At 39.3% G+C, this 71,439-nt stretch overlaps 6 protein-coding genes, 1 long non-coding RNA gene and 1 pseudogene across 16 annotated transcripts; 4 read left to right on the top strand and 4 right to left on the bottom strand.

Moving 5' to 3' along the window:
• The first annotated feature begins 6,218 nt into the window (after positions 1–6,218).
• Positions 6,219–6,608, top strand: LOC138190725 (uncharacterized). The gene has a single exon (XM_069134876.1). It carries the CDS (start codon positions 6,219–6,221, stop codon positions 6,606–6,608), a length of 390 nt encoding a protein of 129 aa, XP_068990977.1.
• Positions 6,609–8,722: 2,114 nt separating this feature from the next.
• LOC138190724 (uncharacterized) lies at positions 8,723–9,280 on the bottom strand. Its single transcript, XM_069134875.1, has one exon. It carries the CDS (start codon positions 9,278–9,280, stop codon positions 8,723–8,725), a length of 558 nt encoding a protein of 185 aa, XP_068990976.1.
• Positions 9,281–14,468: 5,188 nt separating this feature from the next.
• On the top strand, positions 14,469–15,517 carry LOC124215693 (trypsin-1-like; annotated as a pseudogene).
• Positions 15,518–16,661: 1,144 nt separating this feature from the next.
• LOC124215124 (zinc finger protein 728-like) lies at positions 16,662–50,502 on the bottom strand. Of its 9 annotated transcripts, XM_046618121.2 has the most exons (16): positions 49,264–50,502; positions 49,078–49,176; positions 48,886–49,005; positions 48,694–48,813; positions 19,408–19,527; positions 19,216–19,335; positions 19,025–19,144; positions 18,833–18,952; positions 18,642–18,761; positions 18,450–18,569; positions 18,259–18,378; positions 18,076–18,186; positions 17,817–17,927; positions 17,190–17,279; positions 16,941–17,072; positions 16,662–16,852 (listed from the first exon to the last, which is right to left on the bottom strand). In XM_046618121.2, exons 1-16 carry the CDS (start codon positions 49,493–49,495, stop codon positions 16,824–16,826), a joined length of 1,884 nt encoding a protein of 627 aa, XP_046474077.1. In that variant the 5' UTR covers positions 49,496–50,502; the 3' UTR covers positions 16,662–16,823. The 9 variants fall into 9 exon arrangements, with proteins under 9 accessions (XP_046474077.1, XP_046474078.1, XP_046474079.1 ...); XM_046618122.2 differs by lacking the exon at positions 48,694–48,813; XM_046618123.2 differs by lacking the exon at positions 48,886–49,005.
• LOC124215126 (lysosomal acid glucosylceramidase-like) lies at positions 32,870–39,083 on the bottom strand. Its single transcript, XM_046618130.2, has 7 exons — positions 38,719–39,083; positions 35,273–35,594; positions 34,213–34,478; positions 33,679–34,110; positions 33,505–33,584; positions 33,128–33,405; positions 32,870–32,970 (listed from the first exon to the last, which is right to left on the bottom strand). The coding sequence occupies exons 1-7, from the start codon at positions 38,759–38,761 to the stop codon at positions 32,871–32,873; spliced, it is 1,521 nt and encodes a 506-aa protein (XP_046474086.1). The 5' UTR covers positions 38,762–39,083; the 3' UTR covers position 32,870.
• On the top strand, positions 40,284–48,304 carry LOC124215128 (uncharacterized). Its single transcript, XM_069134821.1, has 3 exons — positions 40,284–40,395; positions 40,794–41,922; positions 47,636–48,304. Exons 1-2 carry the CDS (start codon positions 40,284–40,286, stop codon positions 41,912–41,914), a joined length of 1,233 nt encoding a protein of 410 aa, XP_068990922.1. The 3' UTR covers positions 41,915–41,922; positions 47,636–48,304.
• Positions 50,503–54,016: 3,514 nt separating the features above from the next.
• LOC138190715 (uncharacterized) lies at positions 54,017–56,187 on the top strand. Its single transcript, XR_011176794.1, has 4 exons — positions 54,017–54,354; positions 54,588–54,766; positions 55,041–55,365; positions 55,631–56,187. It is a non-coding gene; the product is annotated as an uncharacterized lncRNA (long non-coding RNA).
• A 2,924-nt stretch (positions 56,188–59,111) lies between these two features.
• On the bottom strand, positions 59,112–66,357 carry LOC124215125 (lysosomal acid glucosylceramidase-like). 2 transcript variants are annotated; one of them, XM_046618127.2, is made up of 8 exons: positions 66,234–66,357; positions 65,134–65,270; positions 61,613–61,934; positions 60,553–60,818; positions 60,019–60,450; positions 59,845–59,948; positions 59,468–59,745; positions 59,112–59,351 (listed from the first exon to the last, which is right to left on the bottom strand). In XM_046618127.2, the coding sequence occupies exons 2-8, from the start codon at positions 65,174–65,176 to the stop codon at positions 59,252–59,254; spliced, it is 1,545 nt and encodes a 514-aa protein (XP_046474083.1). In that variant the 5' UTR covers positions 65,177–65,270; positions 66,234–66,357; the 3' UTR covers positions 59,112–59,251. The 2 variants fall into 2 exon arrangements, with proteins under 2 accessions (XP_046474083.1, XP_046474085.1); XM_046618129.2 differs by having other exon boundaries at positions 59,845–59,924; positions 66,234–66,356.
• Between the last annotated feature and the right edge of the window lie 5,082 nt (positions 66,358–71,439).

Here is a 71,439-nt window from a genome sequence, read left to right as displayed (position 1 = left end):
GACGAGGATTTGTGCTGGGTGAGTAAAACACTTTTATAATATTTGATGGCAATTGTAATTATATTTCATCTGAAATATTACAAACTTGTCACGTTTACAATAAATTATTTCAATTCATTTTTCGTGCAAGCACAAATTCAGTAGCTATGAATAATCTTATACAATTTATTACATTATTAATTAATTAATTAATATTCCTATAATATTTGATGGCAATTGTAATTATATTTCATCTAAAACATTACAAACTTGTCACGTTTACAATAAATTATTTCAATTCATTTTTCGTGCAAGCACATATTCAGTAGCTATGAATAATCTTGTACAATTCATTATATTAATAATTAATTAATTAATTACATTAATCCTTACACAATATTTTTGATGTGTTCCTATACTAAAAATATTCATTACTATTCCAGGTATTACCCGAGGTGGTCGGAGGTGGACGAGGAGGAGGACCAGGTGGACGAGGAGGAGGACGAGGTGGACGAGGAGGAGGCGGGGTGGGTCGTCGGAGAGGACCTCTCCTGTCCTCAGAGGAGGGGAGGGGTAGGGGCAGGGAAGGGGGAGAGGTGGGCGGGGAGGGGGAAGGGCCGGGACGGGAAGGGAAGGGATGGGAAGGGGCGGGGGGCAGAGGGAGGGGCGGCGGGAGGGAGGGAGGGCGGGAGGGCGGGAGGGCGGGAGGGCGGGAGGGAGGGAGGGAGGGCGGGCGGGTGGGAGGGAGAGAGTGGAGGACGGATGTCGAAGCGAGCCCGTTAGAGTAAATAGATCAGAACACCCCCCCCCCCCCCCCCCCCCCCCCGCCCGTCCGCCCGCCCGCCCTCCCTCCCTCCCGCCCTCCCTCCCGCCACCCCTCCCTCTGCCCCCCGCCCCTTCCCATCCCTTCCCCCTCCCCGCCCACCTCTCCCCCTTCCCTGCCCCTTCCCTGCCCCTACCCCTCCCCTCCTCTGAGGAGAGGAGAGTTCCTCTCCGACGACCCACCCCGCCTCCTCCTCGTCCACCTCGTCCTCCTCCTCGTCCACCTGGTCCTCCTCCTCGTCCACCTGGTCCTCCTCCTCGTCCACCTCCGACCACCTCGGGTAATACCTGGAATAGTAATGAATATTTTTAGTATAGGAACACATCAAAAATATTGTGTAAGGATTAATGTAATTAATTAATTAATTATTAATATAATGAATTGTACAAGATTATTCATAGCTACTGAATATGTGCTTGCACGAAAAATGAATTGAAATAATTTATTGTAAACGTGACAAGTTTGTAATGTTTTAGATGAAATATAATTACAATTGCCATCAAATATTATAGGAATATTAATTAATTAATTAATAATGTAATAAATTGTATAAGATTATTCATAGCTACTGAATTTGTGCTTGCACGAAAAATGAATTGAAATAATTTATTGTAAACGTGACAAGTTTGTAATATTTCAGATGAAATATAATTACAATTGCCATCAAATATTATAAAAGTGTTTTACTCACCCAGCACAAATCCTCGTCCTCCTCGTCCTCCTCCTTGTCCACCTCCGACCACCTTCAACCACCTTAGGTTATACCTTGAATAGTAATAAATATTTTCAGTATAAGAACACATCGAAAATATTGTGTGAGGATTAATATGATTGAGTAATTGATTAAATAATTAATTAATAATATAATGAATTGTATAAGCTTATTCATAGCTACTGAATTTGTGCTTGCGCGAAAAACGAATTGAAATAATTTATTGTAAGCCTGACAAGTTTGAAAAATTTTGAATACAACATAATTACAATTGCCATTAAATATTATAAAAGTGTTTTACTCACCGAGCACAAATCCTCGTCCCCCTCCCCCTGAATCACCGAGATTACCCGCAACCACCCCTAACCACCCCCAACGACCACTGCCAACCACCTCGAGTTATACCTCGAATACTAATAAATATTTTCAGCATGAGAACAAATCAAAAATAATGTGTAAGGTTTGATATAATTTTTTTATCGATATAATCTACCAGAAAGATTATGAGAAGATTATAAAGTTATAGAAATTTTATTAGCGTACTGACAGCTACTGAATTTGGGCTTGCGCGAAAAACGAATTGAAATAATTTATTGTAAAGATGACAAGTTTGAAGAAGATTAGATGAAATGTAATTACAATTGCCATCGAATATTATAAAATTGTTAAACTCAGCGAGCACAAATCCTCGTCCCCCTCCCCCTGAATCACCGAGATTACCCGCAACCACCCCTAACCACCCCCAACGACCACTGCCAACCACCTCGAGTTATACCTCGAATACTAATAAATATTTTCAGCATGAGAACAAATCAAAAATAATGTGTAAGGTTTGATATAATTTTTTTATCGATATAATCTACCAGAAAGATAATGAGAAGATTATAAAGTTATAGAAATTTTATTAGCGTACTGACAGCTACTGAATTTGGGCTTGCGCGAAAAACGAATTGAAATAATTTATTGTAAAGATGACAAGTTTGAAGAAGATTAGATGAAATGTAATTACAATTGCCATCGAATATTATAAAATTGTTAAACTCAGCGAGCACAAATCCTCGTCCCCCTCCTCCTGAATCACCAAGATTACCCGCAACCACCCCTAACCACCCCCAACGACCACCGCCAACCACCTCGAGTTATACCTCGAATACTAATAAATATTTTCAGCATGAGACAAATCAAAAATAATGTGTAAGGTTTGATATAATTTTTTTATCGATATAATCTACCAGAAAGATTATGAGAAGATTGTAAAGTTATAGAAATTTTATTAGCGTACTGACAGCTACTGAATTTGGGCTTGCGCGAAAAACGAATCGAAATAATTTATTGTAAGGATGACAAGTTTCAAGAAGATTAGATGAAATGTAATTACAATTGCCATCGAATATTATAAAATTGTTAAACTCAGCGAGCACAAATCCTCGTCCCCCTCCTCCTGAATCACCTTGATTACCCGCAACCACCCTTAACCACCCCCAACGACCACCGCCAACCACCTCGAGTCATACCCCGAATACTTATAAATATTTTCAGCATGAGAACAAATCAAAAATAATGTGTAAGGTTTGATATAATTTTTTTATCGATATAATCTACCAGAAAGATTATGAGAAGATTGTAAAGTTATAGAAATTTTATTAGCGCACTGACAGCTATTGAATTTGGGCTTGCGCGAAAAACGAATTGAAATAATTTATTGTAAACATGAACGAGGAGCCACGGAGCGCTTATCCTGGAAGTCGAGTTTCACCGCGTAGCGGACCCGAAGCGCGGGATCCGGGAGGTTGAGAACCCTGTACTCGAAATACGTAGCGGACCCGAAGCGCGGGATCCGGGAGGTTGAGAACACGGTGCTCGAAATTTGCGGAGCGCGACTCTCATCCGTCCGCCCTACTGCGCGGTTGATTCCAGACTGAGGAATTCGGCTAGCTGATTTTGAGTTGGTGACGTCACTTTCTGAACATCCGACATCCAAACTATGGTTTCGAACTTTGATACCATGTATGATGATGTATGATGTACGATGTATGATGTACGATGTATGATGTACGATGTATGATGTACGATGTATGATGTATGATGATATGATATGATGTATAATGAGTTTAGGTTTCACATTTCATACAAGAAATACACACTTTATCTCTCCTGCCGATTCCAGACTCAAGCGGCCAGGCCCTTCGATGGTCAGCCGTTGACTGAAGATGTATTCTTCAGTGAACGGGTCGGCTAATAACGCTGCCGTTCTGCGACAGTTGGATGATGAAAAATTTCGCTCGTATCTTTCAAATGTGTGTTAAAATACACTCGAAGTGTTAAGAAGCGTCGTTCTTTCTCTCCCTATCACCTTCCTAGGTCTTTAAATCACTACGCTGTTTTCGCTGCGTTTTCTGAGTTTCTGAGGGTCCAATAAGTCAGGTACGGGTCATTTGAATCGAATCCGAAACAAAAAATTTTCCGCTCAAAAAATGAAGAAAAAGTAAGGCATTTTACATTTTTTGCGAAAATTTTCGCGATTTTGAAAAGTGCTGGAATTAACTCTTTCGTGCACTATTCCGACGTAATTTTGCAAGAGAAATCGATTGTGCGCAGTCCCAATACGCTGCGATCGACGCATCAAAAGTTACAGCCAAAAAACGAGAACCTGAAATTTCGACATTTTTCATCAGTTGCTTTTTTGCTCGCCGTTTCTCTCCTGTTGATCTTACGCTTTTTTCGCTGCGCTTTCTGGATTCCTGAGGGTCCAATCAGTCAGGTAAGGGTCATTCAAATCGAATCTGAGACCAAAAATTTTGGGCTCGAAAAATGAAGAAAAAGTAAGTCCAACCCCTTACCATTTGTTATGTGGGGGTGAGAATGTACTCAGCGGTGGTAGTTAATGATTAATTGAATAATCAAGCTTCCACGTAGCCACAATGAACAAAAATCAAATCTAAGAAAGACCTACCTTTCTATAAGCCGGTAATTTGTAGGATCGTGTTGGTATAGTCCTGTACAGGTCTGTGACGTTTGTTGAAATGATTGAGGCGAATTTATAGTAATAAAAATGGGAAAAGGTTGTCGTTCAAAATAAATGGTTCGACGTGATTCAACTGGTAAAAGATAAAGTATATTTGGTACGATATTGTAATTGAAATGTGTGGTAACAATGAGTGTTGATAATGACGTAACAATTTATAAAGTGTTTGAATGTATATAACAATCCACACCGACGGACGAATTTATAATGAAATGCAGAGAAGCTGCAGAATCGCTAAATTTGACCGTTTGCGTATTTGAGCAAATCGTGTGTTATTCTATTCTAATGTTATTATTATTAGATACCAAGATCATTTATCCTGAACGATACTTATAACTAGCGGGTCGTGATTATTGTATTGTATCTCTCTTTTTAGATTATCTTAAATTACTTATATTTCCTGTTGTTATTTCTTGTTGGTTAAATCTTGGAAACAATACGTATGACTTAATTGGGGTAGTGAAGCTAGCCACCAACTCTAGTCTTACCTTTGACCAGATATTATGATAGTAAATTTTGATTAGACAGGTGAAGACATTAGAATTCGTTCAATGCTGATGATTAGCACTCGGATTGACTTATCTTTAGATGTAATACGGCGAGATTGAGAGCCGTCGGATCGTGTCGGTCTGCGTCAGTAGAATTTCCGGATCAGGGCCTCACCTCGAGATCGGAAGGGTTGATGAGTCCGAACGTTGTTAACGTTGAGCACTTAGTCTTTGTAAATTTAGAATAATACTCTACTATCGAAAGCTATGGTTGAAAATGTCAATTTGATTCACTCGCGGTTTTGATATATATTGAAAGGTGATTCTAACGATTATTATTTCAAGATGATAATGTAACTGGTTATTATTATAAACACTTAACATTACCAGATCCGGATTGAATCTGGGCAGAACTTGGTTATTTTTTATGAAAACCGAATATCATAAAAATGTCTATTTTCGAAATAAATAGATTTAGTAAGGAACAGGAAAGATGGAACGTAGAAGATAGTGAGTCTTCAAATCACAGGATAATATGATTGCTCGAATTTGTCGGATTAGCAAGAGGCTTTAGGCCGGACAAAACTAAGATTTTCCGAACGCTACTATTGCTCAAGATGGGCTAATACGGGTTGACGTCCACGCACCTCGCGACTTAACAGAAGAAAGACGCGGCTTCTTGGGCCTGAGTGTCCAAGGAGCTGCAGTTGTAATAAGTTACAACGGTAATTAGCCAATGAGGTGCGAAGGCGACCTCCTGGTGCCCGAATCTATATGGTCAGCGCTACTCCACGCTCTTTGACGGTGTTCCGACGATTCTCAATCTCGTCGGTGACATATTAAAAATATGAACAAGAGATATTTACATACAATATTCACACATTCATTCATACATCCTTATAAGTAATCTATTTTATTTAGTTCACAATGGATGAATAGTTTATGCTAAATATCAATGATAATTTTGCCTTAAAAAGAGAGGTATTATTAGGCTGAGCTCCGCTGTTACTAGCTCAGCAGTCTCCTATCTCAGTTCTTGGTACCAGTCATAAGAAACAATTTGGAACCTAATACTAGGGATCATTGTCGGTCTCTACGTGACTTTTGCCACGTGGAACTCGCCGTTATTAGAATATGAGATTTTAATGAAATAATATCTGTGCATTGAAGAAATTAAAGAAATGAAATGAAATGGATTTTGAAAAAGGTACGCCAAGGCGGTACCCTACCCTACCCTACCCTATACCCTATCCTATACCCTACCCTATACCCTACCCTCCCCTACTCTACCCCCTACCCTTCTTCTCCCCTCTCCGCGTCCCTCCCATCCACCTCTCCTTTCCGTCCCGCCCTCTTCTTCAGCCTACTCCTTCTCCCGATTCTGTTCCTACTCCTACTCCTGATCCTACTCCTACTTCTGATCCTACTCCTATTACTACTCCTACTCCTATTCCAGATTCTACTTCTACTTCTACTCCTGATTCAGCTCCTACTCCTACCCCTGATTCCACTCCTGATCCTACTCTTACTCCTGATCCTTCTCCTACTCCTCCTCCTACTCTATTCAATACTTTAGAATGATATACTCAGAGTGCACGAATCCTCGTCATCCTCGTCCACCTTGTTCTCCTTGTCTTCCTGGTCCTCCTCCTCGTCCACCTCCGACCACCTCCAACCACCACCAATCACCTCCAACAACCACCTATAACCACTTCGGGTTATACCTGGAATAGTAATGAATATTCTCAGTATAAGAACACATCAAAAATATTGTGTAAGGATTATTATAATTAATTAAATCATCAATTATATAATAAATTTTATCAGCGCATTTATAGCTACTGATTTGTGCTTGCGCGAAAAATGAATTGAAATAATTTATTGTTAACATGACAAGTTCGAAAAATTTTAAATACAATATAATTACAATTGCCATTAAATATAATCAAAATGTTAAACTCACCGAGCACAAATCCTTGTCTTTCTCATCCACCGTGTTCTACTCGTCTTCCTCGTCCTCCTCCTCGTCCACATTCGACCACCTCCAACGACCACCGCTAACCCGAGATGGTTACCGGTGGTAACTAATAAATATTTTCAGCATTAGAACACGCAAAAATATTGTGTAAGGATTAATATTATTTTTTTACTGACACATTTTACCAAGAAGATTATGAGAAAATTATACAAAATTATATAAAATTTATTAGCACAATGATAGCTACTGAATTTGGGCTTGCGCGAAAAATTATTTGAAATAATTCATTGTAAACATGACAAGTTTAAAAGATTTTAGATACGATATAATTACAATAGCCTTTAAATATTATAAAAATGTTATACTCACTGTGCAGAAATCCTTGTCTTCCTCGTCCTCCTCCTTCTCCTCCTCGTCCACCTCTTGTCCCTGAAGTTGAGTTTCACTAGGTAGCGGAGCTTGAGCGCAGGAGCCACGAGCGCTTGTCCTGGAAGTCGAGTTTCACCAGGTAGCGGACCCGGAGCGCAGGATCCAGGAGGTTGAGAACCCGGTACTCGAAATCTGCGGAGCGCGATTCTCATCCGTCCGCTCTACTGCGCGGTTGTTTCCAGACTGAGAAATTCGGCTAACTGATTACTACAGATCGATGACGTCAAAATAGAAAAAAATTTTGGGTGACGTCACTTTCTGAACATCCGAAGATCTAAGCTTTGGTTTCGAAGTTTAATACTATGTATGATGTATGATGATATGATATGACGTATAATGAATTTAGTTTTCACATTTCGGACAAGAAATACACACTGCATCTTTCCTGCCGATTCCAGACTCAAGCGACTATATGTATAGGCCTTTCGATGGTCAGCCGTTGACTAAAGATATATTCTTCAGTTAACAGGTCAGCTAATAACGCTGTCGTACTACGACAGTTGGATGATAAAAATTTTTGCCCGTACCTTTCAAATGCGTGTTAGAATACACTCGAAGTTTTAAGAAGCTTCGTTCTATCTCTCTCTATAACAAAAAAATCGCTGACAATCACCTTTTTACCTTTTCACCGGGATGTATTACAGTTACTCTGAATTTTTTTCCATACGGACACTTTTCGAAAAACAATTCTGCTCCTCTACCCAACGTAGATATCTCACCTGCGACTAATAAAAACAGCGTTTTGATTCTATGCCTACGAAAATTCAAGATCGAGAGAGCAAATGAAACATTGTTGGAATAATTATGAATATTAATGTTATGGCATACATCGAGCGCGTGTCGTATGGTATCCCATTTCGAAATGAATAATTCTTCTATTTTCATATCATAGCTGATTATTTTAGATAATCTAGTTCCTCTCCTAGAAAATTATAAAATTCATAGTATGCATCACGTATTAATCGTAAATGGATCATATACTTTTTGTTCTCTGCATCACTATTACATCTGAACTATTATTATTTATGATCTATGTATACATTCCTCTCTCGAGTACCCATACTTCAATTAAATCACTGTTTTGCTACGAATTTTGAAAGAAATTTATTCTCATTATCAATTTCTTGTATCGCCAACAAATCGGTAAGTACACACAGGCTTAGTACTGGCTTGGGCCTACTATTGCGAAGACGGTATTACTCGGAATGTGAATGCAGCTAGTATCATGTCGAAATCAAGAACTCTCTGATATTCTGTAATAAGTTCTTAACTCTACCGTTGGAACATCTTAGGGAGCGCAAGCACACGACGATTTCCGGTTGTCACACCAAAGCCCATTAGGGCAGCTGCCTTTATATTCTTCAGTCAACGTAGGAGGTGTTTGGAGGTGGTTGGCGGTGATGGGATGAGGTCGAGGAGAACGAGGAAGACGAGGATGACGAGGGGGGGAGGGGGACGAGGTGGACGAAAAGGACGAAGGTGGTCGGAGGTGGTCGGTGGTGTTCGGAAATGGCAGGAGGTGGTAGGCGCTGGTAAGGTGGTAGGCGGTGGTAGTATGTGGTCGTAGATGGTAGGAGGTGATAGGAGGATGTTGGTGGCAGTAGCAGGTGGTAGGACGTGTTTGGAGGTTGTAGGAAGTGGTAGAAGGTGTTTGTAGGTGGTCGGAGATGATCGGAGGTGGTCGAGGAGGACGAGGACTACGAGGATGTTGAGGTGGTGGAGGAGGAGTGGGACAAGGTGGACGACGAGCACGAAGGTGGTCGGAGGTGATCAGAGGTGGTTGACGGTGGTTGGAGGTGGTCGGAAGTAGTTGGGGTGCTTGGCGATGGACGCGGTTACGCTTCATCTCATCGAGCTGATCGCCATTTCTAAGGCGCAGTCGACAAGTAGTCTTACGTACTCACTTTGTACCGATTCAATCTCAAGCTTTGATACCGACACTACTTTGGTTGCTACGAATGTCGGTGCGAGCTCGGTAGGTAGAGTCGATAGAGCAGAACCCCCCCACGCTCCCAGGTCCACCTGGACCCACTTGCCCGCCAAAAACTGGTCACAAACATTTACCCAGGGGTATTAGTCTTTATGTTCTTCAGTCAACGTCCCGAGTAAACGCCACAGTATGATGGGTTGCCTACCTCCAAGGTACACAAATGCCGATAAGATAGGTCTACCTAGTTATGGGTAGGTATCGCGTCTGTAGTCCTCGCGAGCGTTGACTGATGTATAAAGATTCACAGCATTAAGTTATTTTTCGTTTGGGGGTAAGAGCAGTTTCACGTGTATCAAACAAGCAACTGACCACGCCGGTAAAACAAGTTCTTCATAACCAACAACTATCGCGTGCGTGCAAAATGTTGGTAACATACCGTCGTCATTGTGAAAATAAAAAGTTGAGAAAATCTCGCACAAGAAATACGTACGCTGAAATTATACAGCCGAAAAATAAATGTCAATCAAATGGACGAACGTATATCGTTTGGTTTCATATCACTTGAATACTGAATACGTGAAATCTTTTATAGGTGACAGTAGCATCTTTAAGATGCTCAATTTATTTTTTTGAAGTTTCTTATCAAGTCAACTTTGACCTGCAAATATTTTGGAAAAATTTTGAATTGCTTTATTTTCAGTTTACATCATTTCAAGAATGTTTCTATGACATTTTGTTCTTTCTGATTTGATGAGCACTTTTAAGATTTCGAATTGAAAAAATTCAATTCCTCAAGTTTTGGAATATCGGAAAAACTATGAAACATTTTTCTGTTAGCTAGAAGCACGTTGATAATATGTAGAAGGCTGAACGTGTTTTCTGAGCTTGAGATGATAATAGCTTTTTCGCCACGAAGTAGATACGGTATGGCGCCTGTGAAAAGGCAAAGATTTAGAGATCGGCGGGATGAGGTCGAAACCAATAGCAATAGCAACCAGGTCCTGTAATACAATACAGAAATGATATATGTTTTCGGACAGTATAAAACATAAATAATTATCCTGTTTCATATATGAATCGTCTCTTGTCTCTATTACATTAGGGAATTTTCCTCTTGGCAGTCCGTTTTTTTCGTCCCATCGTTAGATTTTATTTTCTCTGCTGTTTCGACAATTCTGTTTTGAAATACGTTTTTCGCGACTTCGCTGCTTGTGTTTGTAATTTTTGTTCAGCTTCGCAATTGCTGTTGCTCGGAGAAGTATCATATAATTCCATCAAGGATGTGTGAAACGTATTGTCAATGTCCATGACGTGTGACGTTTCAAATGACTCCTTTTGAATTGTAATTCGATTAGTCTGGTCAGGCTTTGGGTTTGAGGTGGACTCTGCAATATCCGTCTTTTCGTGCGTCCGCCAAAGATCGTGCCGTCATCCGTGTTATTCTGTGTGAAGATTACGTAAGTCATCTCTGTTTCAGAAATTTCTGCTACGCTAGTCATTGTTTTCCAAGATAATACAACCATGGCTTCGAACGCGGAAATGCCAGTCTCTTGATTTTGTCGTTTTCGTACTCTCAAAAATTAAACGAGGAAAAAGATGTGTAGATGGAGAAGACGTACTTTTAACAACCATACATTCTGTAGATTTTCTGACGCGTATGGCTATCTGAATCGAAGTATGGAGTATAATTTTGAACAATTGGTAAAACGTAGTTCAGCTACGTTAAATCGAAAAATTTAAGTATTAATTTCTCCAGCCCTCTGTACAGCTACAGACAAGTACAGAACAAGAGTGTTTTTCTGAATTTCTTACGTTTCAAATAGGCAAGTCCTGTTTCTTTCAACTTCTGTATTTTCATATTTCAATCTACTCGTTCGCGATATCATGATTTTTCTAGAAAGTGGTGGGGAGAAAAAAAATGCAACCTTTTTCTGCATCTAAAACGCCCTTTTCGCGATTCCAAGCTGCTTCCATCAGACTGGCGATGTATTTCAAGATTTTTGATATCATACTGTCCTACACGCATTGCGAAAACTTCACTACGATAATTTTAGAAATGTCCACGAGATCGATTCATTCCGTAACTAAAAGATAACGTGTTGCAAAATGCTTCCGAAAATTACTCGTTCACATTGATGGGTACTTTAGAATTTTTATCAGACCATACGGTGCAAGGTAAATCGTTTGCCTGATCTTCGGTCACGTCTATACCTACTTTTGAAACCAAGAATATTCATTAGACTTTCAGTATGATTAGTTTCGTTGCTCGTTTTTTTTTAATTTTTAAATTCGCAGCATAGTTAATGCTATTGTACAATGTAGTATCACGAAACCATCCGGTACAGGTGTGCCCACATAGTGGGCGTATATGAAAACAAGTCTCAGCTACGACGTAAGAACGGATGGGAACGTAGTCCATGCTTACCCGTTCAACGTGCAATGTATGGGGAAAAGAGCACTGGAAACAATAAATATTTGAATTGCACTATCCGAATCATTCATTTCGCCACTCGAAACATTAGATTTGATTCGGGCCATTCAATCGCGCCGAGAATTTGTAGATGAATGTAACGATATACGCATATTGTAGGAATGAAAAAAACGTGCGCCCCAGGAATGATAAGATTTCAGAATCGTAATAAAATGATGATTTGGTTTTCTGATATGGCGACGGAAACGGTACATTGAGAAAAGTTTTGCTGTAGTAAATAAATATATTTCGTTGACTATTTTCAGGAACCATTTTTTAACTGTTGAAAAACTCATCAACATGTAATAAATATGTGTACCGCTACAATACAATCGAAATTTTGTAGTATTTGAAGCAAATAGAATATTACCCTCTCACTAAAATACGTCTATTATTGAAAACATACTCTAAAATTATGGCAGTAAGGCGAGAATTGATTAAAATTTTTTTCTCTATTACCAAAAAAATTAAGACAAATTATGAGGAATTTCACACCGTGTTATCCCGAATGAAGATTTATTAACAGTGAAAGTTGTATGAAAGGTGGGTAATATGTGTAAAAGTAATATAAATACATGTATAATGTAAACTTATCACTAGTGATCCCAGTACGATTTAGCCTCGTGTTGGTCCAGTTTCGTCCGTTAATTTATTCGATTGCCCTTATTGCCTTTTCGTAGTTTCCGTTATTATTTATGTTTGCCTTTTTTGATGTGTAATTGGTGATTATTCAACTTTAATAATTCAGTGAATCTGCAGTAAAATTAGTTTTCTGAAAAGCTCACTCCATTTTGAGATATATATATATATATTTATGTTTCGACCGTGTTACCGGTTCAGTTGCCGTCGAGGGACTGAAAGCTAGAAACGGTGAGGACTAGATTCATAGGCTACGACCGCGACGGTCAAGCCTTTACATGATCTACATTGAACTCTTGTTGTGTCTTAGGCGGGCTTATTCTATTGTTAGACCACTCACGCAAACATAATTATAAAGACTCGTATCTCCGGTGCAATCAGAATTACCTCCTCCAAAAAGGTCTCGTATTTTGCGTCGTCCGCTACAGAATATTCAATGCTGTCCAATGTGGTAGAAATGCAATTCAGACTTTTCTTTTTTTTTTTTTGCACAAACGGACGCCGTCGAGGGATGCAAAGATTACCGTTCCAGTTTGTCGGAATGGTCAATGAAAACGCAACTTCACGGTGAGTTTTTACGGTTTAACCCGAATATCCCAAGCTGGAACTTGTAGACTATCCAGATCAAAGTAATGGAAAAAATATCTTGCTCTAGGATGGCTTTACGTTTAGCCAATTTTCATTTCACATATCTTTCTGCGTTATCACAAGTTACGATCGCATATAGTATAATTGAACGAATGCCTGTCACAATTTTTGCTGGATGGCCAACTTTGTTGCGGTAGCATTTATTGTCGAATTTGAATTGCCATCTGTTCACAGATATTTCAATCGGTCGGAACACGTTAAGCATAAAATTTGTTGCTTTTTTGCATACATACGCCACATTCTCGGAGGCTGTACCACTTATGCGTATCTTTTCGAGAAATTAATTTCATAACGGAACGATGTCTCGTTCAAAGTTGAGGTGATCGGAATATGGTCTGAGCAAGTTCAGATCTGTAAGACTCTCAAATTCGCAATGTTGGACAGTTTACGATTATTTCCGAGGTAAGATCATCGACGAACACCTCACACTGCCTTTCTAACTAAACTAACTTTCCAACTCTCGCATTGAGTAACAAATAAATTCGGCACTGTACGTAAAGCAAGCTACCGTGTCACTCGGGGCTCTGCAATAAATCAATGAGAACCAGTTTAACCCAACATTTTCCTCATTGGTGTTTACAAAATATTCATCACCTTCGTTTATCGCAGTGCCCACTGAGGATCTCTTCCTTTTTGCATCTATTGGAATAATAATAGATTGCGCGAGTACGATTACATTGATTTTGAACAACGTTATCCTCATATTTCTAAGAATTCGTGTTATGCTTGTTTTTTTCTGCCAATTTCGACGCTGGCAGCAATATTTCGCACGCCTTATGAACCGAACTTCCTTTCCCTCACTTGATCTTCTCCGCCTTAACCCTTTCGGCCCGAGCGGTGACTATAGTCACCCAACGACCGACGCTCGCTCTGTCCGAGCGGTGACTATAGTCACCCAACGCCTGACGCTCGCTCTGTACGAGCGGTGACCATGGTACGGACGCTTGCCGCGACTGCTCGGTCAGCGGGGACGGCGCGACGTAGAATGCGTCCGTACCGAAAGGGTTACATACGCCGATCAACGTTGGAAATCGATACTTGCTTCGTACATCCCGAGACGATCGCACCACCATCCGGATTTTGAAGTGTGACAGAGAATTTCGTACGTGCAATTTCATTATCGAATTTCCACAACCGTCGCCTACGACCAAGAAACAGAGGTAATCGATCACACAAAGAGTATTAACGTGTCCCCGTTTGTCAGCCGCCCTTCTGATCTCTAATTGCTCATTGTTTATATTGCGTGTACACAATGCTTTCTGTTGCCTGATCATAATTATCATTTGTATTCGATAGGCGAGACCTGGACCTGGAAGTCCCTGCTTGAAGTGACTTGTATTCAGCAACATGTTCCGGTACTTGGTACTCCTCCTGTCACTCTCATCCGTCGCTTACAGCGGTGAGTAGTTGATGAAGCAGATACTGAAGTAGAATCTTCTCGATTCAGTCGTATTATTCTATCTCTTCCGGCTAGCGCATCTGACGTGCTCGCCCGACGTACCTGTCACTGTGAATACGTGACTAAACACCGCTGGTGAAAACTCGGTACTATCGACAAACGGAAATTTTTTTTTCCCGATCAATCAGCGAGCTCGATTTTTGAATGTTCATGAAATATTGCGGGATCTCTCCGATGAATGAGTCAATTGATCCCGAAGACTAGAGTGATCGAAGAACTGTACATTTTCAGAATCAACTGCGGGTAAGCGTATTATCGATGGTGTTCCTGCGGAACTCACCGACTTTCCCTAACAGCTGAGCCTGCGCTTGAGAGGCATCCACATATGCGGCGCTGCCCTGATATCTCCGGAATGGGCCGTCACCTCGGCTAATTGCACCACCGGACGGCATATTCAAGACTTGAGTCTCCAGGCTGGAACCGCAAAACTTTCATCCGGAGGCCAATTCCATGCCATTTCCCAGGTGATCAACCACCCGAAGCTCGACAGCATGTCCATGGACCATGCCATCAGTCTCCTGAAAGTCAGCGTTAATTTCACCAGGGCGAAACCGTAAACAAGATTGAGCTTCCCGAGCAAGATCAGGAACTCCCAATTGGCATCTACGCCAAAGTTTCCGGATGGGGTTCCGGTTGGGAATGGTACCCCGAAAACACAGATCTTTTGTATCAGACTTCCGTACCGATTGTTTCCAACGATGACTGTAACGCCACCTACCCCGGTTCGATCACCGATAGCATGATCTGCGCCGGCTACGACGATGAAATTAAAGGACACTGCTACGGTGATGAGGGAGGCCCACTTGTCCGCGATAAAATCCTCTTCGGTATTGTCTCTTGGAGCGACGGTTGCACCCGTCCTAAATTCTATGGAGTTTCCACTCGCGTCGCCGCCTACCGCAACTGGATCAAAGATACGACAAGTTTCTAATCTTACAACCCCCTATAAGCGTACACTGTCCGTGTCTCTGTTGCCGTCATTGCGAAAATTCTCTAATCTTATGTTCCAATTGTACTTTGTTGAGTTTATTGCTGAAATTGTGCAATTTTATTATCCAAGAATTATGTACGGTTGATTATTATACGCAGCAAACAAATTCCATTTATCCATATCCATTTTTCGTCCTGATACTCGTCCTTGGTTGAAACCAAGGGGTTGACCACTTTATGAGACTTTATGAGATTTCTAGATATCCCATTGTCGAACGATTTTAAGATCGTTGTAAATATTGCGAAAGACTTGTATATTCTAAGAGATTTCACAAGAACTTACGCAGTGTACCAGGTTTGTAGGGTAATCAACGCCTCGATTATAACAAAATTTATGATTTTTTAACCGTAAATTTTAACCCTACGACTCATGACTTGATTTTTTTTTTTCAAACGCATGATTGGGGTCCGAACGCGCCCGACGCTTTTTTGATCATAAAACCGGTCCTATGCAATTGAACAGACTCTCTTGTAAGTGGTTCTTTTTTTTCGTTTTTGCGTAAGGAAGAGGACGATATTCGAGAAATCTAATTTCATTCGCATTAAATTAATGAAAATCCTATTCAACGACTGAAATCTGTGTAGCGTCAGGAGGGCTGAGTGTTGTTCAAAGTTCGCATGGGTTGCGTTATATCTAACATTTTCGCGATTCCGTTCCGAATCATTCGATCCTATGTGCGTCGACATGAGTTGGTCTTTTCAATTCGATTACTCGATCATCATCAATGAACTAATCATACCATTCGAATGGTCTACCTCCTTTTAAACCGATCTCTTCCTCTCTCATACATTTTCTGCACTAGGAGCAGTGTCACGAAAGTGCATAATCGGTGTGTACGGAGCGTAAACAGCGAAATAACACCTTGGTTGGGCGTAGAGTAGGTTTCGGTAACCACGCACCGAAGTCGACGCGTTCTTCCCCGTAAAACTGTTTTGAGTTTACAATTTCATGAAAAATGATGGTTGGAGAAAATAATTTACCGCAAATCAGTAAAGCTATTTACAGTTGGGACAATTCTGTAAAAATTATGAAAGAAATAAAAAAGGATGAAAACAATCGTTCGTCGAGTCGGCATGGAATACTTCGTATGTATGCTTGACCGGAAACAAAAGTATAGTTTTATTTGATGTTTCGGAAAATGTTATACATAAGTAATAATCACGAAAAATATGGAAGGCACAAGTCGACGTTTTCGTTCACGTTTCATATTTGTAGTAATGTTGAGAAATACATCGACACCTTGTAATGCAAATTAGTATGGGCATGTTCTCCGATTGTGTCCTGTGAATGAAAAAAAATACTCAAGATTCTATTGAAACGACATCATACTAACTATAACTATTATTTCTAGAGAGTGGGGTACTCTTGCCTGAACCACCGCAATTTCCGCACGTATAACTGCGACCACCCCCGGAGAATGACATCGAAGGAGATGGTGTGAACATGTAGTTATAGGACGATGACGAAGTGCTGCGACGGCCGCAAGTTCTACTGTTGTGACCTGAGATGAGAAGACAAAATACATATTAATTCTCATCATCTTGACTTCTGATCATAATCTTTACTGCTAACATCATAGCTCCAATAATAGTCACTGAAAATGGTCTCAATAATGTACCTTCACCGCCACAGGTACTGCATCTAGGAGTGGCTCTCGTTGAAGCCCTGGATGTCACAGAATCGCGCGAGCGTGTTGATCTGTTGTGTTCTGAGGGTTGAAAAATTTTGAAAACACGAAATTTCATACAAAATCAGTGAAACTAGTTGAATTTGCAAGACTTTTTTGAAATTTGAAAATTATGCGTAATCAATATTCAGTATATTTTATAAGGTACGAATAGCAGAGTACAATTTAATTTATTTTTGAATATATTAAAACACGAGCCGTCATTTGGTTTAAAATTCATTCATTCATCCATTCCACAACTCATTAGTTTCAGTTGTATATTGTTTAAAAATGGTGTATATTGTTAAAATTATAAATGAGTGTAAATAGTAGTCTTTCGTCGAGGGACTATATTCTTGGATTTCTCAGTGTTTTTTGTTGTTCCTTCGTTTTAAATCGTCTCTCTTCGAATTTGACTTGACTTGTGGAGTTTATGATAATTAATGTTAAATGTTCTTCTCCGAGGTTTAAATTTATTTTTTTATTATAAGTTCGTCGATTTTCGGTCTGCTAATATTTCATCCGCGTGTGTCGTGCTCATTGCGCGGTTATGTTTGAATCATTATACATTGTTAGTACCTTCTCCTCCAAATAGTCCCGATCCGTGAGATCTCGCAGGAGTGCTGGATGCAGCAGGTTTGGGTGATGAAGTAACTGATCCCAGCTGTAAGTACGTCCATCTCTCGTGTCCTAGGTGATTAAAACAATTTTTCAATAGGAACATGGAATTTATTTTACTGGCGAGGCCTTGTTTCCATTCACAATACCGGTCAAAGGTTCAAGATCAATTTTCGAATTTTCGAAATGATTCTGAATTGTCGGACAGTGATGGTTATACCTTGTTGACCACGTACGCCGCCTTCATGTGATGTTTCGGTGGCTTTATCAGCAGTAGTTTTGAACACGGAAACAGATGATTTATTCATTGGACAGGTCGTTCTGTTGTGTCCTAGATATTGGAAAAAATTTGCACGTCAAATCGTGAATTATATCTTATTTATCAATATATCTTCGTTTATACCTTCGTTGCCACATACTCCGCACTTATATGATCTCTTGGGACTTTCGGTGACTTTGGAAGGTTGAATTATCGACTCGGATGCAGCTGATTGATTCATTGGACAGGTCGTTCTGTTGTGTCCTAGATATTGGAAAAATTTGCACGTCAAGTCGTGAATTATATCTTATTTATCAATATATCTTCGTTTATACCTTCTCTGCCACATACTCCGCACTTATATGAACTCTTGGGACTTTCGGTGACTTTGGAAGGTTGAATTATCGACTCGAATGCAGCTGATTTATTCATTGGACAGGTCGTTCGGTTGTGTCCTAGATATTGGAAAAAATTTGCACGTCAAATCGTGAATTATATCTTATTTATCAATATATCTTCGTTTATACCTTCGTTGCCACATACTCCGCACTTATATGAACTCTTGGGACTTTCGGTGACTTTGGAAGGTTGAATTATCGACTCGGATGCAGCTGATTTATTCATTGGACAGGTCGTTCTGTTGTGTCCTAGATATTGGAAAAATTTGCACGTCAAGTCGTGAATTATATCTTATTTATCAATATATCTTCGTTTATACCTTCTCTGCCACATACTCCGCACTTATATGAACTCTTGGGACTTTCGGTGACTTTGGAAGGTTGAATCATCGACTTGGATGCAGCTGATTTATTCATTGGACAGGTCGTTCTGTTGTGTCCTAGATATTAGAAAAAATTTTCACGTCAAATTGTGAATTATATCTTATTTATCAATATATCTTCGTTTATACCTTCTCTGCCACATACTCCGCACTTATATGAACTCTTGGGACTTTCGGTGACTTTGGAAGGTTGAATTATCGACTCGAATGCAGCTGATTTATTCATTGGACAGGTCGTTCTGTTGTGTCCTAGATATTGGAAAAATTTGCACGTCAAGTCGTGAATTATATCTTATTTATCAATATATCTTCGTTTATACCTTCTCTGCCACATACTCCGCACTTATATGAACTCTTGGGACTTTCGGTGACTTTGGAAGGTTGAATCATCGACTTGGATGCAGCTGATTTATTCATTGGACAGGTCGTTCGGTTGTGTCCTAGATATTGGGAAAAATTTGCACGTCAAATCGTGAATTATATCTTATTTATCAATATATCTTCGTTTATACCTTCGTTGCCACATACTCCGCACTTATATGATCTCTTGGGACTTTCGGTGACTTTGGAAGGTTGAATCATCGACTTGGATGCAGCTGATTTATTCATTGGACAGGTCGTTCTGTTGTGTCCTAGATATTAGAAAAAATTTTCACGTCAAATTGTGAATTATATCTTATTTATCAATATCTTTTTGTTTATACCTTCTTTGCGACACGATCCGCATTTGCGCGTATTCTTAAGACTCGGTGTAGGCGGTGGAGTGGGAAAATCCATGACTGAGGGTATTGAATCTCTATTTTCTGGAAATTTCAATTTCAAAACTGACGAATCTAACACGAATAAAATACATTCATTCGATTTTAATAATTTGTCACTTTTGCAATTACCCAACTCGCACGGAAATTTCTCATGATCGACCTGCTCTTTGAGTTGCAACATTCCCCTCCAGATATCAGCCAATTTTCCCAATACATTTCTTGTCTCAGTCTCCGCCTCAGCCTCTGTTTCATCATCTGTCTCATCGTCTCCGAATAACTCGGTATTCGTATTATCAGAGGCCTGTGACGAAATCTCTTTACCCGTCATTCCATCTTTTCTCATCTTCTTGTCACCGTTCATGTTATCATATGGTATTTTCGCTGCGTCAGCATCACTTTCTTCTTCATCGTTATCATTTTTATGTGGCTCAATATCAAATATCACAAGTAAAGTATCAATAAACTTGAAGACCAATTCTTTCTGTTGTTCCTGTATTTCAATATTGGATAATTTATCAATGACATCGATAAAATCACCGACAGTGTTTACGATCTTTTCTTCATCCCGCAAATTTCCAGCATTATTTGTTTTTAATCTTGAGGATAAACCATCGGTGAAAAAAGAGCTCAGTAATTTCTTATAATCCATCAAATTTTCCTCTTTTGAAAATCTCAATATCTTAATCATGTTAAAAAAGTCTTCAACACTATCTTCAATAGCATTTATAATGTCATCTTCATCGTTATCTTCACAATCATCTGTTGAATCTTCACCGTCTTTATCTTTATTATCATAAACATTTTCAAGTTTCAACCAAACTTCGCGCGCAGTTGTGCAATTTTCGAGCAACACAAGCAGCTCGCTGCTTATATGTAAAATCAATTTTGATTTAGCTATTTCATCCTTTTTCATCCATAACTCACCCACCGCGGATGATTCTTCGTCTTTGTCGACATGATCCCAAAGATCAGATACTCTCAACAAAGCTTCGGCTTTCACTCGCCAACTTCGATAATTCTCTTTCGTTAATACGTCGAAAGCGATTGCCCCTGAATCGCTTAGTCTGTTTGTCATCGCAAGTGTAGTACTCCACTCCTGGAAATCTCCTATAAATATCACAGATGCAGTTTTATGTTGATACGTTCATTCGCACTTCTCCGAACAAGACAGTAGAACAAGATAGAGCTTTTGCAACGCAACCCGCCAAATATGCAACAGAATCGCGCAAGGTTTGGACTTGTACTGCCGCGATAATTTACTTCTCCGTATAAAAGTTCCAACGCCGCGCGCCGTCTGTCGTGCATCTCTGAACACTAGAGGTCCCCCTCCCATTCGTGTTTGTGCGTCACTACGCATGCTACATCTATTCCTGTGATGGCCGAGCCTTTTCTGATACTGTGATAAAGAGATAGTGTCGTTTCTACCGTCCTTTATTTTCGTCTAGATAAGGTGACCAACAGTCGAAACTATTAATATTTTTTATGGAATAATCGGCCTATTCAGGATACGGATGATCTATGTGCCAAGTGTCCATCAAGTCCATTTGATTCTATCTAATGACGGATAATTATAAATTTAATACACTCCATATCAGTGAATCTATTCCATTCTGACCATTCCGTTAGATATATACTATTGGTTCTAAACTTGGTTCCTGATAAACGTCTTGTGCGCATCCACTTCAAGTGTCTGTTGCATTTGAGAAAAAAGTAACCAGCGTTGGTTGATGTCAACAACTGCAAAACTTATTGCTCGCAGTCCCGCCGTTATCACAGGAAGCTGCATTGAGATGACAGCCACGTACATGAAACGCGATAGCGGTAACTCGGCTGCATAGCATTTGGGTAATTCCGCCTCTGAGCAGCGGATCTTGAGTGTAGTTTGATCTTGTATTTTTCAAATCGATTGAAACTCTTTCTCACGTAAAATGTACATAGTAAAAAGTGCGCCGGTATTTTTTTGCCAGTTCAGAAAAATTTGTTACATCGGTTATAAATTATAGCATTTTACTGTACAAATAGCGGACGGAAAACTTTGCAAATTAATATTTGGGGTCCCCTTACCGTGGAGAGGTGTGCAAAAACGCGTTTTGAAGATAACGAGAGACACAACTCGAAAGAAATTTACAATTTCTGAAAAATGTAGTTTTGTTATTCTTATGAGTGTTTCAAATTTTTCAAAATGCCTTTGTCGTCATGTTCGAAACACGTTTTTAAACATATTTTTACGTCAGAGGGGACCCGAGATAATAATTCTTGAAGCCACACGCGCGCCACTTTTGCAGCAAAATGCAATAATTCGTGGTTAGCGTACAAATTTTTTTTTTTTTTTTTTTATATACGATGAAACGCGATTCCACTTCTTTACATACATTTTTTGTAAGAAAAGTTTCAATTGACTCAAAAAATGGAAGTTCATTTCTCGCTAATTTCAGGTGAAATTGCCCATTTATAGTTTCGTGCAATTCTGTATCTCATTATCTGTCAAATTAAGTTAATGCAAATTAAGAACAACGCGTATCGTATCATTTCGAATTTTTAACTTTACCTTTCTAAGACGTCTTCTTCTTCTAATGCTGCAGGTTGAAAAAAATCGTTATTGTTGTACGACCATATTTTTCTTATGCGCTAACGGTACCCGTGATACGAACAACATTGTTCGTCATAGTTAATGGAAATTACGCAATCAAGGTCGTAGGATAGAACAATTGGTCGAAAATGAATTCCAACGAACGAAAGGAAAAAAGGTGCGCGGTACAAGGTGGGGGAATTAGTTTAGGTTCAGCCCTTGGTGGGACGTAGAGGGCGCAGTTTTGTCCTTGATACAATATCAAACTTTTCGAAAAATCGTCATTTTCCTGTGTTTAGTATCACTTGACCTGTAATAATTACGTACACAGATGCCAGGCACAAAATCCATGTAAACTTGTGCTATCAAAATTGTAAGATCCTTATAGCTTCTCCCAAAAACACAAACGCAAACTGCGACGGATTTTATATATTTTCCCGTTGATTCAGCGCATGAAAAATAAGAAAGTAATTAAACTCAACCTAGGCTAACAAAGAATTCTTTTTCTTTCGGAGACCGTTTTGATTTATGTTGTCTTCATAATCCTTGACATTCTTGTATTACGAGCCTGAACCAATTTCTCTGTAGAAATGAAAGCTCATTCCAGGAGGACTGATACGTCGTGAATAATTTTTTTGTAGGAAAAGAATCGGTGAACAACTTGCATGTAATGATAACATTATTCCATAGAAACGGACTGGCGCGAGCAAATTCTGTATGAGCGAACCCCTGCATCCAAAATCTGTAAATCAAGATAATCTGGAATAATTTCTCTGTGGAGACAAACATCTTAGATAATTGTGTTGGATCGGTCTTAATATCATTATGTAGAGATAAACCGCCGTAGAAACTTCTGTAGAGTCAAACTCGGTAAGCAAGAACTCCGTAGAGGTCCGTTCCCGATTTACGACATAAAATAACACGCCACTTTTTGTATGGCAATAAATTTTCCAGTCGCTTCGTTATTTCAATTAATTAATTTGCATTCATTGAATTCTCTTATTTTCTTTCCCACCTTTTTCTTCTCAATATTATTGTAGTTGTTGTTGTTGTGGTCGATTTTCGTGACGTAACATAATGTTCAACAATCGCATCATGTTGCATTGAAAATTCTTGGTGATGGTAAAGACGTTCTACCCACGCAAGTAGGAAAGTTGTATAAATTATTGCTATTTCCGATCACTATTCATGATTTTTATAGATTCACTAGGTACACGGTTTTGTTGTTCTTCTGAAAACTTTTTCCCGTTTTATGTGTTTTCAAATTTTTATGCATGAAGATAGTAACGTTTCGCCGTTAAGAAAAAGTATAAAATTATCGCCACTCCATCATCACATTGTCTATCGGTGTCATGTTCAGCGCTGCCTGTCATGGTGGTTTTTCTAGTGGAAAATGCGGGAGAATTTTGACGATCTTTAGCTGTATCTCTCGACGCATCGATCACAGCATCTTTGTATAGAATATCCAAAATTGTTATCCACCGCAACATTACTTTGATAAAGCACGTGCCTCGAATAGTAGCAGCGCGTGTGCAGGCACTTCGTAAAAGTTGGATGAAAGGAATCTCAGCCATGATTTGGTTACGTATCTTGTAAGTATGAACTCGTTCTTTCAGAATTTACTATAAGTAACGGTGCACCGTGATTGGGCCTCCCAGAAACACGAAAACCGCATCAAAAATATTGTCAGATTCTTTTGTTTTTCGGCTGTAAGTTTTCAGGAATTGACCGTAACGACTATAGCCTACTGACAATCGGTTCCGACGTTTACCAAAATTGGCAAAAATTGTGCGGAAAAAACCATGCTTTGTTTCACGTTTCCGAGCCAAAACTATTTTCCTTCGTGATGGATTTGAAGAACCCTTATTCGAGTCATTGGACCCGCAGAAAGCCTGAAAAACATCTGCAACATTGTAGAATCAACAGCAAAGTGAAATTATCAGGAAATCCTTAATTTTTTTCCTCAGTACGGGGGAAGGGGGGTTTATGATCATCCTTTAGGAATGACTTATACTGCGATGATATCGGATGTTTAATGCTCTTGTTTTCAGACTTTAAATACATTTTAAGTTTTGAATATTGAGCAGTTTTGTTTACGCTTGAGGATGATATCTTCTTTCACTTTGCAAAGGGGAGTGAGATGTCTACTGGATGATTTGCACCGATTATTCAGGGAGTTGAACACTTTTGGTACAATTTCGAAACACTGCGAGGGATGAAATTTCCTGTTTTTCACTCGTAAGGGAAGTACTGATACCAATAGATGCCTGCCGGAGGGTGAGTTGTGAATTTGGATTGGTTTTCAAGAGAAGTTCCACTTCGCGCTTTACGATGACGGTTCGACAAGCGATCCGTTGCCATCGAAACGATGCGCGATAGATAGTTCGGGGTCTTGTATTGAAAATTAAGAGAATAACCACCAATCACGTCGTGAGCTGAGTACGTTGAGTGACTCCGCTGCCACCAGTTTTGTACAGGGGTGGTGGTTGGGGATCCCGAATTGACGATTCGAAAAAAAATTCCACTTATCACTTTGCGGGGCGAGTACGATGAAAGGATATGAGAGGAAGTTGTATTGAGGAGTTGAATGTCTCAGTGTATTATGATTGATTTATTCGACAATTGATGGAGGGTACAATGAGAAGATTTGGGGGAGGAAAAAGGAAAGAGAGGTGAATTTAGATGTTGTCCGAATGGGAGATGATTTGAGAGTGTCAATATGTATATGAGACGAAGGCTGCAAGAAACCGGCCGGTTGCAGTTTAGGATTCCAGGGAGCATTCTGCTGATACGATATGGGAACCGGGACAGTTAGGTGATGATAAGAAGAGGATGAAGGATGTAAGGTAGCTGTGAGAGCTTGGGAAAGGATGTCACAACATTTTAAACTAGATCTCTCTGTATTATTATAAACTTCCAATAATTTCATAGTTTTCAGACTGATCAATCACACTTACGCATGAAAGGAAATCACTTTCAAGTCAATGATGTGACCAGAGTTGAGTTGCGAATAAAGTCCTATACGACGCACTGGGATAAAAATCTATCATTCCCTTGTTGAATATTGTATTATTTCGTTGAAACTTTAGACATAAGTTTCAAATGAAATATTAGTCATTCTTAGCATAATTTTATCTTCCACAATGTCGATTGCCGTTTAATTTAATTGGGTGAGTAACACGCGTTGCAGACTGACTAATTGCAAAGGATGTGGTCCAATCAACCGCACCGTATGGTTTCGTGATATCGTCAGCTGCTGATTAGAGGCTTGCTTAAAATGTGTTGAATTGTTACGTTCTGGGAGAACGTCTGCGAGAGATCTTCTATTCGCTGATTGATTAGGATCGAATTCAGATTAACAAACCTTGCCGCGTCGATTATATGTGTGAACTCAGATTTTCGGTTCGTTCAGGATTCTCGTTTCAGCTCTTCACTGTCTGTGAATTCGGTTATTTTGTGTCGCGCTAATTAACACTACGCGCAATTAAAGTGATTCCTTTTACACAAACACTGTCATTTGAAATACACATTTATTAACAAATAACAATTTCTCCTCGATCAATACTCAGCGCCAGATTTTAACAATGTCTTATTCACTTGCGAGGTTGTTCAAGTACGGTTGCAACAGCAATACTTGAGTTTGGTGTTTCTGAATCAAAGGGTTGTTTGATTTTAATTCATTCGCTCTCCGCTTGAATTTGGAATTGATTCTAAGTTTAATTGAGTAGATGATTCTTCAATGTGAGGTTATTATCTCAACTCTGATTGTGTTCTTTTTTCTTTGATGCCTGTCTTTCGAGATTTCTGAAAAGCTGGACGTAGGAGGAGTTTGAAAAAGGGATCTTCGTTGGTGAGTTAGGTTCCCAGGTGAGTCAGCGCAAGGCGATTGCTCTGTGAAGCCGATCGGTCAGCGCCGACACGACACGTGGTCTATTCGCATCCAAGGAATAGAGGATGATGAAATGCTCTACGTATCTCCTGTCTCACGCTCTTCGTGTTTTGTATGCAATTTCACCTTTATTCGTCTTATCGTGTCTAAAATCTCCTGCAAGAGTTTATTAATCCGAATTTGAGATTATGCAGCCCGTGAGCAGGCTAATATTAAAAACGATATGCGCTTCGACTGTGGAAATACGTCTACCCGCATATTATATCTTCTGCGTCGCGTTACTCAGCTACGGTAGCAGATAGTATGATACATAAGAATTGTGAATGCTGTAATTTATACACGGTGATGGTAACTATGTAGTTCAATATAGGTCCGAAAAGTCACGGTGAGAGCGTGTGAGACGCTGTTATTGTGATTGCCCGTCGGTAATTAGTAGCGTGAAAAGGGTGCAGCCGCAATTAGCGGTTAGCACGTAATAGAATTGAAGTATGCAACATAATATTGGGACGGAATAGTACATTACGATACGAGTGCGCAAAGTAGGTCGTTCCCGCACCAGCGAAGTGAGTGCGGGACGACCTACGTGCGCACGAGTATCGTATACTATTTTTCCTATTAAGTTGCGCAAAGTTCGACCACTACAATTATTTTGAATAATTGAAACGTATAGAACGGTGGCGTTGGGGCGTTGGACGGGGGGGTTCGGGGGGGCGAAGCCCCACCGCTCCAAAAAAACAAATTATAGAACTGTTGTAAATTTATTAAATTAAGAAAAATCTGATTTATTTATTGTTTTCAAGTATTATTAATATTTATCGTAACGTTACAATTTACAAAATGAAACGGTATATTTTTTAATGACTGATGTGGTTATAGATACATTTTTAATGGCTTTTGGTGCCTCGCTATCCGTATCACTTTGTACATTATTCATAGTTATTCACTCTCACTTTACTTGTTCTTCCTAAAGAACTGATGCGAAGCGACTGATACTTTGACGTTCGTCGTCCGTATTAAGAAAACGGCAGAATACAAAACACAGAACGCACGTTTTGACAGGTCCATTCCAGACGACAAAGACGTAAACAAACCGGCGCGCTGAGCTGAGAGCCGAGCGCCGGTTTGTTTACATCTCTGAAACCACAGTTTTTGTTCGAAATTGGAATGTTTTTGATTTTATTTTCTAGTCCCCACCCCCTAAAAATTTCCTCCAAACGATCAATCGACTTTGCTTGATTCAAAGCAGGAATTGCAACCAAACTACTTTCGGAAAAGGCAGAAAGTTTTGTAACAATGACGACGCATGCATTTATGTGGTTACGCAGATTGTGTTTTTGTTGAAACGCAACTTTCCTTTAATGGTCAACTTTAGGCATCGATTTTTAAACAAAATTAATCTGATTCTCAGCATAATTCTGCGCCTAAGGTATCGAGTCTCATGCAATTTAATTGGGTGATTAAGACCACCGCGTATGCTTATCACGATCCCTGATTACAAATACATGCGTAGCAGACTCACTAACAGTGAAGGATGTGGTCTCGGTAGCTGCATGACATCATCGATTCCGGAGGAAAATTTTTCCATGACTGACCATCAGCTACGTGGCGCATGAAAAAAAAAAAAATGGCGCAAGGAGATCCGAACAATAATATATGTTTCCGAATCAATTTCTTGTGAAACCATTTTATTTCGAAAGATACGCCACTGTTTGCATGATAGAAAATTTTGTTTTGCATTCTTGCAAAATTTGTCAACTATTCCACACGAATGGCATCAAACAATATGCCTATAAATTCCGGTAGCCTGCGGAAGTTATTTTGCTGTCGCAATAATCGACTCTGCCGATATTATAGGAAACTACACGATCCAACGATTCCGATCATCATTTGTACTTGCGTTTAAGCAATTAATATTTCTTTCCTTGCGATGACCTACCTCTTTCAAAAACGTTATTACGTTGAATTTCATCATTTTTCAGATAAAAACAAACTGGAAACAACCCTTGTCATTTTCTTTCAAGTTTCAAGGCTTCACGTATTGGAATTACTTTCTTCTTATTTCCGCAAGTTACATGAAAAGGTTGAACAATAAAAATGATGTTTCATGCAGTAAGACTGACAATTGAGTTGTTACGAATAAAATGTAAATTTTCACACCAAGAGCTTTTTTTTAGGAGTCCAACAAATACATCATTAAAATTGTAGTACTTTCAACGGTAAGTCCAAAAGCCATATTTGGAGTGAAAAAATCTTTCACGGTTGCGAGTATTCCGTCGCGCTTTTTATCTGACCGCTCGCGTTTCCGGTGCCATGGCAGGAAACTGCATGATTTTTATAATAAGGAAAATATGACACATTGTTTGACGTCACTCTTTATATTCGCGTTCCGACATATCCTGGCAATATTTTCACGGCTTGTACTACTTTTTGAAACTCGAATTTCAACATGCATAGCGTTTCGATACGTAATGAGGTCCCACGAAGCGTTCGGTGACTAACAATTTCATTAATTCTTTCCTTCCAAGTCCGAGTTTGGATTCACTTCAAATTCGATAGGTGGCGAGATTTCGATAAAATTAACCGCTCTCTTGAATTTGAACTCAATGGGTCCCAAGCTGCGTTCCGTCGAAGGGCGGAGAAGAAGAAGAATTTTCATCCCACATCAACTTTGGCAATCGGTATGTCCGAAACTGCAGCGTATATTGAAATACGTCAAGTTTATACAACAAGGTCAGACTGTCAAGGTCTCTCGATCCCTGATATGAGACCCTGATTTCGGGCGTAAGTTGGGCCAGGTGAATGATTCTCAGCTGAAATTTTGATGCAGCCGAAATCCGGAACCGCGCATTCCGGGTAACTGTCAGAATATGTAGCGTTGCAGATACGGACCGTTCAATTATTGCCACAGTCCCGGGATGCGCAAAGAATGACTTTCACTGTGAATGATAAGAATGTGACTTCGACAATGTTGCAACACTTCGAATCTGTCCGTAAAGTAAACGGCCTCTTTGTCAATATCTGCGTAGTGTAATCAAAGCTGTTGGAGTAATAGACACTTGCAAGTTTCTAATGGTTTGAGGCAATGCTCGGTTTATATACTTACAATTGATCGAAAGTTTCGGTTAGCTATAATTCACAAATTTTCAAATTTTTTAGTGAAACGGAGAAACAGGACAGTCGAAAGTTGATTTTCTCATTAGTTACTTGTAATAAAAGTGATTTTAGAAGTGATTCCTTTTCGAGTTAGGTACGATAAACATTCAAATAACTTAGAAAACGTATTTTTTAAAATCTGAAAAAAATTCTGAAGCAAGGAAATTTTCTAAAATAATTCATATACAAATAACAATAAACACCTAAACTCTTGAAATAAGTAGGTATCTTCAAAAATTCGTAACTCTGAGGCGAATATATGAAATTGAACGGTTAAAAAAGCAAATTAAAGCTCTAGAGTGTTCCTTTCGAGAAAAAATATTGCAAAATCATTTTATGAAATTGGAACCCTTACTTTTTACACGAACATATAATTTTTTTTAGGTGTAAGCGTAGGAGGTTTTGGTAAGAAATATAAACATTATTCGATTTGAAACTATTTATTGAAATTTTATAACTACAAAATCAACGTCGTCTTCGCTCTCATCCTCAAAATAATTCACAGCTTCACGCGAACGACATTCTCGACTCACATCGTCCCCAGAGCGTTTTGCCATTTCTTAATCTCAATCACAACGCATGGTTGTTTAATTTCAATAATATCAGATGAAATGGAACTCTCATCAGTACAAAATAAAGTACGAAATGATAAACTTACCTGAACTATCGCTCTCACGATTTGTCACCATATTACATTGTGGGAAGAACGTCGCAAGAAATCTTCTCTTCACTGCGTGATTTTCGACTTTAATTTGATTCACAAACCTTGTGGTGTTAAGGTCTCGGTAGCATTTCTCGTGCAGCCTGTTTTGATCTGGAATTATATTGCGGGTCGCGCCAACTATCACTATGCGTGATGAGAATGATTCGTTTTACACAACAATTCAATTCAAAATACACGTTTATCAACAATAAGATGTTGGTTGAATCGATTTTCGAGATTTGGTTCTACAATGTTATTATTCACTAGGTTAGTTATACTGAAGTTCGAAGGTTCCGAAGGTGAGTGTTCTACGATTCAGAATGATCCATAATATTCTTAATTTCAAAGTATTCTGAATCGTCCGGAGTCTAAATTGATTCTGCAATCAATTCAGTTCATTCTCTTTCGATGTCCGAAGTCATTCTCTTTTGCATTAGTCTGGTTCGAAAAGGATCTTCGATAGTGGGAGATCTGGAAGAGACTCCTGATTGGTTCTTAGCTACGTCAGTGCGAGCCGATTGGTCTTGAAGATGCTAATCGATGCGGTGCCGACAAGATAGTTAGTTGCAAGAATGCATGGTTGAATTCTCAGAATGATACTTTGTGAACCGCTCTTTTTTTTTTTTTTTATCACGTTGCTCGCGTTTCGTCAGTCAGGGTTCATGAGTCTGAGTTCCGTGGATTTAGATTGTAGACCCACATGGTCTATGTGTGAGTTGGTCTTGAAGATATGAAGTAAATTTTATATATAATATTATATATATATATATATATATATTGCATGGCATTACATGAACGTTAGCTCGCTTGCGAAATCACAGATGGTATTTTGTATGCAGATTGTCGGTGCGAAATCATTGCACACCAAGATGGTATCTGAATCTAGATCGATATGGATCTTAAAGGCTATGGTACGAGCATGGGCGCTGTCTTATGGTAATTGCACGTCGGTAGGTGACGGTACAAAGAGGGTACAGCCATAATTATCGACTGGGACGTAAGAACCTTAAGGAGAAGTTCAAAGAGCATAAGCGAATCTTCACTTCCGATGAACAGGGCGAACCTCGAACGACCTTGGCAGGCTTTTGGGAATAACTCTCCTGCTACCGACTCTTGGATTCTGATTGTAGCTACTTTTGGAAACAAGTCTCGGGCTATATTTGCCTCATGCGGGATATTGATCGACTGAACTGAACACGTCTGACTTATGAGTGACGTGTGACCTTTTACATACCCGATGCATTCATAAGTTTATTCAAAGCGTCTAGCGTGCGTTTATTCAACGTTTTGTGCGATGCTGGAATAGCTTAAGTACAAACAAATGCTGGCGGCAAATACAGAGCATTCCATTTTGCGAATAAAGATACTTGCAAGACTGTCTGTGCACGGACATATTCCAATAAACGACGCACCGTAATCCGTGCCGTTCATCAGACGCTTCAAAAATAAGATTCATTTATATTACATGTATCAAGATCAGCGCCAAGTTCATTATAAAAAAAAAAAAAAATAAATAAACGCGTGGGAACCAATGCACTACCGGCGAAAATATTATCAGATATTCGTTCGCTCTCACGATGAAATTCGACATTTCACAAATTTTATACGCTTATATATTTTAAGAGCTTTCATTTGAGCCCTAAATCTATACGATCGATGCACGGAGAGTCGATACACACATTTCCAAGATTATCGAAATCGTCGGTTCGATCAAGAATTTTCAATGACCATCAATTAATTTACGAATAATTGTACGACATACTTTTGTAACGTATATATAACGTATTGGACAAAAAGTAACTCGATCCGAGAAGGTTACGGAGACAGCACAAGAGTTGATCGCCCGCACTCGGTCGATAAAAACGTAATTACGATTCCATTTCGTAAACAAACCGTTAACTGCGTGACACATGATGCGAATGAACGTATGAAAAAAATACCAGAACCAGCGTTGCGAAGTTTTCAACCGTAACGAATTGATCTGTAAGCATAATTTATATGGATTCTTTCATCTACAATGATATTGCCGCGTAAAAATTACACCAAGTATGGCTTGGCTTTCTGGAATAATGATGCTTTTATGTCAGGATTGTGAGAGCCAAGTTGTTGAAATAATCGGGATAATGAATGGGAAAGCATTTGAACGTGCTCTAAACAGTGTATGAAGTATATTTCACACGGAACAAGAATTGCCTGTCAGATAATCATCAAAAAATTATTCTACTAACGAGTCCAGCGGTCTATTAATTACACCGGCCCACAAAAAAAAAAAAAAAAAGAGGTTTGTACTTTTGACCAGACCTACCTATCTTTATGTATTTTGACGCGCTGAATCCGAATCTGAAGTCGGTTATTCTCGTACACCCTCAAAATTTTGAGTAAATCGCAAAAAATTAGCAGTTTTGGTCAGAAAAAAATATATGGAACTAAAGACCAAGTGTGACTTTTATGTATTTTGGTCCGCTGAATCCAAATCTGAAGTTTATTCAAGCATAAGCCTTTTGAAATTTACGTAAATTGCAAAAAAAAAACCTGAAAATTGCAGAAAATAGCAAAAAATTGCAGTTATTGTGATAAAATAAATTCTATAGAGCTAGATTAATAGATCAATCATGATTTTCATAGCTTTTGGCTGATGGCTTATTTGGCTAATATATCTTTAAAAATCTAACTGAATAGCAAAAAATCTCTGAAAATTTCAAAAAATTGACGTTGTGACGAAAATTATTTTTGAAATCAAAACAAGATATGTATTACGTTATTTGATTCAACAATGTTTTAATATACCTTAGACCCTCTGCTATTGTACCGAATACTGCTATTGCTCATTTTTGCCCGCATTCAAATCGACAAAATTTACGCAATTGCTTAGAAGTGACCAATCGATTAACAGTGTGTGGTCACTTATACACAATGGTATGAATGGATTTCGGTGGTAGCTGTAAGTCGATGTTTCCTCTTTCTTGGTCACGGATAACTGCATGCTGATTTTCAGTGAGTCTAAAACGAAAAATGAGTTGTATTGCCAAAACAGGACATTTGAAAAATATTACGTAGACAATTTATTGTAAACTGTAACGAAAACTGGTCGTAACTGATAATTCACCTGTCTGATGGATACCGATTGAAATCCGATTATAATATATCTTGAACTCACGTATTGTACAGAACTATAACAATCTTATTGTCCGGAGTCTTGAAGGCGACAGCAATTGTAGACCTTCCCTCCTGACTGAGCTTCAATCTGACAGAACCTCGTGGAATGAATTTACTGAAGTGTGCTAAGCCGTAGAACATTGGTTGTTTGTAAAACTCGTCATTCTCAGCATTCACGATAATTGCAGAATCAACAAAGTTGCTCCTCCAATTGGGACCACCATGATGGTTAAGAGCTAAATTCCAGTCCACCCAGCCGGTAACCCAATGTTGCAGATTCTTTAAGATCAACGAATCCATTACAAGCGAGTTGCCGCCATTTCATTCGCAAAAGAATGCTCCCTTTTCGCCACGCGTGTTAACGGATATTTTACTTACGTCCATGATATCCGTAATGTACATTTCCCCTCGTTCCCAGGATCCTAAAATGACTTTGTCGAATTGCCATGGCTTATCTCCTGTACGAATAGACGATATTTTGGCTAACGGATTGTTATAAAAGACCGTTAATATCTAGCATGCAATATGTCGATTGAAAATGACATAACTAACCAACCGAGGCCTCGGTCATGATCAGAAACTTCTCAGGAAAATGATAATGGGTTCGATCGATCACCCAAGAAGGTACAATACTATCCCAGTACCAATGGAATGCAATACCGGCCGTATAGTTTTTTGCCACCTTGTTGCTAAACATATCAGAGACGTACCAGGGCAGGCCGAATTTCTGGTCGTCGAAAGCCAAAATTATCGTATCTTTGTGCTCGGATTTGCTCATGGTAGGGCCGAGGTTTTCCGCCACCCATTTGCCCATGCCACTCGGTGTCCACCCCATGCTGTTAATACCAGCCACTGGTACGATACCGTTAGACGGTTCATTGCCTGTCGTCATCGCCCACATTTCGAGCCCATAGCTTTTGTACTCATCCATGAATTTCATAGTGTACTCAGCGTACACCTGGTAGTACTCTTCAAGGAGAAACCCTGCGGGATACAGTTACCAAGTACATACTTGAGTTATAATGCACGGTATCTATCGATACATCGTTTACCCTGAACTGGCAATACTGCAATATGCGTACTCACCGAAACCCGTGTAATCATTATTTGTCTTCATCCAAGGCGGAGCAGTCCACGCAGATGCGAAAAATCTTAGATCGCGATTCATTCTAAGAGCCTCTTGCATCAGTGGAATTTTGTACTTGACATCTTCCTCTGTCAGGCTGAAGTTGTGAAGTTGCGTATCAACACTCTGGGTGTCGTCGTAAGTATATGCTCGTGTGGAGAAATCGGACCCACCAATGGGCACACGACCTAGGTTGTATCTACTACCTTCCTCGCCGAAGTACGACCTGAAAATTGCGGGATTTTTTGAAGCTACTCAACTGGTGCCCGTTTAGACGCAAAATACAACGGCAGATGTTAATGACTCGTTTAAAGAGTCTTTATACGGAAGCTTCGAGATTGATTTCGTGGAAAGTAAGGTTATCATGAACTGGGATGAGCACAGAAGAATTTAAATGGAATATTCTTTGCGATGATCTACCGACGAATCCAGCCGACACAGATATCCTTTCGTTAAAAATCTCGTTAGTAGGTCACAAGTTTCGCGAGCTTGTTCTTCTTTCTCAATTCGAGAGAGTTGCTGGGAAACCGGTCCACGAGAGTTTAACTTACAACAAAATGCGTGCTACTCGTTAATTTCCATCTGACATATTGCATTATCCGAATATTGAATAACGAATACATGTCTTCTAAAGAACCCACAGTTATTGAATATTTGAAGCTGGAAACCTGTCAACCATATAATCACCTAAACAATTTAGATCGCAAACGTTAATTGTTCAATATCCAATAAAATCATATGCCTTGAGATCGGTTTCATCTAAATTCACATTTGAGCAAAATCAGATTTTCAAGATCGGAATTTTCCTCAAGATTCTCATGTCGTCTGAATATTCCTGAGTATATTAACTTTTGTCAATAATACGATGATTTCATCGACAAAAGTTTTCAAATAAAATATATCGCCTAATGGTTACACGATCTGCCATTGTAGAAGTATGTCAATGAAAAGGGCAAGATTCAAGGTAACATAATTATCACTAACGTCCGGTAACTGTTGTGTTTCAAATACAAGAATTACCTGAGTATATAGTCCGCTGTAGCATTGCTCAATAATTTTATGTTGATGCCGGCCGCGTCGGTAAAAGCACCTCCAAATCCGTGAATAGTTTGAAAAGTGGTGTTAAGATCCAGCTGAAGAGTGACGTCAGCGGTTGCCGATTCGTTGGTGAAAGCACCCTCCGTTGGATCCAATCTCAAGCCGTCTCGGCTCGAGACGTATCGCACGAACGAACCGATTTCCGGAATTTCGAGCTCTGGTGTACTGTCGCAGTAAGTAGCGTTGCACACGCACACTGTTCCTCCATTTCCGAAATCTCGAGGCACGCAGGGAAGAGATTCCGCTGCGAATACGGAAGATTTGAATGGTTAACGTTAGTTCATTAGTTCGGTAGAATGAGCATCAGCCTCTTCATAAAGATCCTAAGGGGTGCGGGTAACAAATCGGAACGGTCAGAATTCCGAACATAAATATATCGAAAACTCACAACCGCGAAGGAACAAAGTGGTGAATCTTCAATGAGCCAGAAATAATAAAAATACAATATAAAGGTATCGAAATTCGAAGTTATAGAATTGAGAATACCAAACTGACAAAAATTCCGAAAGGCCATTAGCAGATTGAGGCAATTGCGATTGCTCGCAAACACAAACAAATCACCTTCGGATGGATAACAAAGTAGAATTTTCATTTATTCGAATTCATAAATGCGGAGGATCAAGAATCAGAACGGTTAGAACTCCGAGTAGTAATCTCATAGAAGGCTCGGAATATAGAATTGCTGTATGTCAGAATCGTTAGAATGAAGGATCGCAATATATCAGAAAAGTCAATAGCTCACATCATATTAGAAGCCCAGAAATATAAGTTTACGATATCAAAAGTCGTAATCAATATTTTAATGAGACAAAAAAAAGATAGAAAATAAAAAGAGGCACATCGTTGGCCAGACTCTAAAGGTCTAACCCACCAGCTTCAACAACTCAAGGTTGTCCATTTGCATCGCGTTTTTTCCTTTTCATTAAGAACGACTATTGAATAAAGAATTTGTTCGATTCTGTAAATAAGACATTTCACAAGTCAAAATAGATTGGTTGGATAGACACGAAATGTGAAATTCTGGTGGTAAGCCATCTATACGGTTACTTTCGGCGTACCGATCTTTCCGAATTGTACGATTCTGAATCATGACCCTTCCGCATTCTGGATATCTGTTTTCCGTCGTTTCTAGATGATCAAGTTTTGACTTTTATTTTCATAATATTTGGACATTTCAGAATATGAAACTTACTACAGATTGAGTCTCTAGAATATTGACTCTATACATTATTAAATTCTGCATCTCTGAATTCTTGGATTAACGTTTTCGGATAATAGAGCCCTCTACTAAATACAGTTTAGGTAAACTGCAGCTTTTTGTGGGCACTATTTGCGACTGAAATTTCTGATAGAATTTGTTCACTCATATTTATCATTCGAGTTTATTAAATTCGGAATTCTGGCCATTCCGATTTTCCGATGAGGTGGAGCTGAAAGTAACGTATCGGTTCAAATTATGGACAACCAGTGTATTTTGACGAACAATGAGTTTCTTTTCTCTTGTGGAGATGAAGTTCAGAGCGCAATGTTAAAGCACTGATCAATGACGGTGAAAATATCACTTGATAACAGAATTCGATTGTCATTGTCGTGTATAAAAAATTATACACTGCATTCTTTTTTTTATTGACGCTTGCCGCAAGATTAACGGTACAATATTGACTGCGTAATACGCGAACAACGTCAAAATGTTATGAAATTGTTATCTCGGTTGTTATAAATAATCATATCGTATTGTGTGAGGGATCGTTATGTGTGAGCCTCAATGTGGTGACATATTAGTGTGTATTGTATAACACGATCGATTATATAATACAAAAACTTATGATTATGTATGACTACATGCAACGTAATTATACACAATGTTATACAGGAGCATGAATTATCGTGTGATGCAGAAATATGTACTCATTTATTTTACGGTAACTGACGAATCCCTCTGCATAGAAAGTGATCTGTATCCAGTAGCAACAGTGCCTTCAAGCTGCATGGTAATGGCAATAATATAGCGAGGACTATAATTACAATAGTACTATCATTATTAGTAAAGTGCTATGTACGAGCAACCACGTACGTGAAGTTCCCGTTTAGGTGATAAGAAACTCTTCTTTAAAGTCAACAAACATAACCACAAACTTCATTTAAGTGAGATAAGTTTCTGTTTTATGAAAAGGTAGAAATATTGTTCCTTGTTCGACGTAATTTGTCGACTTTGCGTCTAGAAGACAATGAAAGTGAACGGAATTAGAATCGAGACGATCCCTGAAGGAAATTGTGTATTCGTATAATTTCCATCAGTGCATAAGACAGACACGGAAAAGATACAGAAGATCGGAAATTTTTACATACGTAATTTATCGAATTTGAAGATTACATAACAGGCGATGAAGCAAGTAACTCATCAATTGAATCCCATGAATATTTTGGGTGTCACATGAGAAAAAATGGTACGTACGCCAGTGATGTAGTACCAACCAAATCTGCATTGTGTTTCAAGATGAATATATCATTGTATCGTCAGAGATTAGCAGTGATCAAAGTACATGGATCAGAATATTATTAATAAATAAAACTGTCCCTGAAAAAAAAAGTTGAATATAAGTAAATCGTTATTGAAAGTATATTTACGCGACGGATATTTCTATTCAAGTGAAAATACATCGTGAAGCTGAATAAAAAGCCGCACGATGTAGATCCACCTCAAAACTCCTGACGTTCAGGACATCCACTTCGTTCTTGTAGATAACTAAAAAAACCAAGTCATCCGCTTTAAACGTTTTCAACGACAAGGTCTGCTGGTTGAAAAATTTTAGTGTCTATATCCATCCATCATGCGGCATATCATGAGTTTCAACACTTGCAACAGAATAAAATGCAAAGCCCCAAGTGACTTCAACAAATTCGTTCTTTTTCGTAGCATTGAAGAGGGATAATAGTATTGAATATATTTTGCACTTATTGTAAGAGAACAATTAAGAACATCGGTTTGTTATAGCATGGGCACAACAAAAAAAATCTATTATTTGCAACGCGTACTAAGGAAACATTTATTGTACGAACCTGAAGTTTCAATCGTGCAAAATCGATAAAATACTCAACTTATCACTGATACTGATTTTGAATAATAAACAGACTTTGATCAGTATTCATTTCTGAATTTTTGAAAAGCTTACAAAATTTCATTTAACTACGTAATGCAAAAACGTGTTTTATTATCGCAATTTAGTATGGATACATACTTGGTTCCTCTATTAGACATGTTCGATTGAAACGTCACAAGTATAAAGTATTAATTCGAATGAATACTTTTTCAATGACAGAGCATTGCATTTGTCGAAATGACTTAAACATATCCAAGTTAAAAATACCTGCACATATCCACAATATCAGCAGGAGGTAGAATCGTTGCATAATGCAATCTCCAAGTTTCAATCCTTGCTCCGGCTTGATTCTATTTTATTTTCAGCGATGACCCAACAGCAGAAGTTCCAAATACGTTCTTCCTCTGCTAACGTAGGAATGAGCATGAATTTTCACGGTTCACATCAAGTTGTCACTATGAATAAATAATACGGATCACACAGGCATCTCAGCGATCGCTTAACGACTCTCTTATCAAAGTCAATTCGCCGTTTGTCAGCGTCAGTGGAGGCGAAAGAAATGTCAACAGAAATTCGGCTTCGGACACATGTTTCACAGCAAACCTTGCAGCCAAACAAACTGGTCCGTCCAAACCGCACGACGGTAGCAAGTCGACTGTTTATCGGCTTGCCCGATAATCACTGCTGTCCAGCTGTGGCGACTCTCTCCCATGGCAATTCTATGGCTGGACGGAACCGTGCTAGTTATTCACGAGCCAACAGTTATCACTCTCCTTAAGTGATAATCCCAGATGCCAGGAGAAGATAAAACGTTTGCACAGAATCTCCCCGGTTCTTCATGCGAGAATACGCAAATTCCCACGTGACTGCACCAGTGGCGCAGTTTTACAAAAATTTCTGCCCAATTATTTTAAATCACGGACCACCGCGTTTATACTGGCCTTTTTGCTTTCAAAGAGATTAATAATGACGAACACTGGTCTTGAAGTTTGCAACCACACGGCATCAAACAGGTCCAAGTCCTAATGAAGTAAATCTACGTGGGCTTCGTCGTGAGTAGTAAATGTGACAGTACAAGAGGAGGATAAATGTTGATGTTCTCTGCTAGACGTACATGCCATGAATATGAAATGTGAGAGAAAGTATGTTGTGGCTAACTTTTACAATGCAAAAAGTATAATAAAACGTCGAACTCATGACGTACACTCGTTATAAGAAGTGAAATCACTCTCCGGTAGAATTAGTAGCGGGTTCCGAATTTTTGCACGAGACACACAATTTTCGCATACCAAGTGATAAGGCTCTTTATTTTAACTGAATAAATTTGATTTCAGATTATTTCACAGTAGCAAATTGCAAATACTGACCTCACAATTCAAGAGCGTGTCCGCGTTTACGAAAAATGCGACACTTCATACTATTTATGTAGACAGTTATTGGGCATATTTGCAAAATACAAGGTCGAATAACTCATTGTGTTTTATGCAGGTAATACGATTATTACAGTAGCACCGTTACTATCTGAAATTGCAGCAGCTGACATCAATACATATCCGCAATGACTATCCATTGTGGGATATAGGACGTTTTTTTTTTTAAGATATATATCTTATCGTAGTTTCTGTTCAATTATATTTTGCGCCTCTTCCTTCAGAGATCAAATTGTAGTACCCCTCACTTGCCTTACTTGTCGCCACAAGTTTTAAAGCAAGCTTTTTTCCTGGGTTGCTATGCAACCCATATTCTGCTCCGTTGTTTATTCTCAATCTTTCGCTTTGTGTCAACGTCGTCACACGCGAAATACTAATAAAAACGCAAAAAGTCAAAAAGAAATGGGAAAGAAGAGGAATCACGATCATTCACCGTCAAGGGAAATGAAAAAGAAGGTCTTCGCTGAGAGACTAAGAGGAATGGTGACAAATATTAACCGAAAAAATAAAAAACGTAAGTGGAGAAGAACTTAATCTGTGCTTACGGGGCGAAAATGTCCACCACGAAAATTGACTCTTTCTGAAAGATCAATTACTGACAAAGATTTGTTGGTCTCGACACCTTGTTGCTATGCCAGCGATTTGATTGCTCGGCCGCGTGCCTTTGGTCTGACCGGGGCGCACGCCTTCGTCAGACGAAGGAATGCAACATGCATTGTTCAGTTTCCTGGGTCTGACCCTAGGAAATGAAATTTTTCCTTTTAATGAAAAATTGAACAATTTAGAGACGATGTAAGGCAAGTATTGGCAATTTGCCCGTTTACCTTTCAGGTTATAGATCGAGTTCGCCACATCGTCGGGATCGCTCTCGAACCCGTCACAGGAGAAACGGCGAACGCAGATGAAGGTCAGATCGTCACGGCCGGTCTCCTGAAAATCGCTCACGATACGACATCAGTCGATCACCTCGTTCGAGAAGATCTTCGCGTCACACTCGTCGCTCAGAGCGTAGTCGCTCGGATCATTCTCGGCGCTCGAGTCATGCCCGTCGCTCAGAGCGGAGTCACTCGCGTGAAATTGGCCAGGGCTCGCAACAACTTCCGCAGGAGTCGGAGGAAGAGCGAGAGGAATTTCCGATACGGACTCAGGAAAATGACGAGGTGGAAATCGATACCGAGCAGTTGCCAGCGGGCGCACTGGAGGCCGAATCAACAGCCCCGGTCGACAGGGAACAACACGCGAGCGTGACCGGAACGGACAATGAAAACCAGCCTGATCATGAAGTTGACCTTGGAGAGGACGTATTAAACGTTATTGGACCGCGTTTGGAACCGGACCAGAAAAAGGCCCCTGCATTGCACAAGGATATTGTCATTCGTTGGAAAGAGATCTTTAAAAAAGGGATTTCTAACGAGGAAAACAAGGACCTAGTGGAAAAATATGATATTCCCGAAAATTGCGGATTCATAGCTGCCCCAGTGCTAAATTCGGAGGTTATTGCTGCAATACAGGAGAATGTCAAAACAAGAGACAAGCGTATTACGGAAAAACAAGAGCGCATCGCTGCCTGCATGGCAGCCAACGGAAAAGCTATCTCGATTACTTTTAAATCGGACAGTCGAGATAAACTCGAACGGCTCGAAATTGAGAGCGACATGGGAAGACTCCTGGCTTTTCTCCAGAGGGAGGAATCAGAAATTCGCAAGAGTTTAATCCTCGCGAATCTCAATTCATCCGTCAGAGAAATCTTGACGGGCTCGACAGTCGACGGTTTCCTGTTCGGGGAAAATCTGGAAGAAAAAATAAAGACTGCAAAGACGATTGAGCGTGCATCAAAGGACCTTATCCAACGGGAAAAACCATCAAAATTCAAGGATTCAAAAAACCAGAGGGGCCCGCAGGCGAAGCGACAGTTAATGCGCAAGAGGAATTGGACGTCGAGCGGGCCAAAGAAACCGACGAACGACAAGTTCGGCCCGAGACCGAAGAAAACATATCCTCGAAAGACGCGGTTCCCGGACAGACGCCGTTAATTCCCAACGTACGTAAATCTGCGGGTCGATTACGGTTTTTTCATCGAGCATGGGCGAAAGTATCGGCTGTTCGCGAGATTAATGAATGGATTAGAGGGTTAAAAATACCCTTCACATCGCTTCCTGTGCAGGGCCGAATCGGGGAAAAAACAAATTGGTCAAATAACGAGAAATTGGCAATCGAGAGCGAAATCAAAAAGTTATTAGAAAAGGGCGCGATACGGACGGTTACTCCGTCATCCGACCAGTTTTTATCGAATATTTTTCTGGTGCCAAAATCCGACGGTACGCAACGATTCATTTTAAACTTGAAAATGCTTAGTGAATTCATAAAGGCGGAACATTTTAAGATAGAAGATTGGCGCGTGGCGAAGTCGCTAATTGAGCCTAATTGTTTTATGGCGTCAATCGATATAAAGGACGCGTATTACCTCGTATCAATCGCCAAGAGTTCTCGAAAGTTTTTACGTTTCCAATACAGCGGTGTATATTACGAATTCAATTGCTTACCGTTCGCTTTAAATGTCGCACCTTTCGTATTTACGAAAATACTCAAACCAGTGGCAGCATATTTAAGAAAACGAGGCTTTAGATCCGTTTTCTATTTACATGATATTTTGCTTATCGGGAAATCATACAAAGACTGTGCGAAAAACTTTTAAGCTACGACGGCTATTTTAAAAGAACTCGGGTTCATAATCAATCAGAAAAAATGTTGTAAGATTCCCAAAAAACGATGCAAATATCTAGGGCTTATTTTCGACTCGGAAAAAATGACAATCGAGTTGCCAGAGGAAAAAACCAAAAGATCTCTTGATCTATTGAAGAAATTTAGGAAAAAAGTGCTCGATTCGTGAGTTCGCATCTTGGATCGGTTCTCTCGGCTCGTGCTGTCCAGCAATGAAATATGGCATGATACATATGAGACGGTTCGAAAAAGTCAGATTATTAGCGCTCGAAGCAAATAATAATAATTATGACATGACCATGGTCATTCCGGAGGAATTAGAACAAGATATCGATTGGTGGACGGTAAATATAGCCTCAGCCAGTGCCCCGCTGAATGAGCCAGTATTCGATTGCGAGATTTTTACCGACGCTTCGCGTACAGGATGGTGAGTAGCTTGCGAGGGGCGATGAGCAAACGGACACTGGAGCACGTATGGTTTAAAGTTCCACATCAATCATCTCGAGTCGGTGGCCGCATTTTTCGGACTTGAATGTTTTTTAAGCCACAAGAAACAATTCAACGTGCTTCTTCGTATCGACAACACCACCGCGATAGCTTACATAAATCGTATGCGAGACAGCCGGTTCGATAATCTTAGCGATATAACGAAACAAATTTGGGATTGGTGCGAGGCCAGAGATATTTGGATCGTTGCGGGATACATCTCATCGGAAGAAAATATAGAAGCAGATTACGAGTCACGCAAATTACAGCCCGAAACAGAATTCGAACTTGCGGATTATGCGTTTCAAAAAATAGTAAAGGTGTTGGGTGAGCCAAGAATTGACCTGTTTGCCTCGCGAACAAATACGAAATGCAAGCATTATATTTCATGACGTCGGGACCCCGAGTCATTCGCGATTGATGCATTTACCGTAGAATTGAATCAATGGTTTTTTTACGCTTTTCCGCCATTCTCAATTATTTCGAGAGTTTTGCGAAAAATTTGCCAGGACCGCGCAGAAGGAATAGTGGTTGTTCCATATTGGGAAAGTCAACCTTGGTGTTTTGTCGGAAATTGACCACCAGGATTAATTCACGTACTTCCCTTTCATCTTGAAATTAATACTTATAACAATTATTGATATGGGCAAGGTTAGGTATTTTAAATAAATCCACGCGGTTTGGGGGTCAATCAAAGATGGTTTATTGCCCCGGAGGAGGAAAACCTCAGCAGGAACTGAGTAAAAACCTCCTCGAAATCGTGTACAATGTATGTGAATGAATGTTAGATTTATGAGTGGATGTGTACACTGGATGTATCTAGAGAGAGAATTGTGACGCTTCGAGTGAAGACACAATAGGGGTGAGCTCAACCGCCTTACAAGATGCTAGCGTGGAAGCTAGTTACACGATAATTATCAAGGCGATAATCAATTCCCCAGTGGGAATACAAGAGAGAGATGGAACGGCCGAGAGGCGCTATTTGAGTGGCCGAGAGGCGCTATGTCATGGAGTGACGACGAGTGTCGACCCTCTTATGCCGCAGTGGCGTTGTCTCAGTTATGTATCAACACAACCATCGTGACAAATACTACTTAGCGTCAGTTCAAATCAGAGATTCGAATTATAGGCTCACCAAGTTGAAGAGGAGCCAGAGTGCTGTCTGGCTCACGCGTATCAAGCAACTGCTTGTGCCAGCACGTGTTGACCCGGCGTTTCTCCGACTTACCGTACTGCGCATGTCAGGTAGCCATTGTTTTCGAGTTCTGCACAGATTTGAAGGTGTGTGTCACACGTAATCACATGAGTGTATCCCAATACAAGTAACTCTGCCGTGTAGGCACGATACACTTGGTTCCCCTTTTTCTCTTCGTTATTGATTGGTGATCTTGTTTATTTCATACCAAACGTTAATCTGTTGCGTTCTTCCAACAGGGACCCTCACCCGCTGTCGAAGCAACTTACATTGGTTGCCGGCAGGCTATCAAGGAAGCGTTCATCTTGAGACAAGCCCCAACGGAGTCAATCGACATTCTTATTGCGTCTTTAACAGATGCGACGATCCGGCAGTATGATTGTGGGTTAAAAAAATGGTGGCGTTTCTGTGCAACCACCAGTCTCGATCCGTTGAGGGGCTCGCCAGTGGACGTTTTATCGTTCCTTACAAGAGAGTTCAAAAACAACGCGTCATATGGGTCGCTTAATTGTTATCGATCAGCGCTTTCACTTATTCTTGGTTCGAGTTTGGGTGAAGATGACAGGATAACACAATTTTTTAAGGGGGTTTCAAAATTAAGGCCTTCTGCGCCACGGTATGATTCGACGTGGGACCCACAAATTGTGTTACCATTACTTTCAAGCTGGGGTTCAAATGAAGAACTTTCGTTAGAGCGACTCTCTATGAAACTAGTAACGCTACTAGCGTTAATGACAGGCCATCGGCTGCACACTTTTTCGTTAATAGATATTCGTAATATCCGAAAAGTCGACGAAAAATCGTACGAGATAAAAATTCCGGACCGAATAAAAACTTCGGCTCCAAATAAAAAGCAACCGGTATTGCGCTCACCGTTTTTCACAGAGGATAGGTCAGTATGTGTAGCGTCAGCTCTCGAAAGTTGCTTGAAAAAAACAAAAGATCGACGTAATGCGATTTTAAGTCTTTTCATTTCTTTCAAAAAACCGCATGAGGCGGTTACGTCTCAGACGTTATCCCGCTGGGTGAAGAAGATTTTGTCCATAAGCGGCGTCAAGATTGATGTTTTTTCCGCGTATAGCACGCGTCACGCCTCCACCTCAGCAGCAAAATGGGCTGGCGTAAGCGTCAATTTAATTCGAAAAACGGCGAGTTGGACGCAGGAGTTTGCAACCTTCGGTCGATTCTACGACCGAGAGGTTTTGTCAAATGAAGTCCAATTTGCTGAAGGTATTCTCGGTAATAGAGATTAAGGCTTTCCGTTTGTGACCTTATTTGATTCTTAAAATATGCAGGGCGAAAAATTGCATGCGTATTATTGCATTATTGCGTTTTTGGTTTGAAATGTTATGAAAATTTCAAAATGTTTGAAAAATAAATATAACAATTTTCTCAACAGCCGTAACTCGCTTTAAACAGCTACAGTTTGATCTCTGAAGGAAGAGGCGCAAAATACAATTAACGATTAAACGAACTTACCTAAGTGAAGTTCAATCATGATTGTATGAGCGCCTCTTCCGAAGAGATCAGTCCTGCCCACCCATTAATCTCGTATGAGATACCCAGAATATATCAGTTACGGCTTAGAAAATAGAACTCTAAAAAAATGAGAATAAACAACGGAGCAGGATATGGGTTGCGTAGCAACCCAGGAAAAAAGCTTGCTTTAAAACTTTTGGCGACAAATGAGACAAGTGAGGGGTCCTACAATTTGATCTCTTCGGAAGAGGCGCTCATACAATCACGATTGAACTTCACTTAGGTAAGTTCGTTTAATCGTTAATTATACTATACAGTCCGGACTGAGTACGATTAACGCTTGAGGAGTTGCAACGGAAAAACAAAAATTTTTTTTTTGAATTTACGAATCTGTTGTTCCTCCGGCATCCTGGATATTCTTATCGGAATCCTGAGGGTACACGGTATAAGATTATTTGAAAATTAAAAATTATGCGAAATAAATATTAAAAATCTTTTATAAACTACGAATAGTAGAGTGAAAATTTTAAGTCATTATAAATATATCCATACATGAGCCGTCATTGGGTTCAAAATTCATTCATTTGTCCATTCCACAATTCATTCATTCTAGGTGTATATTGTTTAAAATAGTGTAAATGGTTAAAACTGGTGGATATTATTGAGATTATAAATAATTGTCAATGACCGTCTTTCGTCAAGGCACTATATTTTTTTATTGCACTTTTATTGTTTCTTCGTTCTATATCGTCTCTTTTTAAATTTGGGCTTGGCTTTTGGAGTGTTTAATTTTTAATTTGATAGGTATGTCCTCGTAGTTTAGATTTACTTTATTATTTTTAATTGGTCGATTTTGGATCGATTACGATTTCTTTTCAGAGAGCAAAACCTCCGCACCTCCTTCCTCCTGGAGACACGTAGACCAAGCCACCTAATTTTCTCCTTAAATTTGTGACCAGGTGCCCCACTCCCTGGGTCTAACCTAATCCGATCGTGCCGTGTACAATGAGCGGTGATACTTGAATCTTTACAGTATTCGAGAAATCTAATTTTATTCGCATTGAATTAATGAAAATCCTATTCAACGACTGAAATCCATGTAGCGTCAGGAGGGCTGAGTGTAGTTCAAAGTTCGCGTGGGTTGCGTTATATCTAACATTTTCGCGATTCTGTTCCGAATCATTCGATCGTATATGTGCGTCGACATGAGTTGGTCTTTACAATTCGATTACTCGATCATCAGCAATGAACTAATTATACCATTCGGATGGTCTACCTCCTTTTGAACCGATCTCTTCTTCTCTCATACATTTTCTGCACTAGGAGCAGTGTCACGAGAGTGCATAATCGGTGTGTACGAAGCGTAAAACAGCGAAATAACACCTTGGTTGGGCGTAGAGTAGGTTTCGGTAGCCACGCATCGAAGTCGACGCGTTCTTCCCCGTAAAACTGTTTTGAGTTACGAATTTCATGAAAGATGATGGTTGGAGAAAATTATTTAACGCAGATCAGCAGAGTGATTTACAGTTGGGACAATCATGTAAAAATTATAGAAGAAATAAAAAAGGATGAAAACAATCGTTCGTCGAGTCGGCACGGAATACTTCGTATGTACGCTTGACCGAAAACAAAGGCATAGTTTTATTTGATGTTTCGGAAAATGTTATACATAAGTAATAATCACGAAAAATATGGAAGGCACAAGTCGACGTTTTCGTTGACGTCTCATATTTGTAGTAATGTTGAGAAATACGTCGACACCTTGGGATGCAAATTAGTATGGGCATGTTCTCCGATTGTGTCCTGTGAATGAAAAAAAATACTCAAGATTCTATTGAAACGACATCATACTAACTATAACTATTATTTCTAGAGAGTGGGGTACTCTTGCCTGAACCACCGCAATTTCCGCACGTATAACTGCGACCACCCCCAGAGTATGACATCGGAGGAGATGGTGTGAACATGTAGTTATAGGACGATTACGAAGTGCTGCGACGGCCGCAAGTTCTACTGTTGTGACCTGAGATGAGAAGACAAAATACATATTGATTCTCATCATCTTGACTTCTGATCATAATCTCTACTGTTAACATCATAGCTCCAATGATAGTCACTGAAAATGGTCTCAATAATGTACCTTCACCGCCACAGGTACTGCATCTAGGAGTGGCTCTCGTTGAAGCCCTGGATGTCACAGAATCGCGCGAGCGTGTTGATCTGTTGTGTTCTGAGGGTTGCAAAATTTTGAAAACACAAAATTTCATACAAAATCAGCGAAACTAGTTGAATTTGCAAGACTTTTTTGAAATTTAAAAATTATGCGTAATCAATATTGAGTATATTTTATAAGGCACGAATAGCAGAGTACAATTTAATTTATTTTTAAATGTATTAAAACACGAGCCGTCATTTGGTTTAAAATTCATTCATTCATCCACTCCACAACTCATTCGTTTCAGGTGTATATTGTTTAAAAATGGTGTATATTGTTAAAATTATAGTGAATAGTAGTCTTTCGTCGAGGCAATATATTCTTGGATTTCTCAGTGTTTTTTGTTGTTCCTTCGTTTTAAATCGTCTATCTTTAAATTTGACTTGACTTGTGGAGTTTATAATAATTAATGTTGAATGTTCTTCTCCGAGGTTTGAATTTATTTTTTTATTATAAATTCGTCGATTTTCGGTCTGCTAATATTTCATCCGCGTGTGTCGTGCTCATTGCGTGGTTATATTTGAATCATTATACATTGTTAGTACTTTCTCCTCCAAATACTTCCGATCCGTAAGATCTCGCAGGAGTGCTGGATGCAGCAGGTTTGGATGATCCATTCATTGGACAGGTCGTTCTGTTGTGTCCTAGATATTGGAAACAATTTGCACGTTGAATCGTACATTATATCTTATTTATCAATATATCTTCGTTTATACCTTCTTCGCGACATATTCCGCACTTATATGATCTCTTGGGACTTTCGGTGGCTCTGAAAGCTTGAATTACCGACTGGGATGCAGTTGATTTATTCATTGGACAGGTCGTTCTGTTGTGTCCTAGATATTAGAAAAAATTTTCACGTCAAATCGTGAATGATTTCTTATTTATCAATATATCTTCGTTTATACCTTCTTCGCGACATACTCCGCACTTATATGATCTCTTGGGACTTTCGGTAACTTTGGAAGGTTGAATTATCGATTCGGATGCAGCCGGTTTATTCATTGGACAGGTCGTTCTGTTGCGCCCTAGATATTAGAAAAAATTTTCACGTCAAATCGTAAATTATATCTTATTCATCAATATATCTTCGTTTATACCTTCTTCGCGACACACTTCACATTCGCGCGTTTTCTCAAGACTCGGTGTCGGCGGTGGAGTATGAGAATCCATGACTGAGCGTATCGAATCTCTGTTTTCTGGAAATTTCAGTTTCAAAACTTACGAATCTAAGACGAATAAAATACATTCATTCGATTATAATACTTTGTCACTTCTGCAATTACCCAACTCGCACGGAAATTCCTCATGATCGACCTGCTCTTTGGATTGCAACATTTTCCTCCAGATATCAGCCAATTTTCCCAATACATTTCTTGTCTCAGTCTCCGCCTCAGCCTCTGTTTCATTATCTGTCTCATCATCTCCGAATAACTCGGTATTCGTATTATCAGAGGCCTGTGACGAAATCTCTTGACCCATCATTCCATCTTTTTTTATCTTCTTGTCACCGTTCATGTTATCATATGGTATTTCCGCTGCGTCAGCATCACTTTTTGCTTTATCGTTATCATTTTTATGTGGCTCAATATCAAATATCACAAGTAAAGTATCAATAAGCTTGGAGACCAATTCATTCTGTTATTTCCGTATTTCAATATTGGATAATTTACCAATGACATCGATAAAATCATTGACAGTGTTTACGATCTTTTCTTCATCCTGCGAATTTCCAGCATTATTTTTTTTTTAATCGCGAGAATAAACCATTGGTGAAGGTAGAGCTCAGTAATTCCTTATAATCCATCAAATTTTTCTCAGATAAATCATTGATTTTGTTGAAAAAGTCTTCAGCACTATCTTCAATAGCATTTATAATGACATCTTCATCGTTATCTATACAATCATCTGTTGAAACTTCGCTGTCTTTATCTCTATTATCATAAACATTTTCAAGTTTCAACCAAACTTCGCGCGCAGTTGTGCAATTTTCGAGCAACAGAAGCAGCTCGCTGCTTATATGTAAAATCAATTTTGATTTAGCTATTCCATCTTTTTTCATCCATAACTCACCCACCGCGGATGATTTTTCGTCCTCGTCGACATGATCCCAAAGATCAGATACTCTCAACAAAGCTTCGGCTTTCATTCGCCAACTTCGATAATTGTCTTTCGTTACTACATCGAAACCGATTGCCCCTGAATCGCTTAGTCTGTTTGTCATCGCACGTGTAGTACTCCACTCCTGGGAATCTTCTATAAATATCACAGATGCCGAGCCGAAAGACGAACAAGTCTGAAACTAAGCCTACTATTGCCGTCTCGAATCGATACCGTGAATTTCTCAGCTTCAACTCGACCAAAAGAATGAGCTTAATGAAAGCTTATTCCTGCCAGCAGTTTTGTGTTAATACGTTTATTTGCACTTCTCCGAACAAGACAGTAGAACAAGATAGAGCTTTTGCAACGCAACCCGCCAAATATGCAACAGAATCGCGCAAGGTTTGGACTTGTACTGCCGCGCTAATTTACTTCTCCGTATAAAAGTTCCAACGCCGCGCGCCGTCTGTCGTGCATCTCTGAACACTAGAGGTCCCCCTCCCATTCGTGTTTGTGCGTCACTACGCATGCTACATCTATTCCTGTGATGGCGGAGCCTTTTCTGCTACTGTGATAAAGAGATAGTGTCGTTTCTACCGTCCTTTATTTTCATCTAGATAAGGTGACCAACAGTCGAAACTATTAATATTTTTTATGGAATAATCGGCCTATTCAGGATACGGATGATCTATGTGCCAATTGTCCATCAAGTCCACTTGATTCTATCTAATGAAGGATAATTATAAATTCAATACACTCCGTATCAGTGAATGTATTCCATTCTGACCATTCCGTTAGATACATACTATTGGTTCTAAACTTGGTTCCTGATAAACGTCTTGTGCGCATCCACTTCAAGTGTCTGTTGCAGTTGAGAAAAAGTAACCAGCGTTATTTGATGTCAACAACTGTAAAACTTATTGATCGCACTTCCGCCGTTATCACAGGAAGTTGCATTGAGATGACAGCCACGTACATGGAACGTGATAGCGGTAACTAGGCTGAATAGCATTTGGGTAATTCCGCCTCTGAGCAGCATATCTTAAGTGTAGTTTAATCTTGTATTTTTCAAATCGATTGAAACTCTTCGTTACGTAAAATGAACAGAGAAAAAAGTGCGCCGGTATTTTTTTGCCAGTTCAGAAAAATTTGTTACATCAGTTATAAATTATCGCATTTTACTGTAAAAATAACGGACGGGAAACTTTGCAAATTAATATTTGGGGTCCCCTTACTGTGGAGAGGTGTGCAAAAACGCGTTTTGAAGATAATGAGAGACACATCTCGAAAGAAATTTGCAATTTCTGAAAAATGTAGTTTTGTTATTCTTATGAGTGTTTCAAATTTTGCAGAATGCGTCTTTCGTCATCTTCGAAACACGTTTTTAAACATATTTTTACGTCAGGGGGGACCCGAGATAATAATTCTTAACGCCACACGCGCGCCACTTTTGCAGCAAAATGCAATAATTCGTGGTGAGCGTACAAATTTTTTTTTTTTGATATACGATGAAACGCGATTCCACCTCTTTACATACATTTCACGTAAGAAAAGTTTCAATTGACTCAAAAAATGGAAGTTCATTTCTCGCCAATTTCAGGTGAAATTGCCCATTTATAGTTTCGTGCAATTCTGTATCTCATTATCTGTCAAATTAAGTTAATGCAAATTCAGAACAACGCGTATCGTTTCATTTCGAATTTTTAACCTCACTTTTCAAAGACGTCTTCTTTTTCTAATGCTGCAGGTTGAAAAAAATCGTTATTGTTGTACGACCATATTTTTCCTCTGCGCTAACGGTACCCGCGATACGAACAACATTGTTCGTCACAGTTAGTGGACAGTACGCAATCAAGGTCGAAGGATAGAACAATTGGTCGAAAATGAATTCGAACGAACGAAAGAAAAAAAGGAGCGCGGTACAAGGTGGGGGAATTATTTTAGGTTCAGCCCTTGGTGGGATGCAGAGGGCGCAGTTTCGTTCTTGATACAATATCAAACTTTTCGAAAAATCGTCATTCTCCTGTGTTTAGTATCACTTGACCTGTAATAATTACGTACACAAATACCAGGCACAAAATCCATGTAAACTTGTGCTATCAAAATTGTAAAATCCTTATAGCTTCTCCCAAGAATACAAAAGCAAACTGTGACGGATTTTATATTGTAACGTTCTTAGACGTTCCGGAAATAAATATGGATCCGTGAGTTTGATTATCAAGCCAAAATCGCAGGCGTAAATAAAATTTCGTGAAAAAGCTTTAATTGCAAGATATGTGTTTTTCGTTTTAAGTCTGAAACAAGACAGTTTTTACAATAATGTTGGTTGACGCAGCAACCTTATTCTTTTGAAAGACATAAGAGGTTTATAAACGTCTTTTATCTATGATGACTACTAGATCATTAAAGAGGGGGCAAAACGGGCGATTTCACCCTTTGTAACACTACTCCCCCCCTCCCCCCCGAGGAAAAGAGTCGACCCGACTCGGGAAAGATAAAACAATTATAAAAGTGATCTAGCAGTCAGTGCTCAAAGGTAAGTTGGAGCTGTGGCTCTAAAAATTTAAAGACTCCCTCTTTTACTATCTGGCATTTGCCCACAGTCTCAAGGTAAACCACAGAAAACCTTGAGCAGATAGTTGAGCGTTAAATAATTGCAAAAATTTATGTGCCTTGTTTTATAAAGGTAAGTGTTGTTGAGTGTTATATATCTTCATGAATTTGAAGTCATCAGCAACGGTCCAGATCGATGTCGAAAAGAAATCCAATCCTCTTCATGAAGGATTGTCCGAACGAAACAGGTTCGGGTGAAAACATCGAGGCGGGAACCGAAAATTCCAGGACTAAACAGGATAAAAACAGATTCCTTTTTGAAAATTCACACAGGAAACAGGGAAATAGATGGGTGACTGATCCAGGACTTTTCTAGAAACAGCACACCCTTAAGTTTTTGGGAGGACAAATGTGAGTGATGGTATAACAATTCAAATTCACTGAGTGAATTCGGGAAAATGCACGAATACAATAAATTGAATATTTGTTCAAAAGAAAAGAAGCGATCTTATCTGAATCATTTCCGTGTATTTCTTCAAAATAAGGCCACCAGTCATCTTCAGGAATCGGGAAAGGTCGGAAGGAAAAGGCTGTGTCAAATAACCTGAAAAAGTGCCCACAAAAACTGACACTTGAGGTTAATAAAATGTGAAAATCAAGCAATCGCTCATCGATCTCGAAAAATAATCGTGGCTTTATTCACATTATAAAATAAACCAAAGCCTATCCGACACGAAACTCGATTCCAAAGAAGAAGTTTCTAGAAAGAAACAAAACTCTTAGAAAAACAAAAGAGCATTTCAAAACAAGCAACTTCTTATATTGAAATCATCAGTTCGTTGTTGTTCTCCGGATGTCAAGGAAGTACAAAAATCTTTAAAAACTTGATCGGCCGTAGCTTCTGCATTAATAACCAAGACAGGAGCCGATAAATAAGAAAAGGTTTGTTTTACTAGCCAATCTTCATGAACCTCATGAACAGTTCTGAGTAGTTCCAAAGAAATGTTCGATTCCTCCTCACGAGAACGGGAACTAACTCGAGCAAAAGAAGTTTCTGGAGAAACTCGCAAATAAACAATCAAATCTACTCTGAGCTCAGACAAGCGAATGAGAAGATCGAAATTTTTCATCAATAAATGAGATTCGAAGTCGAGAAAATTACCTAACCTTCGACGAGCTTCTACGAAACAATTGCTACTGAATATCGATCTTTCCATCACCTTTACAGGTAATGAAGTCGTCCGAAGATGTGTATCTAACATAACCATCTGAGCGAAATGCTGAAAATAATAGCAATGACGATCTGGGTCCTGATACATCAAATCTAAGAGATTAATTCCAGCTACGTATCGATATTCCTCAAGAGGTTCTAAAAGTGTACAGACCTGGTGATCTGCTAAGAACCTTTTGGTGAAAGTTGTTTTTCCGCATCCGATATTCCCTTCAATAATGATCGTAAGCGGTCGAGTTTTACTCAAATGAATTCCAAAAGGCAGATTCTTCTCCCAATCGATGACCGACTGTAAAGAAGGTCAAGTCGATCACAGTCGTCAAAGGTGTACGTCTGAAGATCTAACCTCGAAGGATGTTCCTGGTCTTGAAGAGAATGTTCCAGGTTGATCTTCTTCAAATGGAGCAAGACGATCCAAGTGTACCACTTTCTGACGCGAATGAGGAGATCTTCGGATTATATAAACAACATCATTTATCCGGTTAACCACTAAGTAAGGGCCTTCCCAATTTCTTTGTAGTTTTGGACATCGTCCTTTCTGTCTTCGGGGTTGAAAGAGCCAGACAGAATCTCCAGGATTACATTTTAAATCTCTGGCTCGAATATCATGACGAGTTGTTAATTTGTCTGAAGCCATAGAAATTCTACTCCTAGCAAAGTGATGAATTTCTTCTAAACGTTGTTGTAATAGAAAGGCATAATCTGTTTGATGCTGTCTTTGCACAGGAACATGGCCTTTCTCTAAATCTGACGGAAGTCGAAGATTTCTTCCAGTAAGCATGAGGGCCGGCATCTGCTTCGTCGTCTCATGAATCGCAGATCTGTAAGATAAGAGGAAGAAAGGGATCCAGCAGTCCCAGTCTCTCTGATTCTGCTCTACGAAGGACGACAAATACTGTAGCAAGGTTCGATTCAGACACTCTATCATGCAGTCAGATTACGGATGCAAAGGAGTCGTACGAGTTTTTCTAACCCCTAAAATCTGAGTAACCTCTTTCATTAAGATTGACTCAAAATTTCGGCCTTGATCAGTATGGAGTTCTAGAGAAACTCCGTGTCTACAAATAAACTTTTCAACGAATGCCTGTGCTACAGTGAAGGCTTCTTGATTAGAGAGAGGGACCACTTCAGGCCACTTAGGAAAATAATCAGCAATAACCAGAGCATATTTATTTCCAGAATGGGTTATCGGGAGGGGTCCGAGAATGTCTATCGCTATCTTTTCAAATGGAGCTACCACGTTGTAAATTTGAAGAGAGCTTTGTCCTTTCGCTCGAGGTCCTTTCTTTGCCGTGCAGATTCGACATTTTCGGCACCATTTCTCAACGTCCGTCCGGCAACGGAGCCAAAAGTAGAAGTTGCGAATTCTGCCCAGAGTTTTATTTGAAGCGAAGTGTCTGCCTGCAGGAGAATCATGATAAAGAGCAAGAATCTCCGGAACTCGTGTCCTGGGAACCAAAAGTTGCCACCTGATTTCTTTCAAGTCTACAGATTCCCATTTTCGGTATAAAATTCCATCAATTAAAAGGATAGAGTCCCATTGAACCCAATAAATTGTCAAATCTGGCTCGGCTAAAGATATATCCTGCCGGTCCGGGCGAGTTTCCGCTTCCTTCCAAGACTTCACTTGAGTCAAAGTGTCGTCCTCTTGTTGTGATTTTCTCCATTTCTCCAGATTATTTTCGAGAGAAATATTCCGTATTAAAAGCGAGGGGTCTCGGTTTTCCTCTAATCGTGCACATTGTTTACACTCTGGCATTTCTTCGCAGGGTCTTCGAGAGAGAGCATCGGCGTTTCCATGATGAATTCCTGCTCGATGACGAATGTCAAAATCGTACTGTCCAAGCCTTTCTAACCATCTAGCTACCTGACCTTCGGGAAATTTGAACGAAAATAACCACTTGAGAGAAGCATGATCTGTTCGTATCAAAAATCTCCTACCGTACAGATAATGATAAAAATGTACTACGGTCTTAACAACAGCTAAAAGTTCTCTACGAGTGACACAATAATTCCTCTCAGTTTTACTCAAAACTCTGCTGAAATAACTTATCACTCTCTCCTGACCTACCTGAATTTGTGACAGAACCCTACCTATTCCTGAAAGAGAGGCATCCGTATCTAAAATAAACGGAAGTTCGACTTCTGGATAAGCTAAAATCGGCGAAGAAATAAGATTTTCTTTTAATTTCTTGAAAGCTTCTTCGCATTCCAGGTTTCAGTCAAAAGGAATCTTGATTCCGGTCAAATGATGGAGAGGATTAGCTATACTAGCGAAACCTTTTACAAATCTTCTGTAATACGTACAAAGGCCTAAAAAGCTTTGAATTTGTTCTTTATTCTCAGGTGTCGGCCAAGAAGAAACCTTCTCGATTTTGGATGGGTCGGTCTTCACACCTTGTGCTGAGACGATATGTCCGAGGAAACCTACTTCTTTCTGGAACAGATGGCATTTTTTCGGGCTCATTTTTAGGCCTGCTTGCTTCAGCCTAGCGAAAACTTGTCTGAGATTTTGAACTTCTTCTTCAAAGTTCTTGCCAAAAACGATTATATCGTCTAAATAAACGAGGCATATTTTGCCAGTGAGCCCTTGGAGAACAGCCTCCATCATTCGTTCAAAGGTAGCCGGGACATTACTTAAACCAAACGGCATAACCTTGAACTGCCAGAATCCTCCTAAGCCCGTAACAAAAGTTGTTTTTTCTTTATCTAGAGGATCCATTTTGACCTGCCAGTATCCGCTCTGAAGATCTATGGTGATGAACCAAGTTGCACCGGCTATCAGGACGAGTGTCTCGTCGATTCTGGGTAGAGGGTAAGAATCTTTCTTCGTTATATTGTTCAGCTTCCTGTAATCGATACAAAATCGTTTGGATCCGTCCTTTTTGTTAACAAGGACGATTGGTGAGGCCCAGGGACTAGACGATGGTTCAATCACATGGTTCATTAGCATGTCTTCCACAAGCTTCTTCACCTCTTCTCGGGCGTTGAGAGCGAGTCTTCGAGGAGCTTGTTTTATTTGTGAACTCTCTCCGACGTAGATCTTATGCTTGACGGAAGTACATCCGCCCTTATCACCACCATCTTTGGCAAAAGAATCTACAAATTCTAGCAAAAGAGATTAAAACGATTCTAACTGAGCTGGATTCAACGAAATCGAAGATTTCTCAACAAGGCTCTGTAAATGTGAAGGAAAGTGTTGTTGAAAATCATCCTCTGAAAGTTCTATTTCCCGAATTCTAGGACAAGTCCAATAAATTTCATTCCTATTCGTACAAAGAGTTATTTCGCGATTGTTTGAAGCTAGTGAATTTCTTTTGGTCGAGATAACACAGTTATGTGCTGTAAGAAAGTCTATTCCCAAAATACCTTCATACTCTATATCTGCTATAAAAACCTTATGTGGAGAGTCGATACGCCCAAAAAGGTTAATTTGGACAGTAACCTGTCTTAAAACCGGGGTCGTCTCTCCACTCGCTGTTCGCAGGGATAAAGAGGGAACAATCTGGTCATCGGATTTAAAGAGATCCGATCGAAGTACGGTTACTTCCGCGCTGGTGTCTATTACCCAAAGACAATCGACGCCATTTACAGTACCGCGCGCGTAAAGACCAGACTGTCGTAGACTTGTAATCAAAAACTGTTCTCTAAGAGGGCTTTCACTTTTAACAATCTGCGATGATTTTCGCCTGGACAAATCATCCGAAATTAGTTTTTTGGACGAGTTTCTGTTGAAGAGCTCGACTGAGGATTTGCTTCCCTAATTTCTATATGTTTCTTACCCCGATTATAGGAGTTCAGATTCGAACTTTGCATCGGCTCCCCATTAATTTTCTTAATCAGAAAACAATGGTTGGCGTCATGTCCAATTTTTTTAGAAAATATACAAGTTAAGCCGGTTTGATTTGTCATGACCGCGTTTTTAATTTCACGTTTGTTTTTCTGGTCTTGAAAAGAACCACGATTTCTTTGTTTAAAATTATTATGACTATGTTTATTTCTGTAATTTTGAGGCTTTGTCTTTTCCAAGTGCTCTAATCTTCGTCTTTCTGAGGTATTTTTGGACACCTCAATCTGACGAAGCTTGTTTGTCCCAAAATAATTCTTTCGCATATTCTCCACCTCAAGGGCTTTGGCCGTTGCCTCTCGCAGAGAAATGAGACCCGATGTCCCAATGGCCATTTTGATTTCCGGATCACTAATTGCGATTAAAAAAGCTTGGGCCGCTAATAAGTTACGAGACGGCTCGTGGTCTGGCAAAGCTACACGAGAAAGCCGTTCAATATCCTGGCTAAGTGATGCGAGGTCTTCGTCTCGTCCTTGTCTTCTGGTCTGTTATTGAGCTGTGTATAATTTTGTCGGATGGTCATTTCCGTATCTTAACTCAAGCGCGGAGCTAAGTTTTTGATAATGGGAAATTTCTTCCTCGGACAATGCTGTTAAAACATTCAAAGCTGGCGTCCGAAGACAAGAGGCAAGGCTGTAGGCCCTCATGGCAGGGTCCCACTGAGTATGTTTTGCTATTGTGCTAAATTGACGCTCATACTCTGCCCATGGAATTTTTCCATAAAAAATTGGCGGTTTTAAAGGACAAAAGGGTTTCTCGTTAATTTGAGAGGCAACCCCAGGAAATCTCGAATTATTTAATTGACTTGAATGAGAATATCGAGGCTGAACCTGAGATAGAGGCTCGGAAAAACCAACCTCATTATCTACTTTTGCTCTACAAATTGGGGATTCATCTACCCTCCTAATAAAAGGCACAGACCTTGAGTCACGAACATCCTGGGATCGTCCTGGATGTTGGACCTCCAGAACAGCGGGAGATTTACTCAGAATTTTGAGGGTGTAACGGCAACACTGACTTCAGATTCGGATTCAGCGCGTCAAATTACATAGAGATAGGTAGGTCCGGTCAAAAGTACAGACCACTTTTTTGTTGTGGGCCGGTGTTATTTTTAGCTTGACGTCAGGAAATTCGTCTAATGCAGAACGGCATGCTTCGTGAGATACATTTCCATTCATTAGTCACCAATATGCAATGCAACGTCCATGAGACATAAGATTAAAGAGCATCAAAATATATTACGTTATCGTAACGGCAAGATTAGCGTATGATTGCAGTGATTTTTTTTGTCCGGCTTGTTTTAGTTATTTTCAGATAACCGTAACTTTGCTCGCTGCTTGAAGATGGAACTTATTTTAATCGAAGGTTTAAGGAAACAGAATGAAATTTAAGAACTCATCGTAAAAAATGTTCAACAATGTTTTAATATACCTGAAACCCTCTGCTATTGTACCGAATACTGCTATTTCTCATTTTTGCCCCCATTCAAATCGTTAAGAGTGACGCAATTGTTTAGAAGTGACCAATCGATTACAGTGTGTTGTTACTTATACATAATGGTGTGAATGGATTTCGGTGGTAGCTGTAAGTCGATGATTCCTCTTTCTTGGTCACGGATAACTGCATGCTGATTTTCAGTGAGTCTAAAACGAAAAATGAGTTCTATTGCCAAAACAGGACGTTTAGGAAATATTACGTATACAATTTATTTTAAGCTGAATACCGATTAAAATCCGATCATAATATATCTTGAACTCACGTATTGTACAGAACTATAACAATTTTATTGTCCGGAGTCTTGAAGGCGACAGCAATTGTAGAGCTTCCCTCCTGACTGAGCTTCAATCTGACAGAACCTCGTGGAATGAATTTACTGAAGTGGGCTAAGCCGTAGAACATTGGTTGTTTGTAAAACTCGTCATTCTCAGCATTCACGATGATTGCGGAATCAACAAAGTTGCTACTCCAATTGGGACCACCATGATGGTTAAGAGCTAAATTCCAGTCCACCCAGCCGGTAACCCAATGTTGCAGATTCTTTAAGTTCAACGAATCCATGACAAGCGAGTTGCCGCCATTTCATTCACAACAGAATGCTTCCTTTTCGCCACGCGTGTTTACGGATATTATACTCACGTCCATGATATCCGTAATGTACATTTCCCCTCGTTCCCAGGATCCTAAGGGGACTTTGTCAAATTGCCATGGCTTATCTCCTGTACGAATAGACGGTGTTTCGACTAACGGATTGTTAGAAAAGACCGTTAATATCTAGCATGCAATATGTAGATTGAAAATGACATGACTCACCAACCGAGGCCTCGGTCATGATTAGAAACTTCTCAGGAAAATGATAATGGGTTCGATCGATCACCCAAGAAGGTACAATACTATCCCAGTACCAATGGAATGCAATACCGGCCGTATAGTTTTTTGCCACCTTGTTGCTAAACATATCAGAGACGTACCAGGGCAGGCCGAATTTCTGGTCGTCGAAAGCCAAAATTATGGTATCTTTGTGCTCGGATTTGCTCATGGTAGGGCCGAGGTTTTCCGCCACCCATTTGCCCATGCCACTCGGTGTCCACCCCATGCTGTTAATACTAGACTCTGGTATGATACCGAGAGACGGTTCATTGCCTGTCGTCATCGCCCACATTTTGAGTCCATAGCTTTTGTACTCATCCATAAATTTCACAGTGTACTCAGCGTACACCTGGTAGTACTCTTCAAGGAGAAACCCTGCGGGATACAGTTACTAAGTACATACTTGAGTTATAATGCACAGTATCCATCGATACATCGTTTACCCTGAACTGGCAATACTGCAATATGCGTACTCACCGAAACCCGTGTAATCATTATTTGTCTTCATCCAAGGCGGAGCAGTCCACGCAGATGCGAAGAATCTTAGATCGCGATTCATTCTAAGAGCCTCTTGCATCAGTGGAATTTTGTACTTGATATCTTCCTCTGCCAGGCTGAAGTTGTGAAGTTGCGTATCAGCACTCTGGGTGTCGTCGTAAGTATATACTCGTGTGGAGAAGTCGGACCCACCAATGGGCACACGACCTAGGTTGTATCTACTACCTTCCTCGCCAAAGTACGATCTGAAAATTGCGGGATTTTTTCAAGCTACTCAACTGGTGCCCGTTTAGACGCAAAACACAATGGCAGATGTTAATGACTCGTTTCAAGAGTCTTTATACGGAAGCTTCGAGATTGATTTCGTGGAAAGTAAGGTTATCATGAACTGGGATGAGCACAGAAGAATTTAGATGGAATATTCTTTGCGATGATCTACCAACGAATCCAGCCGACACAGATATCCTTTCGTTAAAAATCTCGTTAGTAGGTCACAAGTTTCGCGAGCTTGTTCTTCTTCCTGAATTCGAGAGAGTTGCTGGGAAACCGGTCCACGAGAGTTTAACTTACAACAAAATGCGTGCTACTCGTTAATTTCCATCTGACATATTGCATTATCCGAATATTGAATAACGAATACATGTCTTCTAAAGAACCCGCAGTTATTGAATATTTGAGGCTGGAAACCTGTCAACCATATAATCACCTAAACAATTTATATCGCAAACGTTAATTGTTCAATATCCAATAAAATCATATGCCTTGAGATCGGTTTCGTCTAAATTCACATTCAAGCAAAATCAGACTTTCGAGATCGGAATTTTCCTCAAGATTCTCATGTCGTCTGAATATTCCTGAGTATATTAACTTTTGTCAATAATACGATGATTTCAAAGACAAAAGTTTTCAAATAAAATGTATCGCCTAATGGTTACACGATCTGCCATTGTAGAAGTATATCAATGAAAAGGGCAAGAGTCAAGGTAACATAATTATCACTAACGTCCGGTAACTGTCGTGTTTCAAGTACAAGAATTACCTAAGTATATAGTCCGCTGTAGCATTGCTCAATAATTTTATGTTGATGCCGGCCGCGTCGGTAAAAGCACCTCCAAATCCGTGAATACTTTGAAAAGTAGTGTTAAGATCCAGCTGAAGAGTGACGTCAGCGGTTGCCGATTCGTTGGTGAAAGCACCCTCCGTTGGATCCAATCTCAAGCCGTCTCGGCTCGAGACGTATCGCACGAACGAACCGATATCCGGAATTTCGAGCTCTGGTGTACTGTCGCAGTAAGTAGCGTTGCACACGCACACTGTTCCCCCATTTCCGAAATCTCGAGGCACGCAGGGAAGAGATTCCGCTGCGAATACGGAAGATTTGAATGGTTAACGTCAGTCCATTAGTTCGGTAGAATGAGCATCAGCCTCTTCATAAAGATCCTAAGGGGTGCGGGTAACAAATCGGAATGGTCAGAATTCCGAACATGAATATATCGAAAACTCACAACCGCGAAGGAACAAAGTGGTGAATCTTCAGTAAGCCAGGAATAATGAAAATAGAATATGAAGGTATCGAAATTTGAAGTTATAGAATTTAGAATACCAAACTGACAAAAATTCCGAAAGGCCATTAGCAGATTGAGGCAAATGCGATTTCTCGCAAACACAAACAAATCACCTTCGGATGGATAACAAAGTAGAATTTTCATTTATTCGAATTCATAAATGCGGAGGATCAAGAATCAGAACGGTTAGAACTCCGAGTAGTAATCTCATAGAAGGCTCGGAATATAGAATTGCGGTATGTCAGAATCGTTAGAATGAAGAATCGCAATATATCAGAAGAATCAATAACTCACATCATATTAGAAGCCCAGAAATATAAGTTTATGATACCAAAAATCGTAATCAATATTTTAATGAGACAAAAAAAAGATAGAAAATAAAAAGAGGCACATCGTTGGCCAGACTCTAAAGGTCTAACCCACCAGCTTCAACAACTCAAGGTTGTCCATTTGCATCGCGTTTTTTCCTCTTCATTAAGAATAACTATTGAATAAAGAATTTGTTTGATTCTGTATATAAGACATTTTACAAGTCAAAATAGGTTAGTTGGATAGACACGGAATGTGAAATTCTGGTGGTAAGCCATCTATACGGTTACTTTCGGCGTACCAATCTTTCCGATTTGTACCATTCTGAATAATGAGCCTTCCGCATTCTGGATATCAGTTTTCTGCCGTTTCTAGATGATAAAATTCTGACGTTCATTTTTATAATATTTGGACATTCGAGAATATGAAACTCACTACAGATTCAGTCTCTGGAATATTGACTCTAAACATTATTAAATTCTGCATCTCTTTATTCTTGGATTAACGTTTTCTGGAGTGAGTTCGGATAATAGAGCCCTCTACTGAGTACAGTTTAGGTAAACTGCAGCTTTTTGTGGGCACTATTCGGGACTGAACTTTCTGATAGTATTTGTTCACTCATATTTATCATTCGAGTTTGTTAAATTCGGATTTCTGGCCATTCCGATTTTCCGTTTTTCTGATTTCTCACCCCCACTCATCCTGAGGTGGAGCTGAAAGTAACGTATCGGTTTAAATTATGGACAACCAGTGTATTTTGACGAACAATGAGTTTCTTTTCTCTTCTGGAGATAAAGTTCAGAGCGCAATGTTAAAGCACTGATCAATGACGGTGAAAATATTACTCGATAACAGAATCCGATTGTCATTGTCGTGTATAAAAAATTATACACTGCATTTCTTTTTTATTGACGCTTGCCGCAAGATTAATGGTACAATATTGACTGCGTAATACGCAAACAATGTCAAAATGTTATGAAATTTTTCCCAGGTTGTTATAAATAATCATATCGTATTGTGTGAGGGATCGTTATGTGTGAGCCTCAATGTGGTGACATATTAGTGTGTATTGTATAACACAATCGATTATGTAATACGAAAACGTATGATTATGGATGACTACATCCAACGTAATCATACACGTACAATTTTATACAGGAGCATGAATTATCGTGTCATGCTCAAATACGTACTCATTTATTTTACGGTAACTAACGAATCCCTCTGCATAGAAAGTGATCTGTTTCCAATAGCAACAGTGCCTTCAAGCTGCATGGTGATGGCAATAATGTAGCGAAGACTATGATAACAATACTACTATTATTATCAGTAAAGTGCTATGTACGAGCAACCACGTACGTGAAGTTCCCGTTTAGGTGATAAGAAACTTTTCGTCAAAGTCAACAAACATAACCACAAACTTCATTTAAGTGGGATAAGTTTCTGTTTTATGAAAAGGTAGAAATATTGTTCCTTGATCGACGTAATTTGTCGAGTTTTGCGTCTAGAAGACAATGAAAATGAACGGAATTAGAGTCAAGACGATCCCTGAAGGAAATTGTGTATTCAGATAATTTCTATTCAGTGCATAAGACAGACGCGGAAAAGATACAGAAGATCGGAAATTTTTACAGACGTAATTTATCGAATTTGAAGATTACATAACAGGCGATGAAGCAAGTAACTCATCAATAGGATCCCATGAATATTTTGGGTGTCACATGAGAAAAAATGGTACGTACGCCAGTGATGTAGTACCAACCAAAGCTGCATTGTATTTCAAGATGAATATATCATTGTATCGTCAGAGATTAGCAGTGATCAAAGTACATGGATCAGAATATTATAAATAAATAAAACTGTCCCTCAAAAGAAAAATTTAATATAAGTAAATCGTTATTAAAAGTATATGTACGCGACATATATTTCTATTTAAGTGAAAATACATTGTGAAGCTGAATAAAAAGCCGCACGATGTAGATCCACCTCAAAACTCCTGACGTTCAGGACATCCACTTCGTTCTTGTAGATAACTAAAAAAACCAAGTCATCCGCTTTAAACGTTTTCAACGACAAGGTCTGCTGGTTGAAAAATTTTGATGTCCATATCCGTCCATCATGCGGCATATCATGAGTTGCAACACTTGCAACAGAATAAAATGCAAAGCCCCAAGTGATTTCAACAAATTTGTTCTTTTTCGTAGCATTGAAGAGGGATAATAGTAGTGAATATATTTCGCACTTATTATAAGAGAAGAATTAAGAAAATCGGTTTGTTATAGCATGGGCACGGTCAATTTTATTTACTCCTTTCACTACAACAAAAAAAAAAATCTATTATTTGCAATGCGTACTAAGAAAACATTCATTGTACGAACTAGAAGTTTTAATCGTGCAAAATCGATAAAAAACTCAACTTTTCACTGATACTGATTTTGAATAATAAACAGACTTTGATCAGTATTCATTTCTGAACTTTTGAAAAGCTTACAAAGTTATATTCAACTACGTAATGCAAAAATGTGTTCTATTATCGCAATTTAGTATGGATACATACTTGGTTTCTCTATTAGACATGTTCGATTTAAACGTCACAAGTATAAAGTATTAATTCGAATGAATACTTTTTCAATGACAGAGCATTGCATTTGTCGAAATGACTTAAACATATTCAAGTTAAAAATACCTGCACATATCCACAATATCAGCAGGAGGTAGAATCGTTGCATAATGCAATCTCCAAGTTTCAATCCTCGCTCTGGCTTGATTCTATTTCATTTTCAGCGATGACCCAAGAGCAGAAGTTCCAAATACGTGCTTCCTCTGCGAACGTATGAATGAGCATAAATTTGCACGGCTCACATCAAGTTGTCACTATGAATAAATAATACGGATCAAACAGGCATCTCAGCGATCGCTTAACGACTTTCTTATCAAAGTCAATTCGCCGTTTGTCAGCGTCAGTGGAGGCGAAAGAAATGTCAACAGAAATTCGGCTTCGGACACATGTTTCACAGCAAACCTTGCAGCCAAACAAACTGGTCCGTCCAAACCGCACGACGGTAGCAAGTCGACTGTTTATCGGCTTGCTCGATAATCACTGCTGTCCAGCTGTGGCGATTCTCTCCCATGATAATTCTATGGCTGGACGGAACCGTGCTAGTTATTCACGAGCCAACAGTCATCACTCTCCTTAAGTGATAATCCCGAATTTCAGGAGAAGATAAAACGTTTGCACAGAATCTCCGCGGTTCGTCACGCGAGAATACGCAAATTCCCACGTGACTGCACCAGTGGCGCAGTTTCATAAAAATTTCTGCCGAATTATTCTGAATCACGGACCACCGCGTTTATACTGGCTTTTCTGCTTTCAAAGAGATTAATAATGACGAACACTGATCTCGAAGTTTGCAACCACACGACATCAAACAGGTCCAAGTCCTCATGAAGTAAACCTACGTGGGCTTCGTCGTGAGTATTAAATGTGACAGTACAAGAGGAGGATAAATGTTGATGTTCTCTGCTAGACATACATGCCATGAATATGAAATGTGATAGAAAGTATGTTGTGACTAACTTTTACAATGCAAAAAGTATAATAAAACGTCAAACTCATGACGTACACTCGTTATAAGAAGTGAAATCACTCTCCGGTAGAATTAGTAGCGGGTTCCGAATTTTTGCACAAGACACACAATTTTTGCATATCAAGTGATTAGGCTCTTTATTTTAACTGAATAAATGCGACTTCAGATTATTTCACAGTAGTAAATTGCAAATACTGACCTTACAATTCACGATCGTGTCCGCGTTTACGAAAAATGCGACACTTCATACTATTTATGTAGACAGTAATTGGGCATATTTGCAAAATACAAGGTCGAATAACTCATTGTGTTTTATGCAGGTAATACGATTATTACAGTCGCACCGTTACTACCTCAAATTGCAGCAGCTTACTTCAATACATATTCGCAATGACTATCCATTGTGGGATATAGGACGTTTTTTTTTTTTTTTTTTTTTTATATATATCTTATCGTAGTTTCTGTTTAATTAAACTTTGTGCTGAGTCACGTTGCATTTCTATCCATACTTGTGCATAATTATGCACACGGAGGGAAAGAAATTCTTGAACCAAGAAAATAGATTCTTTTGGAGTCCATACGCTTGAATCTATTATCCCCTATTTGATCCAAACACGATGACTACAATTCATCAATTTCGATTCGGTTAGATTGTCAAAATGATTTAGTCAAGCGAATACCTTGATTCGACAAAAGCCTTGCTCGTCACAATCGAGCGAACCTTTTGATGTGTTTCCAAAATTCAGTCAGTTGAATATCATTTCATTTGAAGTTTGTGTATTGTTCCTCTGAATGACATGTTCGTTGACAGAAACAATTATGTACTTTGATCAAAATAATTGTACATGAATGTGGCAAACAAAAAATTTACATCAATTGAATGCCATACACTGTTGATCTAACCAGAGCTTGTTTGGCGTAACTGGTTGAATCAGTTGCACTCGTTTTTCACGAGCTAAAATATACACCACATGCTTTGAGTGAAGTAGAGAAAACATTAGTATGCTAGTATTATAAACGGCCGCTAGGCGGCAAACTTTCTCGTTACGGAAGTAGCTTCAAAGATAGTTATAAAAGTGGTTAGTCGGTTGGGTTGTCAGATACTGACAACGTAACATAAAATTGTCATCAAACCTATTTCGAACGTAAAAATCGTAATATCAAGTTTCGAGTCATCAAAATTCATATTGATTACGACTGAACAAAAACTATTGACACATATTAAATTTATACTGCCACAAATACAATAATAAATTTTCAAGCATGGCCCATCAAACAACTCATAAATCCATCACAAATTTAAGGCAACAGTATTATAAATGATGTCATTTAAAAAATACGTTTTTTGCGCTTAAACAACTCTTAATCTTCAGTCATTGCAAAATTTTTTTGTAACAACAAGATTCAGTATCTGTGATCAACATTCATTTTTTGACGCAACAAGACATGATTTTTATTCATTCCAATCACACATTTTCTTGATACAAATTTCACATTATTGCAAGGAACTCGCGCCGTATTACCTTGAATAAATCGACAGTCGGCATTAGCATTTAGAGGCTTGATTCAATTCTAAATTAAGTTGCAATAAATATTTCGTATGACAGAAGTATTTTATTGAATTAGATAAGTATTGGGTTCACAACATTTGACTAGAGCATTTAGTTGAATCAAACAAATACCACTTGACTTGAATAACCCTTCCCCTCAGTGTACTTATAACAACGTCATCGATTATAAGTTTTGATATTTTTCTCATAACAGAGATACCGCTACGTTTTTTTCGCAAAATTTCCTCGCTTTCTGGCATCTGGAAGTGACGGAAAAGGAGTTTCCGACAGAAAGCACGGCAAAGAAGGGCCTTATTCCCAGTTTTGAAATAACATTCAAACAAAGCAAAGAAGTAGAGCCGAATTAGAAAACGAGAGTCTTGCATGAGGATCTGAAAACATCGTTCGATCATGTCAGCTTTTCATGCATGTGGTTGTAAATGTAAATCGTTCTTGCAGTGTGAATTGAAACAAAGAATACGAGTCGAAGGTTTTTCTCTGAGTATTTCAGATAGAAGCCTAGTCATAGTGACAAAGCTTTTCAATAGAATTTCGCAAATTGTGACTGGAACTGACGACGAGAATTCTCATCTCCGAGTTGATTTCGCACTTTCTTGTTGTACATTACAACAACGATCTCGTTTTTCGGTATCTTAAAGACTACAGCCTTTACCGATTTCCCGCTGCTAGTGAGTCCCACTCTTTCTAAAGCTGGTGTAATGAACTTGCTGAAGAGCGCGATGTCGTAATACATTGGCCGCTTGTCAAATTCTTCGGCCTGCAGGTTGACGATAATCGAGGCTCCTACAGTATTATCTCCAATTGGAACGACCGTATTTGTCTACAGCAAGATTCCGGTCCACCCAGCCAGTCATCCAGTTTTTCAAATTCTATAATGTTAACGGCTTCCTAATACGAGCTATCCCTTTCTTCACTTGAACGTATTTCTACGGTATTTTATGAGAAAGTGAACAGCGGTAGTACCACCAGCTTTTTTTAACGACTGTTGATATCATATCCCAGATAAAATTCATTCGCTTATCACAAAAGGACAAATTCAACCCGGAATGTGAATCAATCAGTCCTAGAAATGAGTACTCTGATACCGTGAATCAGGTGCAGTGCAAATTACTGCGCGTGTCCAGAAGTATCCTCATTGAACCCCAAGGTGAAATGACCTACAATGTCATGGCAATATACGTATTCCAATAATGTTAAATACGTAGGTTTCTCCGAAGTTCCAAGACCCCAACTAAATAGTTGCAGTGAGTTTCTGTGATGCCCCTGCACCCAAAATACCATCATGTTGTATGCAACAAATCCTTAGCAATTATTGTGCATATTTACATTAGCTTGGATATAATGCGTATGAAGCTTAACATTCGTTACCCACGTTAAACTCCGTCATGATAAGAAACTTGTCGAGATACTGTCGCTGGATCTCCCCCAGAACTTTCGCAGGAATGGTCATATCCGCTTACTAGTGGATTGCAATACTAGCCGTAGAATTCCTCGCCAATTCGGCCTGAAACATTTTATCAACGAATAAGTCGAGACGTGTTTTTTTTTATCGTCATAGGTAAGGATCAAAGTTTTTTCATGCGTCGATTTGTGGATGATTGAACCAAGGTTTGCAGCCCACTTTCCAAAGTCACTTGATCACTTGATGCGTCACATAATTGTAATCAGCAGCAACTTGCGATTAGTAATTACAATACACGAATGATTGGGTGGAAAACAAAAGAAAAGATAAAACCAGCCCGACACAATATTTGTTAATATTTTGACGGGTGATATATCATAGTGGGAGACTTTTCCAAATATAAAAATTCCTTCGGTGTTGAATTTTGATGACCGTAAATCCAGGCCCGATTTACAATCTGTTACTTTGGTTGAAAAGAAGAGACCTCGCTCGACAATTCGAATTCAAAGTAAAAAAGCAAGTCAATCCTAGTCGCGAAGAATATTAGACTTGGTAAGAACTTGATCATAATTTCTTTTAACATCAAAAATGCCTCACTCTAGTCTCCCTCGCACTTTCTTTTGCAATTTTAAGATGACTTCCACCTTACTAACTCACCCAGTACCGAATGTTCACCGATTATCGTCCACATTATATTTGCTCTACGACTACTTTAAATATCAACTGCCAATAAAGCAGACTGATACGGCTGTGTTTGACATCGTCAAAATGCAAACTGTAATCAATAATGACGGCCGGTGGCAAAGACACCTAATTTTTGAAGTTTTCTAAACACACCAACTGAACATATAGTTCATTTTGCGTTCCACATTATACAGTTGTTCATACATGGTCTCATTTGATAAAGGACTTGACGTTCAGACTTCAGTTTCAAGCTTGATACGTAAGAAGAATAAAGACAAGTGGCGGATGTACGTAGATATATATTTTTTGCTAATCGGGGTACTGAATATCACGTGATTATCTTGTATTCCACAGCGAAACTGCTATGGTCACACATTGCAACAGAATAGGTTGCCTTCATTCAATACTTTTATAACCTGTAGTTGTGCAGTTCGCATTCTCATTTGCTGCTGATTCACATTACTGACAAGCAAATGTCAATTAATTCCAAAATACCCATTTATTACTGTTATTGAACATTAATAATTTGACACTACATCAGAAGTAGCGACACAAGCGAAAAAAAATGTCCTGTGTTCCATGGAAATTGGAATGTTTCAATAACTGTATGACTCTGCGTATATTCCTATGATTATCATCACATCTGCCATGTTGTATCAGCAAAGCGTTACCATTTGACCTCGTAGAACGCATAACGTTCATCCTACAAACCATAGCGAAGTCAGATGGAATTCGAGAGCAATTTAACCGATTATTTAAAAAACCTTGTTTTTGGTGAGAAGCGCAATGAAGGAAAGCGGTGAGATCTAGGACATCGTGAAATCAACAGCTACAAAAATACGTACGATCCGACTTCTCGGTTCTTCAGTAGTGGATCGTCAATCATGACGCCGACGGACTCAGCACAATTCAGCGGAAAACCGAAGAAATGTAGTTATATTTCTACAGTTTCAGACGCCAAAAACGCATCAGCCCTCTCAATATAAATTACCCTAGTTTCTATTTTGATATCATTCCTAAGATCGCCGTGACGATATTCCACGGAAGCATTTCACTTTATTTTCTAGTCACTCCATTCATCAACCTTAACTGAAAAAAGTAGAAATGAGCATAGCGCTGACAAACATAACTTCCGGTGAAATAGTGTTCAGAAAAGTAAATTCTAAAATATATGTAAAGTAAATATACTTTGAACATTACAGACCCGCGCTACGTAGGTAAGGTAGGGACTGTCGTAGACGACAGTGGAAACGAAGTAAGGACCGAACGACAGGTAAATCAGAACTGAGAAAACAGAGAAAAAAGAATTGACAAGTAAAAGAGGAAGGAACTGACAAATTAAACAAAGAACATAAATGTTGTTTCTTTGTTTTCAGGTAAGAGTTTTTGTTAAGAAAAGTAGTCTGCACACAGAACTCGAAATCACATAATAAAAAAACTTTGTTTTCACAGCAAGGCGGATTAATTCGATGTAATTTGTCAAACCTGACCTCTTGAGATAAAAAAAAAATTATATATATAATCACTACGTCTTATTGCAGAATTATTCTCATGGTATTAGAATGGAAAGATACGGCTTGACGACACGTACAAGTCCTGAACAAATATTACATAGCTTCGTATAGCACAAATAACGTCGCAAAATGAGAGCTGTGTCGTATCTTAATCGTAACCTTGGTATCGTCACTGCGAGTTTGCCAGCGATTTTTGGCGATGAAAAACAATCGATACACGCAAGTGCTTAAAAC

This window comes from Neodiprion pinetum, chromosome 3 (assembly GCF_021155775.2).
Source record: "Neodiprion pinetum isolate iyNeoPine1 chromosome 3, iyNeoPine1.2, whole genome shotgun sequence".
Classification (NCBI taxonomy): domain Eukaryota; kingdom Metazoa; phylum Arthropoda; class Insecta; order Hymenoptera; family Diprionidae; genus Neodiprion; species Neodiprion pinetum.
Note: the sequence above shows the minus strand (reverse complement) of the source record. Positions and strands in the feature narration are given on the sequence as shown.

Excerpts from the sequence above, each read along its gene's own strand:
- LOC138190725 (XM_069134876.1), top strand. The coding sequence starts at position 6,219 with ATGGATTTTGAAAAAGGTACGCCAAGGCGGTACCCTACCCTACCCTAC.
- LOC138190724 (XM_069134875.1), bottom strand. The coding sequence starts at position 9,280 with ATGAAGCGTAACCGCGTCCATCGCCAAGCACCCCAACTACTTCCGACC.
- LOC124215124 (XM_046618113.2), bottom strand. The coding sequence starts at position 20,731 with ATGACAAACAGACTAAGCGATTCAGGGGCAATCGCTTTCGACGTATTA. Across the intron at positions 18,953-19,024 it reads CGGAGTATGTGGCAGAGAAG|GACACAACAGAACGACCTGT; the intron begins GTATAAACGAAG and ends TCTAATATCTAG. Across the intron at positions 16,853-16,940 it reads CGGAAATTGCGGTGGTTCAG|GACACAATCGGAGAACATGC; the intron begins GCAAGAGTACCC and ends TTTCATTCACAG.
- LOC124215126 (XM_046618130.2), bottom strand. The coding sequence starts at position 38,761 with ATGCAACGATTCTACCTCCTGCTGATATTGTGGATATGTGCAG. Across the intron at positions 33,406-33,504 it reads ACATTACGGATATCATGGAC|AATCTGCAACATTGGGTTAC; the intron begins GTAAGTAAAATA and ends TTGATCTTAAAG. Across the intron at positions 32,971-33,127 it reads GTTATAGTTCTGTACAATAC|ACTCACTGAAAATCAGCATG; the intron begins GTGAGTTCAAGA and ends TTTTCGTTTTAG.
- LOC124215128 (XM_069134821.1), top strand. The coding sequence starts at position 40,284 with ATGGGAAAGAAGAGGAATCACGATCATTCACCGTCAAGGGAAATGAAA. Across the intron at positions 40,396-40,793 it reads TAACCGAAAAAATAAAAAAC|ATCGTCACGGCCGGTCTCCT; the intron begins GTAAGTGGAGAA and ends GATGAAGGTCAG.
- LOC124215125 (XM_046618127.2), bottom strand. The coding sequence starts at position 65,176 with ATGCAACGATTCTACCTCCTGCTGATATTGTGGATATGTGCAG. Across the intron at positions 61,935-65,133 it reads GATATTGTGGATATGTGCAG|CGGAATCTCTTCCCTGCGTG; the intron begins GTATTTTTAACT and ends CCGTATTCGCAG. Across the intron at positions 59,746-59,844 it reads ACATTACGGATATCATGGAC|AATCTGCAACATTGGGTTAC; the intron begins GTGAGTATAATA and ends TTGAACTTAAAG.